General features: G+C 38.9%; 3 protein-coding genes and 1 pseudogene across 3 annotated transcripts; 1 reads left to right on the plus strand and 3 right to left on the minus strand.

Annotated features, from left to right (window-relative positions):
• The first annotated feature begins 38,737 nt into the window (after positions 1-38,737).
• Positions 38,738-40,383, plus strand: LOC121797173 (uncharacterized acetyltransferase At3g50280-like). The gene has a single exon (XM_042195917.1). The coding sequence runs from the start codon at positions 38,763-38,765 to the stop codon at positions 40,158-40,160; it is 1,398 nt and encodes a 465-aa protein (XP_042051851.1). The 5' UTR covers positions 38,738-38,762; the 3' UTR covers positions 40,161-40,383.
• Positions 40,384-45,887: 5,504 nt separating this feature from the next.
• On the minus strand, positions 45,888-48,220 carry LOC121744117 (annotated as a pseudogene).
• Positions 48,221-49,390: 1,170 nt separating this feature from the next.
• LOC121805377 (WUSCHEL-related homeobox 7-like) lies at positions 49,391-50,003 on the minus strand. Its single transcript, XM_042205199.1, has 2 exons — positions 49,706-50,003; positions 49,391-49,554 (listed from the first exon to the last, which is right to left on the minus strand). Exons 1-2 carry the CDS (start codon positions 50,001-50,003, stop codon positions 49,391-49,393), a joined length of 462 nt encoding a protein of 153 aa, XP_042061133.1.
• Positions 50,004-64,473: 14,470 nt separating this feature from the next.
• LOC121805912 (eukaryotic translation initiation factor 3 subunit F-like) lies at positions 64,474-66,413 on the minus strand. The gene is made up of 5 exons (XM_042205988.1): positions 66,403-66,413; positions 66,115-66,341; positions 65,150-65,271; positions 64,945-65,058; positions 64,474-64,625 (listed from the first exon to the last, which is right to left on the minus strand). The coding sequence occupies exons 1-5, from the start codon at positions 66,411-66,413 to the stop codon at positions 64,536-64,538; spliced, it is 564 nt and encodes a 187-aa protein (XP_042061922.1). The 3' UTR covers positions 64,474-64,535.
• Between the last annotated feature and the right edge of the window lie 5,676 nt (positions 66,414-72,089).

Consider the following 72,089-nt stretch of genomic DNA (forward strand, 5'->3'; position numbering starts at 1 on the left):
GTGCTGAAACGAAGAACACGCGCAGCGACCGTTCAAAGAGTTTCCGAAGCTACTGGAATATTCACAGCGACCGCTGCAACACAGTGCAACGACCACTATCCAAGAGGCAGAGGCTACGGGTCATTGTGCAGCGACCGCTGGCCATGGTGCAGCGGCCCGCTGCGAAAATGCGGCGCACTAAATTGACCTACTTTCTCCCCAAGATTTACCAAACTTAGCCACTTTTTGCCTTATTTGATAGAGCTCGATTTTTTCCTCTATAAATACCCCCTCAAACCTCTTTATTAGAATCTTCTTTTTGCCATATAATTCTAGAGCATAAAATTGAGAGAGTCCTGCATTGTGCAAGAGGTTGAAGAAGGAATCAAGAGAAGATCAAGGCTACAAGGATTCAACCTTTGGGTTTTATTGCTTTAGTTCTTATGTTCTTTTTTTCATTCTATGTTTTTAGATTATTCAATTATGTGTAACTAAATTCATAGGATTCTAGGGATGTGTTAGTAACAACTTTGGTTATACAATTCCGTTTTGCTAGTTAATATCTGTTTTGTTTGTACTTCGTTTCTTCCCTAAGTTGTTCTATAATACTTCACGTTTGGGTGACACATTCGGTGATGATTTAATATAACTTGCTACATAATCGTGAGAGGAGGTTGGCGAGTTAGATCCACTTAAAACAACACTGTTGATTGAGAGTGAGGAGTTTTCAAGGGTCTTAGGAGCTTTTAGGAGTTACGGATCTAGGATTGACAACCCTAGTGTTAGTAATATACACTTGTGCCGCATGGGCAAAACTTATGTGACTCGTTCTATCGAAGTATAAACTATGCTAGTGTATTGTAGTTGTAATTTGTATAACCATAACTGTGAATGCACATCCCTAGAATTCTCTTATCTCTCATATATTTACCTCTTTAATTATTATAATTAGTTGTTTTATTGCTTTCAAGTTGTTTTTGGTTTTCAAAATCTTCAAAACTTTCGGTTTTCCAAATAGTGAAAGAAGCTTAGTAGAGGATAGTCAATTTGTGTTTGTTTCCATGTGTTCGATATCCGGTACTGACCTTTAGCTATACTATATACTCTATACTTGCAGGTTTATTCAGTGCTACTAAAAAGAGCATAAAAAAGGTAAACATAGATAAGTCAAGTCATGCTTATGTTCAAATAATCCACACTACTCCCCCCATCTCACTTTATCTTAGCTTGCCCTCAAGCTAGCATGATAAAGTGGAAAAGAGTAGTAAGTCCTGCAACAACAGACACTCAAAAAACATAGAAACCATATTATAAAATAAAAACTTCTCACACTTAGACCGAGTTTCAGGCTAAGTGGGAGAAATTAGTACACAAAACATAGAAAACATATAACAAGAGAAAAACTTCTCACACTTAGACTGGACACCAACCTAAGTGTGAAGAAGACAAACAAACACACAAATATATACAGAAACTAAAATTAATTGGTGAATGGGAGGGTTCATCTCCTTGGCTGATCCCTTCTGGAATCAGTTGTTCTGGGGTGGGAATCATCTCGTCCAGCCGGTCGCCTGCTGCTTTCTCCTTGGGCTGCATGTTGGGGAGCCCTTTGCATCTGCGAAATTAATTCTCTAGCTATCAGGGATATCATCTCTCGCACCGCGTAGACCGATATCCTAACATCCTCATATGTTTCATCTGTATCTCCGTCTGGGATGTTAGCACTGCATCTGGACCTTGGAGCTCAGGGCTATTATCTCAGTATTTAGGGTTATCCTATCAATCAGCCCCTCCATTCTGGCTCTCCAATCATCCAGATGTCCCACAAGCTCCATAAGGCTGGCATGTCTAGGGGACACCTCAGGTGCAGCAAATGTGGTAGCCTCAGCCTATGTTTGCAGGGTGGATGCGGTGGCCTCGATCCTTACTCTTGCCTCTCTCTCATTCTCAGCCACAACTACCTCCACCTGCTTCTTCTTGGTTTTCTTCTTTACAGCTCCCACCGGCTGGGAACCTGGTCTAGTCACCTCATAGAAATGCAATTTGCCACCTTTTTGTACCAGGATGCCTACATTTGTGAAAAATTATACACGAAACAACTCTGGTTTGGGGCAATAGGACAGCCTAGGTATCCTTCCTACTATGGTCATATCCACACAATTCTTGAAGAGAGCCCCTAACACATGATAGCAATTCAGATTGCAGGAAGCGCGGCTAGAGATCGACTGACAGGTCCTAGCAATATATTATTGAAAGTAGGAGAATAGTGCATGCTGTGCTCTATTGATATATATCAAATCCCTAGGTCCAAAGGATTCGCTAGATCACAGGGTCTAGAAGATCGTGGAACCCTCAGAATTCGGTCGTTGGACACAAACTTTTCCGCTCCAAAAACCTCAACCCACTACACTATTGGCTAGTATAGGGAAGTAAATGATCGATCCCATGAGGACGGATGAGTTAGCATGCATTTGGAGGGTTTTGGGAGGGTTTGGCTGTTGCCAGGCAACAAGTGGGTCAAGAATTTTAAACTACTGGACTTAGGAAATGAAAGCTAACTATTCTATCTACTGGGTCACGAGAATTAAAAGCATAAAGTACTAGACCTAAGAATAGAGAAACATAAACACATTCATAATTCGAAACTTGAAATTAACTGCAGAGGGTTTATCAAACTACTAGGTCAAGTAAAAAGTTTCCCAAAACGGTGAGACAAAAAGCAGAAAGAAAAGCAACAAAACAGGTTTCCCGAATTAGCTAGCTACAAAAAAAGCTTCAAAAAGCAAACAAACAACGGATCTGGGCCGAACTACCAACGATCTTCATCGTCTTCAGCAAATAAACAGAAATATGCATGAAACCGAGCATCAGAAATAGTGTAAACATAGATCGAATTTCAAACATTAGGATTAAACAGAAAACTATCAGATCTACGCTACTGGACCTAGCAGATGTGAGAACAAGCAGTAAATAGCCATAATCATGCAGAATGTAAACAACAACTCCAGATCCACTACGATTCACAAAATCCCAATGTCTCCACAATAAGACCCAACAATTCCAACAACAAACCAACAGATCCCAACTCCAAACATTCGACAAACCACCTTAGATTCAACCAACCTCAACTCCGATTCAACAATCAAATGCGAAAAGCATCCAAAATCAGTAAAACACCTTCAAACATAAGAAACCATAATAAAACAGAAAGTAGAAACTGCCATAGCCACGAGAATAATATCCAAAACACAAATAGTCGTTGAGCTTACGGAAAGGAAGTTCTCGGTGAGAATAAACAACGGAAATTAAAAGCAAATTGTATCTTCGCCCTCGTAAGGACGGTGTTACACCACATAAACTAGCTAAGAACCACCACAGTAGCTAGAAGTCACCCCATAAGTGCCAAGTGCGTGAGAAGTGAAGTGAACTATGATTGGAGAGTGAAGCTAAGGAGACTAAGTGTAAAAGATCGAAAAATGCTAAAAAGGAAAAAGAGAGGCTCTCTTTCTAAAAGGGGTCATCCCTTTATATAGGAAGAAATCCTTAGGGCACTCTCTCTTCATAATTTATCTTTTTTGCCCTTCATCTTTATATTTTCTCCTTGCTCCATTTTTGTATTCTGCCAGCATTCCTTTTCATCTCCTCGATCTGGTAAATTGCTGGCATTTTCACTTCATTTCCCTCTGCCCCTGGTAAATTATATGCGTTTCCTAGGTCCGACAAATTTTACACGCACCTGAACTTATAAACATACATTAGTGCACCTAAAACACAGAATTTTGATCTAAAACCAATGCATGAAACGAGCCTTATCAAACTGCTCGCACTTAAACCATACTTGTCCTCAAGTATGAAAGACAAGAAAAAAGAAATAAGGTAAGTTTCGATGCATGATTCCCCTTTTAACCGACCCTACGGAAAAGAAAAAGATATAAACTCCTAGACCTAGACACAAAAAGACTTGGACAAAGAAAACAGACACAAACACACATACAGAAAACAACAAGACAAAGAAAAACACATTGACACATAAATGCATAAACTGGTTTTATTTTCTAGCAGTCGTCCCCACAAAATTAAGGTCAATCCAAGCCTCTACAGCCTCATATTCCCCCCCTCCCTTCTTTTATCTGGTCAGGTTGTCAGTTCGTCAAGATAGCCTTAGTTCTTACCATCTGTTGGATTCACTTGATCACTCATCCCTCACTAGGGATGTTAGGATCATTCGCTCATCATTTTACCATACCACTGATGCCTTGAGATCGGCTGGCACATAATAGTTCCTTAAGGTCTTTCATTAGGTTGTAATGGGGCTAGAGGATTACAGTGTATATAGGTGAGAGTCCTAGGGGTCCTAAGTTCAAGAAGTATAAGTGAAAACACACTGCGGACATGTGAACTTAGGGACAAAATTTGGAAACAACCTCCCAATGTACAATTCTAACTTCCAAAAATTCGGAGATGTTCCCTGGCTAATTAGCCTTATTTTCTACTCTTTTCTACTGGGCCAGATAAAATTTTTTTCTACCCTTTGTTTTTTTCTTTTCTCTATATTTTTCTAATTTTTTTCTATATACACATATATATATTTTCTTGGGTCAGGTTACAATTTTTCCTGCTCATTTTCTTTTCTGAATTTTTTTTATTTTTCTTAGGTTAGACGACAACTTTTCCTACCTGTTTTCTTTTTTGAATTTTTTTCTTTTTCTCCCTTGTTCTAACATTCAATTTTTTACCCCAAATGGTGAGCTGCTCCATCCATGTCCCCTTTTTCACATGGCATGATGGCTAATAGTTCAAAAAAATTGGAAAAAATTCAGTGTAGGCCCAAAGTGTTCACTAAAGGGTACCTTTCCAATGAGGAAGGTTCAGCAGGATCGAAAGAATTGAGCTCAAATGACTATCCCTATTGCCTTTAGTCCTCACTACCTATGTCATTTTTCTCTTAGCATCAATGGCAGCCACTCTGTTTTTTAGTGTTTAGTAGAGAGTATTATACTCTAGGCTTCTAAGTCACTTTTAGATGGCTTCACAGTTGGCTTAAATTAAGGCTTTTTCTATCGTCCTCACTTCGTCCAAACTGACTTCAATTTATTAAAGAAGAGGGTTTCACAAATTGACATGTATTCTCTCTTCAATCACTCTCACTAAGGGGCTCTTGCTTTTTTTTTATTTGAACAGTTATGCATAAACATAGAACCTAAAAAAAATCTACTGACTCCTAGACCTAGTAGACACATGCATGCTCAAACACTTATCACACTAACCCCCTCCCACTTCATTCCTACTTGTCCCCAAGCATTCCCGATGAAGTGAAAAACATGGCAGTTAGTGCACACACAAAACAGACAGAAACAAACATAAGAAAAACATTGATTACAAACATTGAGCTAAGTGGGAGAAGACACAAAACAATAGAAATAAAAAACAGAACACAGACTACAAAACACATACTAGACACACAAACTTCTCACACTTAGGCTCAGCAATGACCTAAGTGGGAGAAGGCACAAAAATAAACAGATAAAACATATATACGACTCAACTAAAATAAAAAAAACTAAAACAGAAACTTAAAATTACTTGGTGTATAGGGGATGATCAATTCTTACTCTGGTCCCCAGGGGGATAGACTTCTTGGCTACCGTCTTCATTTTCTTTGGTGGTGGTGGGGCTGGTTCATCATCCTTCCTGGCCTTCTGTCCGGCTGGCCTCCGGATGTCCTTCTTCACTGGTACGTTTGTTGTGGTGGTGTCCTTCCTTTTCATGGCTGTAGTAGTGGCTGGGGAGCTGGATACTGGCTTTACTGGGGAGGCTCCTGGGGCTTGCAGTCTGGGCTCAGCAGGCGCTGTAGGGATCATGCGCTGCTAGGCCGGGAGGATCTGCTGCTCAACCACATCGACCATTCTCATAATCACATTGACGGCCTGTGTCATCTTCTCTGTGTGCACCTCCATCAGTCCCCTCTGAGCCACCGCATTCTCGCCCAGCTTCAACAACATTTCCTCCATCCTGGTTTTCTAACCATCATCGGCCACCTTCGTTGTCACCTCGTCCTCCTCTTTCTCGGTCTTCACTGTCACCCCCTTCTATTTCCCGACCTCATAAAATCGGACTACACCATCCTTAATAATGGTGAGTCCCTTGTTGAAAAGAAAGGGGAAATCAAAACTCCTTGGGGCATCGCACAGGGGCTGCTGGGTGACTGAATCAGCTATCTTCATGGCCACATTCCTCTTTATGAAAGTGCCTAAGAGGTTGCATGTGTAGAGATGGTGTTCTGAGTGAGTCCTGACCAAGTGGCATGCTTGGGTCATCCAATAACCCAGATGCACCTTTACACCCTTAAGCATGCACCACATAAAGTATAGCTCTGGAGTGGTGAGAGTTGCGCCTACTTGACCCAGCAGATTGTATCCGATGTATACTTGTGCCAGGCGGAGGACGTGGCCAGTGATATGTACTCCTTTAGAGAAGCTTGTCAGGAACTTTCCCCCTTTCTTGTGGGCAATCATCCTCCAGGTCTCCTCAGCTACGAAGCCCTTTGTTTTCTTGGGTGGGCCAATCTCTCTCTCGTTCCAGGCCCCTTCCTCATCCTCTTCAAGCGTGAATAGCCCCATCCTCAGTGACCACTCTCTGATGCTCATCACATTCTCTTTGTTGAATAGTCGTAAAGTAATTGAGTCCGCGTCGGGATCTATGGTGGACTTGAATTTGAAGGATGTGAAGAATTCCTTCGCCAGAGCCACCGGTACTTCTTCCATGCAGTGGTCGACTCAACTTTATTTTACCCAATTAATACCCGCAAGTGTACGGGGTTATCGTAGCAAATAGCAAGCAAGAGTATATCGTATCCTACAGAGACAATTAAGTGTAAACCTAAGTACCACGAACAAACTTCAACTACTATCCAGACAATCAGAAATTTGGTTTTGAAACTAACAACTACTAAAAACATGTAAATTCGGAGAATAAAATAGAACACTTAAACACGAAGGCAATTAAGAAAGCTGTGTAAGATGGTGGAGAAATATGCAGAATTCAAGGATCCGATGCACAACTCATAGCCTAACCCAATTGAAATCGATTTACCATTTAAAGTCTCTCGAATTATTGAATCAATCACAGTTGTAGATTAAACCCCCTCCCGAGGTGAGAAACCTGTAGATTAAGTGTAATAATTGAAGTCCCCTTCTAATTCTTAGACCTAACTCCCAATGGATCGATAAGATAACGGATTCCACTCAAAACCTCAACTCTCCCGAGTTCTATTGAATTAAGGTGTGAATTACTCTTCTTTCAAGATTAATTATTTCATCTCCCGATTACTCTAAGAAATCCTACACTCCCAATTGGTGATCAAGCAATTATTAGGAAAAGCACAAGAATAAATCAAATAATTACAAGAGCAAGATAAAAACGAAATCAATTGGATTGAAACTATAAGTCAATGCATCTTCACCAAGAATCCCACATAAAGCGTTTAGTTACTCATGTTCAAGGTAGAAAACAAATAAAAACTAAAGAAAACAACGGAATTCATGATACGGATTACAATTGGCGGAGGAATCGAAGCTTGAATCTTCAATCTTCTTCCAAGAGTGCTTCCGAGAGAGAAAGAGTGTATTTTCGCCGCTGCTATTCAATGAATACGAGTGCCCTAGCTCTTGCCTCTTTTTATTCCTTCAAAAATCGCGTCTGGAGACTTTAAAAATCGTCAGTTCATCGGACCCGGCCGGGTGGAATTATTGTACAGCAAATTCACCCGGCCGGGTGAAACTCTCTGGAGTCTCCGCCTTATAAAGTTTCCACCCGACCGGGTGGAATTATTACAAAGGAAATTCACCCGGCCGGGTCACTCTCGCCCGGTAGTTTCTGGTCTTTAACCGGCTTAACTCTTCCACCCGGCCGGGTGGCTTTCAGCCACATATACTCACCCGACCGGTTGGACCCTTTTTTTGTTCCAATTTCGCCTATTTTTGCCTGAAACACTCAACAAACACGTGAACTCCGAAACATAGAGTAATTGGCTGGAAATCACACTTTTGAGCACAAAAACTCAACAATTAGGCGCATCAACATACCAATCACGACACTTTAAATACGAGTTTGTCAACTCCCCCGAACTTAGACTCTTGTTTGTCCTCAAATAAGAATAAGAAATCATGAAGAACAAACCCATGCATAGATGTAGAATTGATGTATTGCTTCAGCTATTTTTTTTTCAAAGTAAGGTCGAAGGTAAGAAACATACAATAATCAACCAAACATTAATTGAAGCTACTGTCTCATATGTCACTTGGTGTCAATGCTCTCACAAGGTTTTGGGAGTGTGCTTTTTTTTTATTTATTTTCCCTCTCACTCAAGTGTATAAGAGATAATATATAAACACTCAAATCAAGTAACATGTAATGCTTACCATAGGCTTGCTCAACGTCAAACAGTTTCTCTGCTCGGTTGTGGAGGTGAACCTAAAATCAGAAAGGTCTTTATTCGGGTTGTAGTGTAGGCTCTTTGGACGGTAGGGAACATTTAGGCTATAGTGACTGAAGAGCACATAATCTAACAATGACCATTCACCAAAATAAAATTCAGATAAACTCGATTTCATCATTCTTCCTTCTAGCCTCCAAGATCCACTTATTACTTTCTCCACATAACACAATTTTTTTTTCTCTAGACTTCGTCTAGCTTATACCTCATTTTCTTTCTTTTTTTTTCAAACCCATAACACTTACTACCAATGTACTTCCTTTTTTTCTCAAGGCTTTTCACTTTAGAGAGTAAGTTACTATACTACTTTTCAACAAACAAATGCATTTTAGCTATGAGAACTGACTAGGGGTTTACAAGTGTATGGGGATAATCAAGGAATGCCTAACTTCATCTCTTAAGTTCACATCCGCTATTTAGAGATTTGACATGACGAGGAGCAAGTTCTAGAAGTAGAAGCATGTACCCAATTGCATCACACATGAACAAAATATGGCTCAAATCTCACCGGGACTAGCATTGACCAAGCAACCAAGCACTTCACTCACAATTAAATCATGAATTGATCACGCAAGTCCCTAACCGTTCTAACCAAAATTTTCCAGATAAAACAATTATCATCATTAGCTATCAACCCATTCCTTAGCACAAATTATCTTACATTCATCCATATTCGAATTCGAGTCCCACAGGCGGGACTTACACCAAATGACATCAAATAACCAAAATTACTAAAAGAGGAGAAAGGATAAGCAAAAACCAATAGTTTCACGGATATAGTCGTTAAACAAGCAGGGGAAAAGGGCAACCGATCCACGTCAGAACCCCCAAACTTATTCAAGACAAGGTATAGAATAAGTTTGAAGAGCAGTGGATGGTTGAGGTACCTCTATTCCGAAGGCGGCGGGAATCTTGCGTAGTAAGCCTGGTAGAAAGCCTGTTGTGCTGCATCACTAGCGTCGAAGCGAGTGTACAGGTTTTGCAGTTGTTCCCCATAGTGATCAAGCCGGTTCCCAAAGTTGTCCAACCGGATATCGCACTGGGCTCTCCAAGCCATCGCCTCCGCATTCGCCTGATTCCAGCGGGCCTCTTGTTGATCATGGCTCACCTGCAGCGAGCGTATTCCTGCGGCAATCTCTGCCAAATAGGCATCTCTGGATGGTTTTCCCCTCGGTCTGCTCCTCTTGGGCCGACTGCTTTGACCGGCTTCAAACTCAGAGGCGATCTCATCGTCCTCCTCTTCCATGGCCGCAGGCGCCTCTTGTATTTGCAGAGGCTCCTCGGGGATATTAGGCTGCGGCAAATAGTCCGGTTCTACGAAAACCGGCCTAGCATCCGGGGCACCCTCCCCTTGAGGGGGGTCATTTTCGATCCTCTCCTCATGGGCTGGGGAGTTCATTTTCCAGTTTTCTTTGTAGCTCCATCCCCCGACTGCGAAGAGCTGCGGGTCAGGGAATCTGATGCACCTACCCGGCTCTATCCTGAAATACCCCATGCCCCGACTATCAACCATAATAATGGCCGCCTTCTTGAGCGTGTCCCAATCCAGTAGAGTGGGGCCTTGATCCTGTATCCGGTTGTCAAAACTGACTCCGAATTTGTATGCCAACGCTGCCACGACCCCCCCACAACACAACTTCCCCGTCGTCCTCTTCGACTGTCTCTCCAAGTGTTTTATCATGTAATGACCCAGATTGATCCTTTTGCGGCTAAGCATTCCCCACAGTAGGAATAGCATCTCTGTCGAGATGCTTCCCGCTTCCGTGTGGCCGAAGGGGAGGTAGACAAGGGCCTTTGCCATGTACCTTAGCACCGGGTTTCTAATGGTGTTGATTTTGGCTCTCGACGGGTTGAAAGCCGCTTCATTGGTAATCATTTGCCAGAACTCGTCCCTCCAATAGTCTGCAGTCCGAGGGTCCTCCAAAAGGCCTTCTTCATCTTCCTCCATCAACTGGAAGAGCTCATTAAATTCTTTGACTGTAAGGTCGTGTGCCTCATTCATGAGTCGGAAGGACATCGAGTCAATCTGTTTTTCGGAGTATTCCACCTTTAGAGTCGTGAAGAACTCTATTGTTAGGGCCTTGTACGACCCGAACTTCCTCGCGAATAGGTGCGTGAGGTGGCCGGCCTCGACGAGGATGTCCCACGAATGTTTGATACCGAGGCCGTTGAGCGCGCTCCGACTTGGATATCTAGATGGCATGATGTCTAGTGCCGCCAATGCGTCTCATTTCTTTGACTCACCTCGGCGGAGTGTGACACCCACAGTGTGAGGCTTTAGAGTGGTTGGGGCCATGTGATGAGTACCTAGAATGAGGCGTGTTAGAAAGATTGTACTCCAAACATAGGGAACAAACATTGGCTAACTATTATCAAAAAGGGAGATAGACTCAATCCCGATGCACACCAAGTAACCAAGCAAGTAAGGCAAAAGCAATTAGGAAGATAGACTCGATTCCTACAGTTACTTTTCATCATACACAATACCGAGGGAATCGGCACAATCCTTAAACTACATCACACAATGAGGGAGATAGACTCCATCCCTAAAATTCACAAAAAACCTCAATAACAACCCCCATTATAGGATATATCTCCAACAACAATTTCATCCACATCAATCTTGCAAGCAGTACCAATCTCATAACACAAACGTTAAGCATCAATTGCAAGCAATGAAATTTACTCACTCACCATTTCATAGTCAAAAATTTCATCTCACCACACAAGCCACAATTTAGCCCATACATTGTTACAAGTGAAGCACACAACTAACATCCATTAAACTTGCATAAGCTCTAACATTCCTACCAATCACCAATTACAACTTCATATCCATGGATAGAGAAGATTAGAGGTGAAAAAGACATACCTTTGTTGCTTAGAGTGAGAGAATTCGAAAATTAGGGCTTTCTTTTTGGGTTCTTGAATGAAATCCACCAAATCCACGAATTAATCGGACCAAAACACTCAAACAATAGATAATTTGGGATGGGTGTGTGAGATTAGTGTGAATTTGTGTGTGATTTGTGAAGAAAACGTGAAGAGGGAGAGAGGAGAAGGGAGCCGGGTGAAAAAAATAGGAAAGGGGGCGGGTGTACCTCGTTTTATAATTAGGGCTCGCCGCGTCGGACCCGGCCGGGTGGAATTAATGAACTGAAAATTCACCCGGCCGGGTGTAACTTGCTGGAGTCGGCCTTCACAAAAATAATGATCCGGCCGGGTGGAATTAATGAACTGAAAATTCACCCGGCCGGGTGAAACTTACTGGAGTCGGCCTTCACAAAAAATGATGACCCGACCGGGTGGAATTAATGAACTGAAAATTCACCCGGCCGGGTGATATTTTTGGGTGATTTTTTTTTTCTACTACGTCAGCATGCTGTACCCCTTAGGTCTGTTTTTCACATATAATCCTGCACAATGACAACTTCCAAGCACAACCAACTCCACTTTTGATAGACTACTTAACACATAAAGAACAACTAAGACTCTAAACAAAGAAAATGAAAACAAAGAGACGCAAAAGGATAGAATACACAAAAAGCAATAAAGTTACCTACTAGGGGTTGCCTCCCCTAAAGCGCTTTGGTTAAAGTCGTTAGCTCGACGTCTCCATAGCAGATTACTAGGGCTCCAAGGAGATTTGGAACACTTCTTCCTTCTGCTCCATCGTATGAAATTTCTTCACATTCTGCCCATTGGCTGTGAACACTCTCCCATCATCAGCTTCAAGCTCTAAAGCTCCATTCTTCATCACAGTTCTGACTTTAAAAGGGCCGGACCACATTGACTTAAGCTTTCTCGGGAAGAGTTTCATTCGAGCATTGAATAACAACACCAACTCTCCCGGGAAGAACTCCCGCTTCTCAATCAACTTATCGTGATACGTTTTGAGTCGTTCCTTATAGATGGCAGAATTTTTGAACGCCTCATTCCGAAATTCATCGAGCAAATTCAGATAGGACTGTCTCTCTTTTCCCGCCTTGTAGTAGTCGGCATTTAACTGTTTCACTGCCCAATATGATTTGTGCTCAAGCTCCACAGGAAGATGACAAGACTTCCCAAACACCAACTGGTAGGGTGACATGCCAATTGGCGTTTTATAAGCCGTTCTATACGCCCACAGCGCATCATCGAGCTTCAATGCCCAGTCCTTTCTATTGGCGTTCACCATCTTCTCCAAAATGCCTTTGATTTCTCGATTGGCCAATTCAGTTTGACCATTGGCTTGAGGATGATATGGGGAAGTGATTCGGTGCTTGACACCATATTTACTTAACACGACTTCCAACCACTTGTTCTTGAAATGAGAACCCCTATCACTAAGTAAGGCTCTCGGCGCCCCAAACCTCGTAAAAATGTTCTTCTTGACAAAGTTGATAACCACCTTGAAAGAGTTGACTGTAGTGGGGATTGCTTCCACCCAACGGGAAACGTAATCGATTGCCAAAAGGATGTGTTGATGGCCAGAGGATGGTGGGAATCGGCCCATGAAGTCGATCCCCCACACATCGAAAAGCTCTATCTCCACAATAGTTGTCATCGGCATTTCCTTCCTCTTGGAGACACCCCCAGTTCTTTGGCATGTATTACAATGAAGAACGAACTGTTGACAGTCTCCATAGATGCTAGGCCAGTAAAATCTGCATTGAAGCACTTTCATCGCCGTCCGATTAGCTCCAAAATGTCCTCCACTAGGACTTGAGTGGCAGTTTCTGATTACCGCTTCCCATTGCTCATTTGGAGTGCATCTCCTAATCACCATATCTGCGCATCTTCTAAATAGGAACGGCTCATCCCAAAAATAGAACTTGACATCATGAAAGAACTTTCTCATTTGATGCTTGTTGAGGCACTCTGGGACCACCTTGGCTACTAGGAAGTTCACAATATCTGCAAACCATGGCAATGAGCTCTGAGCATAGAAGAGATGCTCATCCGGGAACTCCTCGTTGATAGGCTTCCTCAAGTTCTCTCCTTCAAAACAATGTTCCAATCTAGATAAGTGATCGGCCACCACATTCTCACACCCCTTTCTGTCCCGAATCTCCAAGTCGAATTCTTGCAGCAAAAGAACCCAACGAATTAATCGAGGCTTTGCATCCACTTTAGCAAACAAATAACGGATGGCAGCATGATCTGTAAACACAATCGTCTTCGCTCCAATGAGGTACGACCGAAACTTGTCGAAAGAATATACCACAGCCAACATCTCCTTCTTCGTGGTAGTGTAATTTTCCTGAGCTGGATCGAGAGTCCGGCTCGCATAGTAGATCACTCTAAACACTTTATCCCTCTTCTGTCCCAATGCTGAACCCACGGCCACGTCACTGGCATCGCACATAATCTCGAAAAGCTGTGACCAATCTGGAGCTACAAGTACGGGCGCGCTCACCAACGCCTTCTTCAGAATTTCAAAGGCTTGTAGACATTCTGCAGAGAAGTTGAACTTGACATCCTTGGCTAGCAGATTGGAAAGGGGGCGGGCTATCTGAGAAAAATCCTTTATGAATCACCGATAAAACCCCGCGTGCCCCAAGAAACTCCGTACGGCTTTCTCACTAGACGGTGGTGGCATCTGCTCAATCGCAACGATCTTGGCTCTATCAACTTCGAGTCCTGCAGCAGATATTTTGTGCCCAAGCACAATGCCATCCCGCACCATGAAGTGACACTTCTCCCAATTCAGCACCAAGTTGGTCTCCTCGCACCTCTGCAATACTCTAGTCAGATTATCCAAGCAATGATCATATGAAGACCCAAAAACCGAGAAGTCATCCATGAAGACTTCCATAATATCTTCCACCATGTCGTGAAAGATGGACATCATACATCTCTGAAACGTGGCAGGGGCGTTGCACAGTCCAAAAGACATCCTCCGGAAGGCATAGACACCATACGGGCAAATAAAGGCCGATTTATATTGATCCTCTGGGGCGATCAGGATTTGATTATATCCAGAATAGCCATCGAGGAAGCAGTAGTACTCATATCCCCCTAATCTGTCAAGCATCTGATCAATAAACGGGAGGGGGAAATGGTCCTTCCTCGTGGCTGCATTGAGAATTCGGTAGTCGATGCAAACTCGCCATCCTGTCACCAGTCTTGTGGCTATCATCTCATCATTGCCACCTTGAATCATAGTCATTCCACCCTTCTTGGCCACGACTTGGGTGGGACTTACCCAATCATTGTCAGAAATAGCATATATAATCTCGGCTTTCAACCACTTCAATACCTCATTTTTCACCACATTTTGCATTATCGGGTTGAGCCTCCTTTGATTTTGTGCTTTAGGTTTGGATCCTTCTTCTAATAGAATCCTGTGCATGCAGACAGTAGGGCTGATTCCTTTGAGGTCTGAGATAGACCATCCTATAGCTCTCTTATGCTTCCTAAGCACTCGCAGCAATTTATCGAGTTTAGTGGGAGTAAGTAACGAGGAGACAATTACCGGATACGTCTCATTCTCTCCAAGGAAGGCATACTTGAGGTGTGAGGGCAACGGCTTAAGTTCTTCTTTCTTCTCTTCTTTCTCTTCCTCATCTGTCGGATCTTTGAGGGATAAAAACTTGTTGTTCCTTCTTGGAATCTCCCCACCAGAATTAAGAGCTCCCACAAAATAAAGTAGCTCCTCCGTAAATTCAGACACTTGCAGATTGTCTGAAGCCAGTAAAGACTGCGATAGGCATCGCTCGAGTCTGTCTTGATAAGAGATAACATGGGCTACATCTCTCACACAACCGTCAATCACCTCAATCATGTTACACGGTTTGAACCTCCAAGCATCCTCATCATCATGTATTTGCATCGCATCATAAATGGAGAATGTGATACTCTCATCATTCAGTCGGAGAGTAAGTTCTCCTTTGTGCACATCAATCAGTGCTCTCCCTGTGGCTAAGAAGGGCCTGCCTCAGAGAAGTGGGACGTGTCTATCTTCCTCCATATCAAGTACTACAAAGTCGGCTGGAAAAATAAATTCCCCGACCTTGACAAGTATGTCTTCAACGATCCCCTTCGGATATGACACCGTTCTATCAGCCATCTGCAGTGATATAGTAGTGGGTCTGAGCACTCCAATCTTCATTTTCTGGAAGAACGAATAGGGCATCAGGTTGATACTCGCCCCCAGATCACATAACGCTCTCCCTTCTTGACAGTCTCCCACTATGCAAGAGATGGTAAAACTTCCATGATCCTTCAGTTTAGCTGGCAACTTCTTCTGAATAATGGCGCTGCAGCTTTCAGTCAAATTCACCGTCTCATACTCCATCCATCCTCCTCTTGTTGGAGACCACATCCTTCAGAAACTCGGCATAGCTCGGCATTTGCTGTAGTGCCTCCACCAATGGGATGTTTATCTGCACCTTCCTAAATATATCCAAGAATCTCGAGAACTGTGCGTCTGTCTTCTTCCTCTGCACACGCCGAGGATAGGGAATCCTCACGTCAGGGGGAGTGTGAGCTGCTGCAGGTGGTGTAGGTAGAGTTGGGACCACGTTCTCCTTAGGTGGGGAAGTAATATGTACTATCTCGGTCTCAACTTCCTCGACTAACTCCTCCTCAGGTCCCTTTTCTGTTACTCTATCCTCTGATGGCATTGCAGGTCCATCATAACTTTTTCCACTCCTCAACTGCACCGCTTTGCAATCTTTGGGATTTATAATGGTGTTCGAAGGGAACTTTCCCGGTTGAGTAATAGTACTCACAGTCTGGGAAATCTGACTGATCTGTGTGTCGATGTTCTTCAAATGAGTGGCCATACTCTGCACATCTGTCTCAACCTTCTCCATTCTTTGGTTGTTCTGTTCCATGAGCTTGTTGGACTGTAGCATGAAAGACTTGAGTATGTCTTCCGTGGTCATCTTCTTCGGATCATCGACCACTCCATTGGTAACCGTAAACCCCGGGGGTGGTTGCAGAGCATTATTGAGGTTCCCATAAGAGAGATTGGGATGCCCCCTGTTCCTGAACTGATTATATCCTCCACCCTGGAAGTTGGGACGTTGGTTATTGTAGTAACGGTTGTTGCCCCCTTGATTCACATAGTTAACGTCCTCCATATTCCTTGGGGCTCTTGAGTCGGTTGCCCCATTGCCATGCAGTCAAACTTCATAGTCAGCGCATCCAACTTGTCAGATAGGGCGCTCATAGGATCATGATCTGTAGTAGACGCTACCCTATGCATCTTACTCCTTTCATTGCTCCATCATTCGTCATTAGATGCAAGTTCCTCTATTACTTCCATGGCTTCATTTACCCCTTTCTTGAGAAAATTACCGCCTGAGCTCAAGTTCAACTCCCTTTGTGCTTCAGGCACACATCCCTTGAAAAATGTAATAACTTGGACTGTCGGGGTAACCCATGGTTGGGACACCGTTTCATCAAAGATTTAAACCTCCCCCATGCGTCTCTGATATTCTCTGTAGGAGTCATCTGAAAGGCAATGATCTCGTGTTGTCTCTTTATAGCTTCACTAGGGGGGTAGAATTTCTCCAAAAAATTTTCAACCATAGCATCCCATGTTCTTATCGATCCGGGCTCCAAACTCTCCAACCAATCCTTTGCTGAATCCTCTAAAGAGAAAGGAAACAGCCTTAGTCGAACCTGCTCATCTGTCACTCCATTCATCTTTGTTGTGTTGCAAATCTGGATGAACTTGGTGATATGCTTGTTAGGGTCGTCAGTGGATTTGCCCCTGAAAGCAATGTTCTCCGCCATTTGGATTAGTCCTCTTTTCAGCTCAAAAGTATTAGCCGCGATGTTGCTGTGGACAGTGGGATTCGCCTTGCCTTGGTATACATATTGATTCTGCACAGGCACAAGTGGTCCAGGTTGACCTGTTGACGCAACTCCTCCAGCTGTCGTAGAAGCTCAGCATAATTGGGAGGAGGGGGTGGTGGACCGTTGTTGCCCCCTTCGTACTCCATCAGACTAGGAGGGACGGGATCAAACAGAAGATGGTCCTGAAGTGGTGATCGGATGGGTGAAACGTCCCTTTGAACTGAGGATGCTCCTATGTGGTTAGGTGACGAAGCTTGAATTTGCTGTGTGAGTCTCCTATAGGCGTTCCTCTTCCGATTCGTTGCTTCAATCTCCGGATCGAAAGGTTCTAGAGGCAAACCTTTAGAACGTGTGTGCATACACCTGAACAAGAAACACAAACGTAAGAACTCAAAAGAATAAAATTAAAAATAAAGCAGTAACGTCTGAAGTAGTAATCTTGATTATTATCACGATATCAAGCTATATAACACAAAAATTGTCCCCGGCAACGGCGCCAAAAACTTGACTCAACTTTATTTTACCCAATTAATACCCGCAAGTGTACGGGGTTATCGTAGCAAATAGCAAGCAAGAGTATATCGTATCCCACAGAGACAATTAAGTGTAAACCTAAGTACCACGAACAAACTTCAACTACTATCCAGACAATCAGAAATTTGGTTTTGAAACTAACAACTACTAAAAGCATGTAAATTCGGAGAATAAAATAGAACACTTAAACACGAAGGAAATTAAGAAAGTTGTGTAAGATGGTGGAGAAATATGCAGAATTCAAGGATCCGATGCACAACTCATAGCCTAACCCAATTGAAATCGATTTACCATTTAAAGTCTCTCGAATTATTGAATCAATCACAGTTGTAGATTAAACCTCCTCCCGAGGTGAGAAACCTGTAGATTAAGTGTAATAATTGAAGTCCCCTTCTAATTCTTAGACCTAACTCCCAATGGATCGATAAGATAACGGATTCCACTCAAAACCTCAACTCTCCCGAGTTCTATTGAATTAAGGTGTGAATTACTCTTCTTTCAAGATTAATTATTTCATCTCCCGATTACTCTAAGAAATCCTACACTCCCAATTGGTGATCAAGCAATTGTTAGGAAAAGCACAAGAGCAAGATAAAAATGAAATCAATTGGATTGAAACTATAAGTCAATGCATCTTCACCAAGAATCCCACATAAAGTGTTTAGTTACTCATGTTCAAGGTAGAAAACAAATAAAAACTAAAGAAAACAATGGAATTCATGATACGGATTACAATTGGCGGAGGAATCGAAGCTTGAATCTTCAATCTTCTTCCAAGAGTGCTTCCGAGAGAGAAAGAGTGTATTTTCGCCGCTGCTATTCAATGAATACGAGTGCCCTAGCTCTTGCCTCTTTTTATTCCTTCAAAAATCGCGTCTGGAGACTTTAAAAATCGTCAGTTCATCGGACCCGGCCGCGTGGAATTATTGTACAGCAAATTCACCCGGCCGGGTGAAACTCTCTGGAGTCTCCGCCTTATAAAGTTTCCACCCGGCCGGGTGGAATTATTACAAAGGAAATTCACCCGGACGGGTCACTCTCGCCCGGTAGTTTCTGGTCTTTAACCGGCTTAACTCTTCCACCCGGCCGGGTGGCTTTTCAGCCACATATACTCACCCGACCGGGTGGACCCTTTTTTTGTTCCAATTTCGCCTATTTTTGCCTGAAACACTCAACAAACACGTGAACTCCGAAACATAGAGTAATTGGCTGGAAATCACACTTTTGAGCACAAAAACTCAACAATTAGGCGCATCAACATACCAATCACGACACTATAAATACGAGTTTGTCAGTGGTCCAGAAGCCACTCGAATCCGATGCTCTTGAAATAGGAGATGAACTTCTTCTCCACACTTAGATCCCTCAGGTCTGAGAGACACAGACTCTTTCCTAACTTCGCCACTTTCACATTTGACACTCTTCCCTCACACGCCATGCCCTGTTTCGGATCTTTGAAGTGGACCATCGTATCCAACAGCTTCCTTGTCACAAGGACCTTCATTTTATCGTACACACCCTCTTCCTCTTGGGGCTTCTCCTTCTCCTCTACAGATTCCTCTTGTGCTTCTTCTTCTTCTTTAGTCGGCGAGGCAAACGGTACTGGGATTGTCTCCAGAGTGGTCTCGTTGATCTCCACAGTCTTGGAGGCCTGACGAGGTTTCTTCTTATGGGGCTTAGCTTCTTGCTTCCCCTTACACTTCCTTCATGCCTCGTACCTCTTCTCCAGGGCCTCTGAAGAGACATCCTCTGCAGCGTCCGAAGTTCCCTGGGCCTGGGGAATATCGTCCCCTGTTTCCCAATTTCTAGCCCGCCGTGACTGTCTCCTGACCATTCTCTCATCAACTGGGGTTCCCTTGTCGTCTGACGTCATATCATCTAGTACGACGATCTCAGCCTCAATTCCTATCTATGCATCTCGTTCTCCGATTTCCTCTTCGACAATAGGTGTTGTTTCTTCCTTCTCATCAATCCTATGCGACTCCACATCGCTCTCAACAGTACCCTTATCTTCCTCACCTACTATACTCTCAACCTGCTCTTGTAACTTGTTATCCCTTTCGTCTCCTTCCGTTTGTTTTCCTACCCCCTCGCCCTCAGATTCAACTTCCCCGTCATCCCCTGCCTCACCACACTCAACTTCCTCATCGCCCTCATCGCCCTTATCACCTTCCTCGGTCAGTTTCACTTCCTTCTCATCCCCGGCCTCACTCTCATCACCCTCCTCATCTTCGATTTTATCCTCCCCCTCATTGGTGTTCTCTGCTTTTTTACAGGGGGTTCGGTAAGGTCTTGGGTTTCGATATGGGGGTAGATATTGTGGGGGTTATTTCTTGGGCTGGGGTCTCGGTTAGGATTTGGGGATTTTCTCTTGGTGTGCATAGGGCAAGATGTGGGTGTCTCAATCAAGGTTTGGGGTCTGGGGGGGATCTCGAGTGGAGTTAGGGTTGAGGTGGCTTCTTCCTCTTGATATGCAGCCGCTATTCGAGCGAAAAGATCACTTGCTTTCACTCCAGAGCCGAATTTTTGTAGAAATTCCTTCATAATCTGCTCTGGGTTGAGTTCGTCGGTCATTGTGGTGGCGGTAGGAGTGACCGTAGCGGTAGGCGCGCTCGAACTAGTTTTTGGCGGTGGAGGGTTTACGGTTGGTGCTTGCATCGAAGTTGGAGCGATTGCAGGCACCGTGATTTGTGCAGTCGCAGGCTCGGCAATTTTTGGTGGTGGTACCGGCGGCGGTTTCTGGGCGGTAGGGTTTCAAGACGTTGCCTTCTTCGACTTTTCTCCTGTTGTTCCTTTCAGTGGTTGTGCATTCTTTTGGTGGGATTGGCGGGTGCTGGTTGTTTCTCCATGACTTCGTGATCAGAAACCCGTAGTGGTTGGGGGCGGTTCCGTCAGAAACTGACATAGAGAAAATTGGAATGGTAAGGTTATCGGAAACTACCTGTCTGCAGAGAGAAATTGGTGAGTAGAGAGAGAATAATTTGGGAGTTATAGGAAAAATATTTTTGGGGGTGGAAGTTAATGAGTTTAGGGGATGTTATTTTAGGAAAAGGAAAAAGAAAATAAAGAAAACGGAAATAAGGAAAGAAAAGAAAAAATGAAAATAAAAACAGGGGTAGGCCGAACGGTTGCGTCCTGACGCAAGCGACCATACACGTCCCCCAGGTTTGAAATTCAAATTTTAAAATTTTTAAACCCCCCTTTTCCCATCTGTTCCTCCACCTTTATCGCTCACATGATTACTTAGAAATTTCCCCCATTCTCCCGGGTCATGTACTACCAACACGAAAATTTTAACTAACAAAACAAACACCGAACAGCCTGGTCCAGGGGATACAAATCCAAAAAAATCTTTTCAATCTCAAATTACTTTCCCAGGCGTGTTTGGTATTACAAAAATATTTTTTTGGGTTAAAACAATTTTTTTCTTTGTTTGGTTTTTCTTTTTATCAAGTTTCAAGAAAACATATTCACATTATTTACAAATCGTGTTTAAGTATTCTTGGGAATATCTTGGTTCAGTCCACAGATTTTTTTGAAAATCATTCCTATCTACCTGACCCAAGAATTCCCGAAGAATATCTAAACAATATGACCAGTTAGGCGATAGTGTGGAGCATGCGCATCAGAATTTCTTCCACCACACCCAGCTCTGAACTATCCGTAAACACTTTAGCTCGGTGACCATTAACAAGGAAAGGGGTAGAGTTAGAAGCGTTTCCCTGAATTTCCACAGCTCCGTTTGCTCTGAGGCCAACGATCGTGTGGGGTCCGATCCATTTGCACGTCAGCTTCCCAGGCATCAGCTTCAACCGTGATTGGAACAGGAGCACTTTCCTTGTACCACATCGCAACATCGTATGACTCAAGCCTCAATTTCTCTAGCTCTTGCAGTTGGAGCTTCCTCTCCTCTTCACAGGCTTGAGGCTTCATATTCATCTCTCTGACTGCCTAGTACGCCCTATGTTCTACACCGACCGGAAGATGGCACATCTTGCGAAACACGAGCCTGTAAGGCGACATTCCAATGGGAGTTTTGAATGCAGTCAGGTATGCCCAGAGTGCATCATCCAACCGTCTGCTCCAATCTTTCCTCGACGGGTTGACTATTTACTCCAGAATTCCTTTGATCTCTCGGTTGGAAATTTCTGCCTGCCCGTTGCTTTTTGGCTGATACGGAGTAGAAAGTCGATGGTGTACTCCGTATTTCTTCATAAGGGCCTCCATGGTTCGGTTACAGAAATGCATTCCTTGGTCTGAGATGACTGCCATCGGTACTCCATATCGGCTAAAAATATTAGCCTTGAGGAACTTCGTGACTTCCTTTGCTTCACATGTTGTCGTCGTCTTCACCTCTATCCACTTCGATACATAATCTACTACCACCAGTATGTAAGAATTTCCGTAGGAAGATGGGAATGGACCCATGAAGTCTATCCCCCAGACATTAAACACTTCACAGACGATTACTAGGACCTGAGGCATCTCATCACGAGTAGAGATTCCCCTAGTTTGCTGGCAGTGGCCACAATTCTGGCAGAACTCATAAGCATCTTTGTTCAACGATGGCTAGTAAAATCCACTATCTAAGACTTTTCGAGCAGTTTTTCTTGGGCCAAAATGTCCACTGCATGCCAATGCATGATAATGGTCCAGCACGTCCCTCTGTTCCCATTCCGGAATACATCTTCTGATCACCTGGTCTGAACCCATCCTCCAAAGGTATGGACATCCCAGAAATAGTACTTGGCCCCACTCCTAATTTTCATCCTCTGGGCCCGAGAAATCTCTGGTGTACTTGGCAGCTCTCATGTGACTAAGTAGTTTGTCAGGTCCGCAATCCATGGCTCTGCATTCAGCTGATACTTCCCTTTGTCTGAATCTCCTGGACCGGTTACTGCCAACACCTTATCTCATCTAATAGGTCTCGAGGATTCTCCCATGCAATATAGATGTTCCTCTGGGAATGCATCCGGAATAGCCTCCTTTGTATCTCCTTGAAAATTTCTGCTTAGAAGATAGGCTACCTTATTCTCGGTTCCCTTCTTGTCCTTCACTTCCAAGTCGAATTCTTGCAGTAACACCACCCATCAGATTAGTCTTGGCTTAGACTTCTTCTTCGCCAACAGGTACTTAATCGCTGTGTGATCAATGAACACTATCACCTTCGACCCAAGTAAATATGGTCAGAACTTTTCAAAGGAATACACCACAACTAACATCTCTTTCTCTGTGGTGTCGTAATTCTTTTAGGCCTGATTAAGAGTCTTCAAGGCGTAGAAAATCACATAGCTCTTCCCATCAATTCTTTGACCTAGCACTACTCCGACGGTGTAGTAGCTGGCGTCACACATCACCTCGAAGGGGTGATTCCAGTCTGGAGCTTTGATTATAGGGGCTGATAAAGCTTACTTCCGTAGAATCACACCTGGCCAAAGAATCCCCTTACTTCTTTCTGATTTGTAGGATAATGAAGCCTTGAAGTCACGTCCACCTTTGCCTTGTCCACCTGAATACATTTTTTCGAGACGACAAGGCCCAGAACAATTCCCTCTGGCACCATAAAGTGACATTTCTTAAAATTCAGCACTAGATTCTTCTCTCGACATCTCTGTAGTATTAGATCCAAGTTAGCTAGGCAGGTTTCGAAGGAACTCCCATAAACTGTAAAATCATCCATAAAAATTTCGATACACTTTTCCAGCAGGTCCGAGAAGATGCTCTTCATGCACCATTGAAAGGTGTATGGTGCATTACACAGGCCAAAGGGCTTCCTCATGTACGCATACGTCCCAAAGGGACACATGAATCATCTTCTCCTAGTCTTCCAGATCTATGTATATCTGGAAATACCCATTGTACCTGTCCAAAAAGCAGAAGAATTGCTTGCCCGCTAGTCTCTCAAGCATCTGATCAATAAAAGGCAACGAAAAGTGATCTTTTCATGTAGCCCTGTTCAACTTCTGATAGTCGATACACATCCTCCAGCCCGTTACCAGCCTTGTGGGCACAAGCTCATTCTTTTCATTCTTCACCACTTATATCCCCGACTTCTTCGGCACCATGTGGACTGGGCTTACCCACTCACTATCTAGGATCGAGTAGATGATTCCCAAGGACAGCAGTTTCAGAACTTCCTTCAAGACTTCTCCCCTCATGTTTGGGTTCAGTTTCCTTTGTGGATCCCGGCAGACCTTTGCTCCTTCCTCCAAGTGAATATGATGCATACAGAGGTCGGGACTGATTCCCACTAAGTCCGATAGAGTCCACCCTATAGCTTTCTTGTTTCTTTTGATCACTTGCAGTAACTCATTTTCCTATTCCTGGGTCAAGTGGTTGTTGACGATTACAGGGAACGTCTCGTTCTCCTCCAAATAAGCATACTTAAGACCAGGTGGCAGTGTCTTCAACTCTTTCTTTGTCGAACTTGTCTCCTGGGGCAGTGGATTCTTTTCCGTTTCCTTGGTGATTAATCCTTCAGGCCCTGGCAATTTTTCCAAAGTAGCCGCATGGGCTGATCTCATTGACCCTGCGGATTCAGGACCCTTACAGAATTCCACAATTGCCTCTGCTAACTCTTCATAGTGTTCATGGCCTCACACCATCCTATTACCTCTCTATCAATAGAATGACTCAACTCTGAATTGTCAATCTGTTCATGCATTAATTCAGTCTCAAGATATTCTTGGACCAAGGGGTTAATGATATCCACAGCATGCAGATTTTCCACATCTAACGGCTTTTTCATAGCCTCGTCAATATTAAAAGTGAATTTCTCCCCATGATAATCCAGACATATGGTTCCATCAAACACATCAATTATGATCTTAGCGGTGCGTAGAAATGGTCTACCTAAAAGCACTCTGCTAGACTCAGCAGACTCATATTCACTCATCTTAATCACATGGAATTCGGCTGGATACAAGAAATCATGCACCTTAACTATCACGTTTTCCAACACACCTTCTGGACTAATGCATGACTTATCCGCTAACTGGATTACCACCTTCGTATCAGCATTCTAACACCTTACAGTTTCTTATAGATGGAAAGCGGTAAAACATTTATTGATGCTCCTAGGTCACACATAGCATGCTCAACTCTTATCTTCCCTATTGAAATGGGAAGAGTGAACATACCTGGGTCAATGCGTTTCGACGACATCCTTCGCTTCTGAATCACTGCTGACATAGTTTCTCCAATCACTATTTTGCCATTGGGTTTAGTCTTCCCGGCGATAAACTCCTTGATGAATTTACTGAAAATAGGCAGCTTCAAGGTCTGGAGAAAAGGCAGGTTGATTTCCAGCTTGCCGAAGATTTCCATGAAGTCTACTGGATCATTCTTTTTCTTCTTGGCCTCCCCTCGGTAGTGAAAAGGCTTCACTTGTTTGACCGTGTTGCTGGAATCTCCCTTGGAGGATTCTCCAGTCTCTTTCCTCATTTCTTCAACTTCCACCCCAGCTCCTGGGTCTTGCAAGAACGGGTCAGCCATTCGGGGTACTGGTTTCCCCAAGTCTCTGATCTGGATATCATCCTCTGCTCTAGCTTCCCTGTTCCAGTTTCCCCTGTTCCAGCTTCCTCTGTTTCAGTGTCTTTCTTCTGTGGGGTTGGGTTATCCTTTTCCTTGCTCACCATAGGAGGTGTTCCGTCATCAATCTTCATTGTCGGACCTTTATACCCTCGTCCAGACCTTAGTGTGATCTGACTGATGTTCGCCCTGTCCGGTGGCTTGATTGTGGCAGGAATCCGTCCAGACCTCACTCAGGGATGTCGCGATCTGAGATAGCTGCTACGCCATCATGTCCATGACTGCCTTGTGCTCCACTTGAGCGTCTTGAAGCTTATGCACCACATCATTGTTGGACTGCATATTATTCTACATATGTTGTTGTGAGCTAACCAAATCATTCACCATCTCGTCGAAGCTCTTTGACTGCCTGGAGTTTGGCTGATGGGTATTCAGTCCTTGCTAGAGGTTTGGTCCATGTCCCTGATTTGGATGGAAATTTCCTTGACTTCCCTGATTGTTGTTGTACTGATGACTCGTCCCTTGATTCCCTTGGTAGTTGGGCTGAGGGTTCTGGTTGTTGCTCTGGTAATTCCTCTGGTGTGCTGGCACATAGGAGTTCGCTGGATTGTTCTGATTCCTATTGACCCAGTTAGATTGGTCGCCCTGATTCCGGTTGCCCCAATTGTTCTGCCTCTCCTGATTTTTGTTAGCCCAGTTGGGTTGCCGCTCCTGAGGGTTCGAATAGTTGGTGTTCTGTTGCTTCCCTGGGTTCCAACTTCCATTCGGATTCCATCTTCCCATCGCATTTACCTGAGCTTGAATTTCTCCGTCACCTAGCTGACCATAGCAATGGTATACTTCCTCTGGGCCCGGCATTTGCTTGGCCTTTTCTGCTGGGTTCGGCGGATTATTTTTTCCTAAGGCGGTCAGAATCGTCTTCTCAGTTTGTAAATTCACTGCATCCACGTTTCCCCTTCTAAGGATAGTACGAGGGGAATCATACGCCTTCTTTGCATCAATCAATCTTCCCAAATTTTCTCTGGCCTCGCTCACATGTTTCTTTGTGAAATTCCCCCGCTCGAAGTGTTCAGTAAATCCTTGGACTCTAGATTCCCCCTTCGTAAAAGATGTTGTAGACCTCTACTTCGTACATTCGGTTGTTGGGGTAAGAATCGAGCAATCCCTAGAAACGTGACCAATACTGGCTCAAGGACTCGTCATAATCCTGTCTGCACGCTAGAATCTCCTTCTTGACGGTATTCGTCTTGTTTGAGGGAAAGAAGTAGTCCAAGAAAAGCAGTCTGAAGTCTGCCCACGTGCTGATAGAATTGACCAGTAACCTCAATAATCATGTGTTGGCCTCACCCTTCATCGCAAATGGGAGTGCGCGCAACCTGTAATCCTCTTCGGTCGAATTAGAGGGCCTCTTCTGAATACTGCAAAGTTTGCAGAACTCATGGAGTCATTCATATGGGCATTCAATCTTTCGCCCGTAGAAATGCGGCATCACAACCATCACGTTTGTTTTGATATCAATCGCCCGCTGGGCTGGGGTAATAACAATGGCTTGGGATGGCTCGGCATTCAGATGGGCGTTGAGTGAGCCAATCTCAGGGTCGTTATCTGTTTCAGTCGCCATGATAACACCTTCTTCTCTTCCTGAGTCTAAAAATGACTCTACTTCTTCTTTGTTTGGTGAGGTTAGGTCTTCGTCACTTTCTAAACTCAACTGGACTGGATCTCCTGTTGTTAACCCTGATCTGGTGGTGACAGGGGACACTGCTTTCTTGACCTGCCAACTAGTTTGGGCGTCTTTCCAACCGGGTGAGTTGTTCAAGTGTCCAAACCTTGAGCCTCTGCTCATAAACTGAAAAGAAAAGGAAAAACAAATAAATCAAAATTATATACGCCAAAACCTCTAAACACAAACATAAACAACGCCATCCATCCCTGGCAACGACGCCATTTTGAAAGTAGGAGAATAGTGCGTGCTGTGCGCTATTGGTATATATCAAATCCCTAGGTCCAGAGGATTTGTTAGATCACAGGGTCTAGGAGATCGTGGAACCTTCAAAATTCGGTCGTTGGACACACACTTTTCCGCTTAAAACACAATCAGTTGTGGATGTTGTTGTTTGATAAGCCTCAGTACCCCTTGGAACCATCTCTTCCCACGCGGCTTGCTCGTTGAATTCTGGGATATCCTTTGGAGTACCGATGTCTCTCTCAAACCATTCAGCTTCCTAGTCCGCACTGTACAGACCAAGTTTTACAGACCACTCCCTTATGCTCATTCTTATTTCTCTAGTAAACAATCTGAAATTGATAGATTCAGCTCCTACTTCAGTTGAGTATGTGAAATGGAATGAAGTGGAGAACTCCCGGGCCAATTCTATTGGCATCTTTGGCGTGCTCAGAACCAAAAGCCAGTCGAATCCTATACCGTAATATACACCATGAATTCCCCTACTGCTTCTAGCTCTTCCAAGGCAGGTTGGTTCAGTCGTCTTCCAGATCTTGCTTTCCTGTCTGGTTCCATCCTGGCTTTACATTCCTTTGTTAACTGGGGGTCGTCGAATGTGATCATTCGTCCGAGCATATCATTTTCCAGACGCACCTGCATCTTCTCAAATTGTATTCTGGCCATTTATGGCCTCTGCTCTGATGTACTCCTCGCCCCATCATTCCTTCGCTTAGATCGGCGCTCCATCATCAACGCCTCTTCCTCCTCATCATCATCTTCCTCAATTCTCTGTCTTCCTTCTTGGATCACCAGAGTTGATGAGGTATGCCGTGGCTTTTTTTTCACTGGGGCAGCGACGGCTTTCCCTTTCCTTTTCCGCTCTCTCATGTCCATTTCACTGTCTTCCCCTCAGTTGGTGGATCTGGTTTCCCAGAGCTGGGCTGTGCTCCTATCGGAGTGAAGATGACATCGTCTTCTACCTCAGGTTCCTCCTCAATTAGGAGCCTCCTTCTGCAACGTGGAGGTCCTACTTCACGGTTTACATCTTCTCATGCATAAACATCCTCCATCATGTAACCAACCTTGTGGGAACCAGCTTGTGTTTGTCATTTTTAACCACTTGAATTCCAAACTTCTTTGGTACCATATGCACCGGACTGACCCATTTGCTGTCAGGAATGGAGTAAATAATCCCCAATGCTAGTAGCTTAAACACTTCTTTCAGGACCTCTTCTCTCATGTTGGGGTTCAGCTTTCTTTGTTGCTCTCTGTGAGCTTTCACACCATCTTCAAGGCGTATGTGATGCATGCAGAGGTCAGGAGTGATGCCGACCAAGTCCATTCGATGGCCTTCTGGTCTCTCCTCAGTACTTCCAGCAACTCTTCCTCTTGCTTCTCTGTCAACTGGCTGTTGATGATGATTGGAAAGGTATCTTCATCTCCGAGATAGGCATACTTTAGTCCCTGGGGTAATGTTTTCATCTCTTTCTTAGGTGTGACCGTCTATTAAGGTAGTGGGTTTTTCTCCATATTCTTTGCTGCTAGCTCCCCAAAATCTGGCACCTTTTCCAAACTGCTCAGTTGAGCAAAACCAGTTGATCTAGTTGAAGTTAGCTTCTGGCAGAATCCCATGATTGCATCATTGATCTCTTCATTGGTCATATTCTGTGTCAAAAGTGTTTCACACCATCCAGAAACCTCTTCTTCAATCGAGTCGTTCAATTCAGCAGCTGCAAGTTGTTCCTGCAAGAGTTCAGTCTCAAGAAATTCTTGGACTAATGGGTAAATCACATCTAACGAATGTAGATTTTCAATATCCTAAGGTTTTTTTATTGCATCATCAATATTGAAAGTGAATTTCTCCCCATGATAATCCAAGCAAATCGTTTCATCACTCACATCAATTATAGTTTTGGTTGTTCGCAAGAATGGCCTCCCCAACAATACTCCACTGGACTAGCCAGATTCGTACTCATTCATACGCATCACATGAAAATATGCAGGGTATAGGAAATCATGCATCCTCACGATCACATTTTCTAGTACCCCTTCAGGACTAATGCATGATCTATCCGCTAGTTGGGTCACCACCTTTGTATCCACTAGGCTGACTCCAGTCGATCTCTTATAAACTGAGAAAGGCAGTACGTTAATAGATGCTCCCAGATCACACATAGCATGCTCAATTTTAACATCCCCAATAATGATGGGTAGAGTAAACATCCCAGGATCAGTCCTCTTGGAAGGAAGTTTGTTCTTCTGGATTACAGCAGACACACTCTCTCCAATCACAATCTTCCCATCGGCCTTAGCTTTTCCAACTATGAAGTCCTTGATAAACCTGCTGAACGGAGGCAGTTTCAACGCTTGACTGCATTGCTTGTTCCTTCATCCGAGTCATCCCTCTCATGTTTCTTAACTTCCTCAATCAACTCCTCTGGTCCTGGATCAAGAGGTTGTGGTTCGGCAAACTAAAGAAATGGTTCTCTTGCCTCCTTCAAGATGATGTCTCCACTGTTATCTTTTCCATCTTCCTCCTTCATTCTGCCCAAGGGTTCTTCATAGTCTTTACCCGACCTCAGAGTGATTTTGCTAATGTTAGCTTTGTCCGGCATCTTGACAGTAGCAGGAATCCGACCATCATGTCCACGTCTTTCATTTAACGTCGTGGCCATCTGGGATAGTTGTTTAGTCAGCATATCCATAGCCGCTTTCTGCTCTTGCTGGGCATCCTGTATCTTATGCACCAAGTCATTATTGGCTTACATGTTTCCTTGAATGTGCTGCTGAGAGTTCAGCAAATCCCCCACTACATCATCAATGTGCCTAGGCATTTTAGAATTTGGCTGGCTTGAATTTACTCCCAGTGGTTGATTCGACGAAGATCCATGTCCTTGGTGGAAGTTCCCATGTGGCCCTTGATTGCCATGCTGCTGCGACTGAGTGTTCTGGTATCCTCTCTGATGTGGTGGAACGTAGGAAACCATTTGAATGTTTTGATTCAAATTTGACCAATTAGATTGGTTCCCTTGTCCCCTGTTATTGTTCCAATTGTTCTGACCATCTTGATTACGGTTCTGCCAATGAGATTGCCCTTCTGACTGTGGTGGATAACTGATAGCTGGTGGCTGCTGATAACTAGCTGCTGGAGGCTGTTGATAGGTAATCGTCAATGGTGGTTGTTGGGTTGTATTCGGGTTTGACCACCTAAAATTGGGGTGATCCTTCCATGGGGCATCCTTAACCTTCCACGGATTCCAATTAGTGTTCTGATTCAAATTCCCAGCTGTATTCGTTTGCGCTTGGGAATCTTATTCTCCTGAATGCCCATAACTAGGATACACCTCCTCTTGAAATATACTTAATTATAATTATAGTTATAATTAGTATTTAATTATTATTAAAATACTATTATTATAATACTAAAAACTAGTAGTAATTAATAAATAATTATAGTACAATTATTTAAATTATGAATCATATAATATTATATAATAATAACTATTATTATTATTTTATATTAAATTAATAATTAATCAATATAGTCTTACTAAAAATTTAAAATTGTGAATTGTATTCATAATGATATAAACAATTTAATATTTTTAGTTAGGTATTTCAACCCTAAAATAAGCATAAATTAATTTAATTAAAAAAATTCAATTGATTTAATTAGTTTAAATAATTAATTTAATTAGATGTTTTGTTCTTAATTTATATAAATGCAATTAGATGTATGTATAAAATATTAAAAAGAAATAAGAAAAGGGTGAGAAGAAAAAAGAGGAAACATAAACTAAGGAGAAAAAAAAAGAAGAAAGGAAGATAAAATACTAAAATGAAAGAAGAAAATGAAAAAAAAAACGAAAGAAGAAGAATCTAAAGAAGAAGAAAAAAAAATAAGAAAGGAAGAAAAAATAAATCACATGTTTGGTATACTATTTAATTGAAATTTCCAAAAATATCCTTCATAACCAAAAAATCACATGTTTGGTACCTAGGGTTATTTTTGTCACGGGATATCAAATATGATATAAAATAAAGATCATATACCATTTATGTGCATAAGTGAAAGATCAGGTACCGTTTATGTAGTTCACTCTAAAGGAAAAAGAAAGAGAAAAATGTTTCCATAAATGGATATGGACTATTTCTATAAGATGGAAGAAAAGGGAAATATGACATATTTCTATGGGACGGAGGGAGTATGACAAATAATGTCAATACATATAAATTGATTACCAAGATTGATAATAACATATGACAAATAATGTCAATACATATAAACAGATCACCAAGATTAAAGTATACGAAAGTCAATCTTCTTCATTAAAATGTCAACCAAGATTTTTTTTTTTTCAAGTCACTATTTATTTGGCGCCAAAAATTTAGTCCAGTGACAGTACAAAAGCTATTTTTCATGGAAGAGATGGGAAGTGGACAGGAGTGGATGCAGACACTCACAAAGTAAAGTTCATGCTGACAAACAAGGCCATGATACCTAACTTATAGCCCCCTACACCGAAATGTACACAAGTGGCTCCCGAATTGTGAGATCCTGTCGACATGCGCTCCATAACCAGATACTGCTGCTACCCCTGAAGGGTGCAAAGAAACGGAAAATGCGGATGTTGGAGCACACTCGATCTGTGAAATAACATCCCCATTCATGTTTAATCGTGTGAGTAATGGTTCTGCACCAACAGCTAGAATTTTGGACTCTGGATCACGAACTATGAGCTGAGAAAGAGTGGGTAGAATAGCACGAAGATTTACAAGACATCACATGATTTTCATCAAATAGAGCATCTTGGACAGAAGCCTGAGTTCTAGCAACTGAAACGCATTCACGGGCAGGAAGATTCCAAAGTGATAAAGCACCTAACCTAACCTATTCAAAACAGATCTAAAGCACCTAACCTAACCTACTCAATTAATAGGAAAGATTCGAAATTCAAAACAGATCTAAAGCACCTAACCTATTCTCATGCAAGTTGACGGACTAAAATGTAAATCTACCTATGAGAAAATATCAACAAGGCAGAACTAAAACTAACTAAAGCAATCAAAACAGAGAACATCAGATCCAACACAACTTGCATCAAAAACTCCATTTCATAAAGATCTTCAATAAATGTAACTAAAACCGAATTCCGAACAAGGATTTAAAGATCGATCAACAACAGAAAGGTAACTAGAGTAGCAACTAGAAGAAAAACATTTAAAACAACTAAGCTATGGAAAAGATGAACTGAAAACAGAATGGGAATTGTTTTGACCCCTCGGGGTGTAAGAAAAACGCAAACTATGAAGACTTCTAAGCGGATCCAGGTCCTTCCTAGAGGTGAAAACGGTGACTCCGACTGCTAACTTCTTACTCCATGCTATGAAAATGAGGTGAAAATGAGGTGACTAAAGGTGATGATAGTGTCGAACTCCCCTCTTGTGTGCACTCTCTCCATATTTATAGGATGATGTTGGGCCCAAATCCCGGGTAAGCCCATTCTGTCTTGACATTTATGCCCTTGAGATGACATCTTTCCTTCTCTCTCCTCTGACTCATCACTTCATGTGGTGAACTCCACTTGATCAACTTGTCGGCTAGGCAGGCTTTACTGTTTGTACGCAACTGATCAACTTGGCTTCACTTCTGGCCATTTTTCACTTCTTTTCCGAGTTGATCAAGTTGTTCCTGCACTTGCCGCTTTTATACTTTATAGCTCATGCATACTCAATATTCACCATTTTTTCGCACATTATCAACCATGTTAGTGTAATAAACCCCTATAAAACCATGCTAGTAACGAGCCCTATCACCCAACTAAGTCGAGTCAAAACTTATGGACACGGAGATTAAGAAAATGTATTGAAAAGTAGGAGAGGGAAATAAAGTAGAAAAGATAAAAAGAGAGAAAAGGGTACGAGTGAACGGATTTAAGTCAGAAGAAAGGGGTACGAGTGAACCCCCAAATTAAATTACTAGTAGTGGTTCAGTGGTGATGCACTATTTATTAGCACTAAAAATACTTGCAAGTATACAAGGTAGATCTAGTATAGCTAAAGGTCAGTGCCGGGATATCGAACACAGAGAATAAGATTGCAACTGTCTATCATATACTAAGCGTCATATACTATTTAGAGACACATGATTTTTGGGTTGATTAATTAAACTAGACATAAAGAAATAAATAAATAATAGAAAATATAAAAATACAAATAACAAATAATACCAAGCAGGCTAAAGAATGTAGAATTTTAGGAACCACAATCAAAAGCTAATATCAAAACGACTTCCTTGAATTACGGTCTCTAGAGTTACTAAGCTATCACAGATGTAAAATTATATCTTCTCCCGAAACATACAATTGGTGGATTGCTACCTAGAACCAAAATCTCCTTCCTAGAACTAAGGCAACAACTGCTAAAAGCTTCTAAGATAAATTTGCTTCATTCAAATGCTCAAATCTCTCGATTTTATTGGCAAAGACGTCAATTTCTCTTCTTTCAAATTAGACTACTCACTTCTCGGTTCTTGTTGTAAAATCCACATGCATTTATAAGATGGTCAATCAAACAAATGTATAAGTACAAGAGAGATTGAAATAACTACAAGAGCTAACAAGGAAAAACAATTGAATAAATAACTCAAAATCATAGCATGTTTACCAAAAATTCTACAAAAGATGTTTCTTATTGATAGACAAGTAAAAACAACAAAAGTACTAGACATAAAAAAAACAAAACAAAACCCAAGGTTGAATTATGCAGTCTTCAGTCTTCTATTGCCTGGATCTGCAGAGCTCCGCTCCAATGAAAGATGGAATATTAATATGTGGAATATGGGATGGAAGAAGTATGGAGAGGGAGAGGGAGAGGATTGAAGACTCTGAGATGAATATTATGAATTAGGTTATGGGGGTATATATAGGCTAGAAAAAGATTTATAATTGGTAAAAAGTATCCTCCAAGTAATGGGAAAGATGGTAAATTCGAAATCTTCAATTAATAGGAAAGATTTGGCAACAATTTCTTTTCAACCTTAATTTCCGTCAGTTTTTTACTGCACTGCGCAATGTTCGTAAAATGGCCATAACTTTCTCCACAGAACTCCGATTTAGATGCCCACGGTACCCACGTGAAGCTCCTTTGAAGACGAAGAGAATGGTATGTAGTAGGCACTGATTAGACTTCAAACTCACTGGAATATAGGCACGAACAGAGGCTGCTGCACCTTGACACTTTTGCACATTTTTCTATTTTTTTCTATCATTTATCAACAAACACGCCAAAATACCAAAATGTATAATATACGCAATTTAAGAACATAATTTGCAAGATTGACATTTAAAACGAGCCAAATCTAGGCCTTAAAAACATGCAAATACCGTGTTTATCAAGTGGTAAACGTCATTGCCATCCGCTTGACTGGGGTGTAAATCCTGTGAACGGCATTCTCACCTATACAATGTCTTTTTCTATGTTTTATTTTTATTATAACATCTCTTGTATATGATATTTTTCCCAATAGGAGTGTGATCCGTTGCTAACTTGCTAACTCTTCTTAAGTGTGCTAACTCATCAACGCAGTGTATTAAAAATGACAGTATGATGATACTGAAATGTCAACATAAACTTAATTTGATATTTTAATACATTGTGTTGACATTGATATTTAAATGTCAGCACAGTTTATTAAAATGTCAACACAAATATGTGTTGACATTTTAATGTAATCATATTGATATTTTTAATACATTACGTTGATAAGTAAGCAAGTTAGCAATTTAAGAAAAGTTAGCATTTTAACGCACATGAATTATATTTTCTATTTTTTGTCTTGTAAAGTATTTTATGTTTTGAATGCATTTAATTTTGTTTAACTTTTTGTTTATTGGACATTCAAAAAACTTCTAATTAATTTATTTAATTTTCTCTTATAAACACTATTTGATTCTCTTGTCATGCATTTATTTTATCTTATTTATTTCTCAATCCTTTGCAAAATAATTTATTTATTTTAATGCAATTTTAAATATTTTACTCTTTCTAATGTATTTAAATTTTTAATTTTCTATTTTAAAAAACCAACTAAATTTTGCTTAGACAATTGAAATATGATTTCTTCATAAAAAATAATATATTTTGTTAAAGTTTAAATAAATCATTCATATAATATTATAAATATTCTCATTTTTATATATAATGAAGTTTATTATCGAAAAAATATACAAAATGATTAAAGCATCGGCCAAATTTTGAAACTCTAGATCGGTAAAACTATTTATCGCACCCCAGCTCGTAAATCCTAGATCAGCCACTGAGATTAGGTATACTTCTCCGTCTCTTAAAAATAGATCACATTTATCATTTTTGGATTTCTCTTAAAAATAGACTAATTCTATTTAAGGAATGTTTGATCTCTCTAATGAGTCGGGTCACATTCTCCACTAACAATACTCTAATCACTTTTTCTTTCTGTTTTTCTCTTACTTTACGAATTGTGCATTAAAACCTTATCGCTTACTCCCTCTGTTCCCTCTGTTCCATAGTAGTGAAATCATCTTATTTTATGAAAAGAAATGACTCCAATGCTATGAAACGGAGGGATTATTATTTTTGGGCGTATCCCATTAAATTTGTAATACGGAGTAGTAAATAGGTGGTTTATTGTAATACTCCAATTAGATCGAGATGCAACAAAACATTTATCAGCTTTAAAGTCCGCAGGTAAAAGCTTTGACTGGCGTATCTATACAAAAAATAAGTGGTAATTTTGACGTGTTCACTTGCAGCTTAGCCAGTGCTAATCCATCGAACAATTTTGTCATTAATTAACAACGCATTTTGTAGCCTTAATATTCAATTTTGATTATGCCTCTTTTGTCCGTTATAAGAAAGAGCATTTTCAAAATAAGAAAGTAAATTGAGGTGTGTTTCACAGTCATTCATATAATAATAATAATAAAAAAGGTAAATATAGCTTCTCAAAAATTGCAAATATAAAAAAATCTAAGGCAAAAGGGAAGTTTAAAAAGGCGAGAAAACTATTCCTAGCATTTTATTTTTTGTGGGAAGAAGAACTACCTTTCAAAATTAAAAACAAATTAGTAGTATAATACATTTTCAAATACCCTTTGCATTCAAGAATACTTATTTATATAAAAAAAAGTAAATACTCACTTCATCCCAAAGTAATTGAGTTGCATTCTTTTTTTTCTTGTCATAATGTAGTTGAATCATTTCCCTTTTTTAGCAAAAATTCTATCTTCACTCATACTTTACTCTATTTTATTCCCTCTCTTACTTTTATCTCTCAACTTTAACATTTACCACATCAATTTCTTAAATCTTGTATATAAAAAAATTGCTTCAACTACCTTAGCACGAATGGAGTAGTATATTAGACCTGACCGTATAAGTGTGCTTTAATAATCTAGAAATTTTATACTTGTGTGTATAAAATAATAAATATGTACCATGCACAAATTTCATATTTATGTACTCCGCGAAGTTTTTAAATAATTAATTATGCATATCATGTAAGTACATATTTTAAGTTATTAGTCATCGCTTTATACTGAATATATGGTGTCATTTTCTTTCAGATTTATGATAAATAATGACGAGTCTTCAATATTTTAATTAATTTGGGACTAATTTGTACTGAATTAGCAAGTTCTATTTTGGATTGATTTTTCTGTATTGGAAAGTAAAAAAATTTATAAGCCAAAAATAACCTGACATGTCACTGTCTCAAAATTAAGCCTCAAATCAATCCAACTGAAAACATGAATAAATCAATACTATTCCATCAAACACCCTATATAACTCTAAACCATCATTTATTTGTTTAAACTATGAATGCCAACGAGGTCGGAAATATGTGGACGTATTTAAGTACTCCCTCCGTCCCATAGTAGGTGTCACACTTGAAAGATGATACGGGATTTTAGGAGATGTTATTTTATGTGTTAAGTGGTGAGAGAAAATATAATTTTATAATTGATGTGAGAGGGAACTTTTTCCAAAAGAAGAAATGTGACATCTTTTGTGGGACAAACTAAAAAGAAAAGTGTGACATCTATTATAAGACAGAGGCAGTAGTTTATAATACTCCATCCGTTCGTTGTTAACAGAGGGCAGAAGCGCTTTTTTTCAGCATGAATATTAAAAATAGTATGTTAAGTAGATAGTGAATAAAATAAAAGAGAATAAAGTAAAATAGATGGAGAGAGAATAAAGTAAGAGAGTAGATTACTTTTTGCTAAATAGAAATAACTCAATTATCTTGAAACTTCTTAAAATAAAATAAAGTCTCAATTAACATGAAACAAAGGGAGTACTTATACAATTTTTAACCCAAATAAACTTTTAACCCGGTTAGCCGCCTGCATTCTGAGTAGGGCTGACCCAATGGGTTGGCCAAGACGCAATTATTGCATATTTTTCTTCTTCATTTGCAATTAAAATAATACTTTAATGATAGCTTTAATAAAATAAATAACTAAACAAAAATAAAATAAAACTAACTCTCTAATTATATATATATATATATATATATATATATATATATATATATATATTCATTATTTTTTATTAATACAATAGATGAATGAAAAAAATTAATTTAACTAAAAAAGTTATTCTAAATCTTAAAAATTAAAATATATCATCAAAACATGCTTATATTTTATTTTATTTTATTTTACAAATCTTTAATTATTTTTTAACTTGTCAATATTCACCATAACCTATTGGTATAGGTTAAATCATTCAATAATTTAAGATGTAATTCATCCGTCTACGAAAAATAATCTCATTTCTTTATGTTATCCAATGTCATGTTTTTAGAATTTTGTAAATTTGTAATATGTGTTTATGTTTGTCATATGATGAAGCATTTTTTATATTTGTATATGTTTATATTTTAATAAATATAAAATTCTTAAGAATGAAAAATACATAGGTTAATTTAACTATATAGATTTTATCAGTCAACTGAGTTACCCAAATATTAAACGTTTAGGATTAGAAATAAATTTCTAATCTCATAAAATTACAATCTTATTAGTCCACGTTGATTAACATACAACCCAAGTATACTAACTTGACATTGCTAGTTAAAACTAGCCATCTAGCCTAGCCGTTGAGCCGTGCTTTTGATTTATTCAATACCTTGATCAAGATTCAATACAGTTAAGGAAGTATATTTTTCTTTTTTGTATGTCGATTCCATTTTTGTATGCCGATTATTTAATGTTCCTATTTTTGTATGTCGGTTGAATTTATCTGTCTACATTTTTGTTTGTCGACTCTATTCCTTATTTGGTAACAATAAACATGACAATAAATGACAGTTTCAAGTACAATTCGAAACACGTGAAATATTGAGTCCAAAGGCCAAATCCAAGGCCTATAAATACCCCTCTTCCTATTTCATTCCCTCTCACTCCAACTCCCTCAATTCTCAATACATACAAACCGAAGAAAATGGTTTCCCAGTCCTTCCCAATTGTGTCGAAATGCCTAGTTTCTCCCGATCATAAATCAAGCCTAAGAGAGCTAAAGCTCTCAGTTTCCGATCTCCCAATGCTGTCGTGCCACTACATTCAAAAAGGCGGCTTGTTCGAAAAGCCGCCGTTGCCAATCTCCGACCTCCTCTCTATCCTAAAACGCAGCCTCTCAAAGTCGCTAACTCATTTCCCGCCGCTAGCTGGCCGCCTCACCACCGACGCCAGCGGCCACGTCTACATACACTGCAACGACGCAGGCGTCGAGTTCATCCACGTCAACGGGTCCCACCTCCACCTCACCGATCTCCTTGGCCCCATCAACGCTGACGTGCCCGCGGCTGTTAAAAGCTGCTTCGCCCTCGATCACGCCGTCAGTCACACCGGCCATTTCCGTCCCATTTTAGCCGTCCAGGTGACGGAGCTCGCTGACGGCGTCTTCATCGGCTGCTCCGTCAATCACGCCGTCGCCGACGGCACCTCGTTTTGGAATTTCTTCAACACCTTCGCCGAGTTCACCAGAGGCGTGGAGACGATTTCGAGGTCCCCGGATTTCAGCCGCGACTCGATTTTGATATCCTCTGCGGTTCTCCGGATGCCGGAGGGCGGCCCTGCTGCTTCTTTCTCCGCCGAAGCTCCCATCAGGGAGGGGATTTTCCGCTTCAGCAGAGAATCGATTTTGAAGCTTAAATCAAGATTGAATAACACTGACGGTAACGTTAACGTGGCGGAGGTGATGGGCAAGCACGCAAACGACACGCGCGTTAGTAAACAGAAGCACTTAACGCCGTTAAATGCTGCTAATCCGACGGTGGAGATCTCGTCGTTCCAATCGCTGTGCGCGCTGCTGTGGCGTGGGATCACGCGCGCGCGAGATCTTCCCGCGGGAAAAACGACGACGTTTCGGATGGCGGTGAACTGCCGCCACCGGCTGGAGAAGAAATTGGAGCCGCTCTACTTCGGGAACGCGATCCAGAGCGTTCCGACGTCGGCATTAGCCGGAGAGGTGGTGGGGAGAGACATGCGTTGGTGCGCGGAGCAGCTGAACGAAACCCTGGCGGCGTACGGCGGGGCGGAGGTGCGGAAGTGCGTGGAGGATTGGGAGCGGGAGCCGCGGTGTTTTCCGTTGGGGAACCCCGGGGGCGCGATGGTGATGATGGGGAGCTCGCCGAGGTTTCCGATGTACGACAACGATTTCGGGTGGGGGAGGCCGGTGGCAGTGCGGAGCGGAAGGAATAATAAGTTCGATGGGAAGATATCGGCGTTTCCGGGTCGGGAAGGGGGCGGGTCGGTTGATTTGGAGGTTATTTTGGCGCCGGAGACGATGGCGGGTCTTGAGTCCGACCCGGAGTTCATGCAATATGTGACTGTTTGTTAAATGTTACTTCCTGTTCGGAGTTTCATTGGCGGTACGAGTTTTAAAACTTGTTACTTGTTAAAAAAAGTGGCTGAAAAATAGTTAGTGGAATATGAATACCACTTGTATATATTAATTTTGAATAAATATGAGTAAAATATGTCTGTGAAATCTATATGAACCTAGACTTCTATTCATAAACAGATAAAAGTGGAAAAACAAGACCCTTATTCACGTAAGCAGATACTAGCAATTAATATTCGTGGCTTAATTAATGTGATGTACTTATTATAGTAATGGAGTATTTTTTTTAAGAGTTTTAAATTAAGAAGAGTGGTGATGTTGAGGAATTGTAGTTGTGATGTGAAGTGATTTAGAATAGATATGAGGAAAATGAATTCTTATTATGAAAACATAAGAAATTAATAATAATACTTTAGATATGAGGAACACGAATTCTTATTATGTCCCATTAAATTGCCTTATGATCGGATATAGGCGTGTTAAAAAAATGATAAGTGGAAATTAGAATGTAAATTTGGTGACAGTATGTTTTGTCAAAAATAAAAGAAATTGATGAATTATAAAATACGATCATTCTATTCCACTGTAAATGATAATACATTTTTTTATGTCCATTCGAAATTACAGCGTTTCTTAAAATAGAAACATCACTCTTTCTATTTTTTCTCAATCCTATTTTATTCTCTCTTAATTTAATTTACAAAATAACATCAAATAAATTCTCAAATTGAACAAGAAAATTTTCCACATTTAAATTGTGACGGATGGAATAAATAATAGCCATTAAGTGTCTTATATTTTTTTTCTGTTAACTTCAGTATTGCTTATTAACATCATAAACAATTACAAGATTGTGCCAATTTCTTGGTTTTCGATCATAGTTATAATCTACATAACATATAATATATCTTATATTAGACCTTAGGTAACTACAAATATGAGATAACCCTCAGTGTCTATTTAGACCTTAGGTAACTACAAATATGAGATAACCCTCAGTGTCTATTTAGTTTGAAAAATTACTCCGTCATTAGTACTCCCTCCCTCCATCCCACTATAGTATAGTAGAGGCATTTCGTTTTGAACACTCGTATTTGAAAAAATTATAATAAATACTTCAGGTGGAGAGATAGTAAAATAAGAAATATATTAATGTATTGCAAAGTCTTATCTAAATTAATGTATCTCTTACTTTACTCTATCTCTGCTTAAACTATTTATTATCATTTTTTTAAAACGAGTGTTCAAAACAAAACGTCTATACTACAGTGGGACGAATGGAGTATTTATTATGTTTGGTTCATGAAATTGAATCTCACAACTAATTCTGGATAGATAATTATATTATAATAGGTAATAGTCACTAACTCTTATTAAAATAATCTAATAACTTAATTCTAAATAAATAATTATATAATAATGAATAATAGACATCTTAATTTATATCTTCCACTTCACTCGCCACATCACTTCCCACCACACCCCTCTCCTTTCTCTCTCTCCTCCCTCCCACCTTCGACTAATCTCTATTGTATTTATCCAAAAATTGTAGAGAGAGAGAAATTAGGTCGATTGTGTTCGCAGCTTATTAAAATCTTGATTTTGCTTGGATAGAAATTCAGCTATATCTAATAAACCAGTTTCCAGTGACTACTTCTAAAATGATATTGATTAAGTCTTAATTTTCTCAAGCTTTCTAGCATTGTGTACGTGGCTCTTAGTTTGACCTCCTCCAGAAACAAAAGGTCACATGGGCCCCATTTTATTCCTCCTTCAGAAATAAGGTTTGGTCAAAGCTATAATGCTTACATCAAATATTGTAAGAGTGTCCACAATGATGGCCCTTGAAGGCTACCAAATGTGGCCCGGCCACCATTCGTGGCTCTCATATGGCCCTCCGCAATGATAAAGTAACAAAATTAACAAGAGCCACCAAACGTGGCCCTCTATAAAAAAAATTAATTTATTTTCTTTTTTTAATATTATTTTTAATGTAACTATATTAAATTTTATTAGACTTTAAATTTATGATATTTATAAATTTAATTAAAATAAAATAATTTGGATTGTAAATAAAAAATTCACAACCTAAAACCAAAATGTAACAAGAACTGTTGTATTATATTAAAATAGGAAAATTATACAACAAAAGTTTTCTAATTTAAAAACAACAACCCGAAAACCCATATCACTCTGCGGCGCCCCTTCTACGGTTCCAGACCTCTTCAACCATATCAGCCTGCAGTGATGTATGCGATATTTGGCTCCGCATATCGGTGTACCGCTGGATCAAGTATTCATTACTACGTGGTACACCCATCTGCAGGGGCTCCATGGCAATACCCGAGCTCGAACTAGCACCATCTTCCGGTGTCCATCGCTCTGCAGCAACTCCTTCGTCATCTATTATCATATTGTGCAATATGATACATGCAGTCATGATGTCTGCGACATCATTTTTGTGCCATTGTCGAGTCGGGCACTGTATAATGGCCCATCGCGCTTGGAGTACACCAAAAGCTCGCTCAACATCCTTCCTAGCACCCTCTTGTTTTTTCGCGAAGTAGGTTTGCTTCGGCCAAACAGGTTGTCGGATCGTCTTCACAAACACAGGCCAACGAGGGTATATCCCATCGGCCAAATAGTACCCCATGTTGTACTGAGTGCCGTTGGCAATCGGCCAAATAGTACCCCATGTTGTTCATCGTCGGAATACGTAGTTGCAAGGTTGAATCGAAATTGGAAGGAAATATTGGAAAGATTGGAGGAAAATGGAAGTAAAATGGAGTTGGAAAAAAGGAATGGAAGTGTAGTATTTTATAAATAATTTTCGAAATTTAAAAAAAAAAATTAAATTCCACGGCCCAGCCGCGAATGGCGGCCCGCTGCAGTGGAGGGCCGCGGCTCACACGGCTCAGCCGCGTGAAGGCCCCGGCTCGCCCTCGGCTCTCGGCCCTGCGCCCCGCCTCTCGGCTCTCTGCAATGGGGGGCCGCGCACCGAGCCGCTAGCCTCAGCTCCCCCATTGTGGACACTCTAAAAATGGTCGGCTTTTTATTTAGCAATCGCAACAGCATCTTAAAGCGAGAGGTAAACGAAGAGGTATAATCATATAACTATTATATTTATTTATTTTTTTATAAAAAAATATTTTTCAAAAGGAAAGATATTTGAGAATGTATTAATCTTTTTTTCCATTTTGAAGAGATATATTTACCTATCTCTATCAATGGAGAGGTAAAATCTTATAAGTAACATATTTGCCTTCTTTTCATAAAAAATCATTCTCCAAGGGGGGAGTATTTGAGAAGGTATTACACTTTATATTTTTAAATGCATTTGTACTATTATTTTATTTCAACAAAAGGGCTGCCTATAAAGTCGTGAACTTTCAAAATAGTTTGGTTTTTCCTTTGAACTTTAAATATTGCATGAAAAGTCATGAACTTTACCGGACTGTGAAAATTTCTCATCCAACTCGACCTGATAGATTTTCGACACAAACTTATCCTAAGTGGCGCGCCGGAGGCGTGACTTGGCAAAACTCCACTAATCCTGATTGTTTCTCTTCTATCGTTGCAATATCTGACCCTGGACTTATCACAAAGATGCAAGTAGCACAAATGAAAATATACAAATCGAATTCCACAAATTGAATTCACCAAATTGAATTCAGCATAAAAGTAACATTAATTCCACAATTCAAATTGAACCCCAAATTTGTTATTCACCAAGTCAGGCGCGTAGGATAAGATTGTGTCGGAAATCTATCAGGTTGGGTCGGTGGGAAATTTACACAATCTGGTAAAATTTGCTATGACTTTTCATGCAATATTTAAAATTCAAGAAAAAATCAAATTATTTTGAAAGTTTATGACTTTACGGGCAATTTACCTTTCTATATATATTTTCCATTAGAATATGTCACTTTTTGTAAGAATATATTTCATTTTATGAAAAGGTAAATTAATAATATACCTTTTTTCATTTCACATTCGTAATAAACAAAAAGTTGTGTGACTAAGCACTGCAGTTAAACAATCTAATCGTTCCCATTCATAATAAACAAAAAGTTATGTGCGACTTAGCATTGCAGTTAAACAATCTAATCGCTGAGAGTATTTATCATCTACAGAACATTTCGCCATACCACTCATATGAAATACATAGTTTGACATTTCGGCATGCCAACTTCGATGCAATTTGGAAACAAGCTAAAAGTTTATGTATTTTTTTTACCACAGTGAAAGTTAGAGGTAAACAACCGAATTAACATGGTACTCCTAGTTTGCATTTTCTTCCTATTAGCCCAAACCATAAAAGCAAAAGAGCAAAACCTAACCATGCTGGTTTAGTAAATAATTACATGTAAACAATGTAGTGATCAGTGAAATGATATATGGACAATGCTTTCACAAATTCCGACTTTAAAAATAACATGTAAAATAAAACTCACAATCATAGAATATACAAGTACTCCATATTACTACTCCCTCTGTCAATACGTTACTTTAGTCACTTTTTTTTGCATTCATTTTGAAAAAATTATACTAATAAATAGTTAAAGTGGAGTGTGTGTAAAGTAAGAGAGAGAATACGAACGAAAATACATTCATATGTATTATTCTCTCTATTACTTTACTCTCTCTTCCCTTTAAGTATTTATTAATATTATTTTTTTCAAAAGAGTGTAAAAAAAATGACTCTTGCTAAAAGACTACAATCCAACTTCTATCCAAGAACCCTCGCACAAACGCCATATTTCCATTATGCACTGATGTTCCTAATCCCATTAAGACTGGAAAGAGTAAATCTAAGTTGGAAATATTCTCCAAGCCAATTGATCATATAGAACCAATCATAACAAAATACAAATATTTAAGTTCAACAAAGCTACAATATCCCATCATGCATAAAACAGTAGTAGAACAACATGGCATAGCTTTAGCATTCCGAATTCTAAGAGAATAGAGCTGAGTAATCAGAAGAAGCTCGGGCATAAGTGATGTGAATCCGGGTATTCACAATCATAGGATACAACGACATCGAAGACCATGGGTTGATTGGGGTCCGAGAAGAAGGTGGAAACATGGCAAGGAGCCAATCCGGATTTGGAGGTCTGATTCAAACCAGAATTTGCCTTTGAAGATAAAGTCCAAATCCTCTCCTAAGGCTACCATTGTCTTCATCGTCGAAATAGCTTCGCGTGAGTATCTTGCACTCCTCAATCAGATCCCGGATGAGGAAGCTATGGTCGTTTTAAGAAAGCCGTGCAATGCAAAACGAAACGCGCGGGCGGACGATTTTGCAAGGGGAAAACGCCCGACCGGGCGTTTTGACAGTTTTTGGTCGCGAACTCCTGAGAGTTCGCCCGACCGGGCGTTTTGCATGAGGAAAAACGCCCGACCGGGCCTTTTGCGCGATTTGTGTTTTTGGACTCTTTTTGTGTCTTTTATTTAGCACTTTTTTCCTCTTGTTAAATACCCATGTCTAGGGTTTTTGTGAAGAGACTTTGAACATTATTGAAGAACAAAGACTCCATTGTGAGCACCCATCTTCATCATTGAAGATTTATCCAAAATCCCTTGTGATTGCATTTAATCTATTGCCGAGCTTAGATTATTTGTTAAGGTATGCTTGCTAGTTCTTGTGTTGCTAGTTGGTGGAGCCATTAGGTTTTTGTTTGTGAAAGTAGTCATTTGGTTTTTCTTTCTTGAGCTTGAATCTAAATCATAACACTTATCATCTTCTTCTTCTTTTCCATCTTTTTATTGTCATATTTCTTGTTTGGGTTATTGGATATTATTGCAAGAACAAATCCGAGCAACATATGTTTCTTGAATCCTTACGATTCACATTAATAATGTAAACGTAAAGGTAATCTACCTCCTCAACGTCCCCCTTTGTCGAATTGAATACGCGATCTGGTAGATCCATCTGAGCCATCTCGCATGGATCCAGCACTCGCCTTCAAGGTACCTCCGCTCCCAATTTTATCTATGGCTTTCTTACCAGTCTTAACCTCTGTCAAGAATTGGTCAAGACCGAAGGGATCTTCTTCAGGTTGCTCCTTGCCAAACTCAACTGGTCTGTCTCTTGGATCAGACCTCTCGGATGTACCCGTAAATGCCCTGTCAACCTTGAAGCGCTCAGTCTTTATCTTGTCCAGCTGCTCATCAGCGCCACCATACATCTCATCATCGCCATCTTTCTTAGGCCGGTACAGAGTAGTCAAAGCAGATTGAGCAGTAAATAGGCCCTTGTCGTAGATGTTGTAAGCATCATCCGTGGCAAAACCAGAATCCATCCCTTTCTCTTGGTTGAACAGCTTCTGATCATACATAACTTCACCCCCTCTTGCTCTTGTGTTGGCCATCCCAAGAGCCACTTTCTCACTGATATCACGGTCTCTATCCCGGGTAATCTTGCTCTTCTTCCCCATGGCAGCATCTTTTGCCTCAAGTCTTCTTTCCCTCTCTCTCTCTCTTCGCCACTCCTCACGAATTTTTTCCCTTCGCAACTTATCCTCTCTCTTCTTTCGTTTCCTCGGGGCCATCCCTTACCCTTTCCTCTCTAACCCTTTCCTCTCTATCCCTCGCATAATCCACACTCATATCACCATCATTAGCAGCCCTCTCAGAAGGCATTGATATTCCACCTGCAGAAGCCACACCAGTTCTCTCAGATCTTGCCTTTTGTGCAAGCACCCGTAGTTCCATCTCTTTCTTCTCCTTTTCCTTCATCATCATCTCCTTTTGAACCTTAGACCGTACTGCAACAGTCTCTCTAGCTTTCGGTTCTGCATCGTATAAAGCCTCAGATAACTTAGCAAAATTATCATTAATTTGAACTTCCTGCAGCCATCGGCCATCAGCAGCAAGCCGCTTGTCGAGGGGAATTGTATACCCTTTAGGGTTCTTCCAGTTGGATATGCAAGGTGGGATTTTCCAGTCCTGCTGGTCCTTCACAGTCACAGGCCGAGGCGGATAATGCATGACCGGGACAGGAGGAGAACCCGAAGCCTTTGGAACTCTCTTGTGCTCGAACTTTGGAGGCTCTAGAGGGTCTACAGGCATTTCCACCATGCGAATGATTCTCTCCTTAGCACCTGAGTTAAAAGCTGCCGACTGCTGAGACGGCTTATACTTGATGAACTTCGAATCCGTGGATGTTTTAGGAACATTTTTTGGCTGGGCAGCACTCAACCTAACATTCACAATCTGCTCCAAAGCAGCCTTGGTCTGTTGGGTTGTCTCATCAATCTCCTTCTGCTTCTCATCAACATCCATGTCATCCTCTTTGGTTCCATCCTTGGGAAAGACAGGAGCAAGATCTGAGTGCTGCGAATACACAATCTTCTTTGCATTCTCATCCTGCCTCACGATCGTATCATATCTCAAATTGCCACGCTCGTCCACAGTGAGAGGCAAAGTCTTTGCACCAGGCTTGCTCTTACTCCTCCCCATCCCAAGCGGATACTGCGCATAATGAATTTCAGGGAACGCCCCTCCACTTCCCCAAAATCCTCAGGCTTCGACGGCTTAAACCCTGCCCGTTTCAAATAAGGAGGCACTGGCTTAGCTTTCAAAGCCAAATATTCCTCCTCCACCTCAGATAAACTATACCGGCTTTTAAACCAGGGATCGTTAGAGTGATCATAATTACTATAAACCGAAGATTTCGCCTTTGGAAGTATGTCTGTCAACGCCGCCATCTTCTAAATCCGATCTCGGTAACAATAATTATCTAAAACGATTCTTCAAATTTCTACAAACAGATCAGGGAACCGTAAATTAGAGAGAAAATTGTTCATTCCGTATATGGAAAATAAATGCTCCATTTCAGATCTAAGATCACAAACGGAACGAGCGATTAACAAATAGAACTCGTTCGAACTATTGTTACACGATAAATCACAAAATTCAAAAGCTAAGAATATCGATTGTTACAAAGCATCGGAAAACTGACCTACGATTCCAAGTGTTTGACGAGCAAAGTCAAACGCCGGAGTTCCGAGTTGAGAGAAAATATCTTGATTAGGGTCGGAGTAGTGTTTTATCTCTAGCAAAGCAAAATGTTAAGATATTTTCAAAAGATATTAATCAGACATAATTTGTCGAACTTTGGGCTGAAACTTCCCTTGAGCCCATTAATGCGGCCTATTTCCTTTTCTGCTTGGGAGGGCGGGGATCGAAAGTTAATAGGCCCAATTTAGTCAATTTCAACTAATTAAAACACATGTACTCCCATTTATATAATTAATATTCCTCCCGCCCGCGATTAGAAGTCTATTTTTTTCATTTTTATCCTCCATGAATAGGAATTTCAGTTCATTTTCACTATAAATGTAATAGGACCCCACGTTTCACTCTTATTTCATTTAAAACTAATACTTCCTCCGTCCCATATTACTAGCACATTTTATTTTAGACCGTAAATTTAGGATTGATATTTTAGTGTTATTAAATTAGTATTTTAAATATAATGAGAGATCACTAAATAAGGTACAATTAATTGATTTTAATACATCAATTAAATACCTTAATTTTGATTTAAAATAGAAATAGTGGAGTATGTAGTTTGAGACTAGCCAAACTAGAATATGTGCAAGTAACGTGAGACAGAGGGAGAGGGAGTACTATACAAGTAGGACATAAAGACATATGTCCTGTTAACTTTTTTCCACACATTTTTTTAACATTTCTAAAAGTCCGTACCGAAAAGAAATGAGAGTCCTAATGTTGGACTGGAAGAGTTTATAAAAATAGACTTCACGTTTGATTAACTTTTTTAATCAATTTGTATATTCAAGTCAAACAATTTCTCAAAATATGCATTTGTTCAGTATGAGATATTCATTTTCAAACGGGAGGAGTATTATATTGAAAGATATTTAATTTATTCCAAAATGTTGCAAACTAAGTTCTCAATAAATCACAAACTAAGTTTTAAACATGGGCCCGTCATCAGAAAGGTCGAGCATATATATATGTGTGGATATTGATGATAATTTGCAACAAAGGATGAAGAATGATAGAATACCTATGCGATAAAATAGAGGAGAATGTCTTAGGAGCAAGCATTAATATTTAGATCTACGTGCATTAATTTTACATCTAATGTTAATAATAAATTATAGGAGTATGTAGATAAAGTCCATCATGAAAATCAAGTTCTCGAAATCAAAACATGAGAAAGAGAAGATGAATAATTAGTTAATGATGGCTAACTAAACAAAGCTCAATCTCAAATCCAAGGTGGGATGATCCATTTCCATAGCAAGGTTGTATGTATTCTCTTTGCAGTCGTCTGCATACAGCCGAGACTTCACCGGAAACAGTTGAAGCGTTTCAATCACTCTTTCGGCTTCATTTTTCTCCGCACTACCAAATTCTGCACAAAATAACAAGAATATTCAATATCAATATGATCAGTTGCTAACTATTTGCTAGTCGTTAACTAATTGCCAACAAGACATTTGTATTTGTATGTCAACTAAATTTTGTATATAGATAGATAGAGGGAGGGAGAGAGAGAGAGTTACGTTTAGAAGGGGTGGTGTGAAGGTCATCAACGGAAATACGGCGTCGTTTCTGTCTCTCTCTAGCCTTGTGGTTTTGGAACCAATAAAAAACATTTTTGCTCTCAATCTTACCATAAAAGCTCAACTCTGCAGATATCTTTTGGATCTGATCAGTAGTGGGAGTTCTGAGACCTGACTTGAACAGCTCCGTCAGAACTTTTACTTGTTCCCCTGTCGGATTCCAACGCCCGCACTTGCTCCCTGTTCCGCCCCCGCGCGCCGCCGCTCTAATGCAAAACCCCGTCGAGTACTCATCCATACTTTTTTTTTCTAAATTCAATTACTTACAAAATTAAGGACCAAGGCTCAACTTATTTATAGCACCACAAGATTCATTAATTTAATTTAAATAGACTATTTAGTGTATTGATTTTAGGGACGAGATGGAGAAGTTTGAGGATTTGAGGGCAATGTTTTTTTGCCTGGTTTTTTGTGTTAAGACTAAGAGATGCGCAAAAGCTGCCACTGTTCAAAGTTTAGGGCCGCGAGCAGACAAAGTGGTGACTAGTCCAATTTTTTATTAAATATTTTTCACCACCAACGCTTGCAATTTATTATTAGTACAACAATAAGTTAGGAAATTAACTTGCTTGAGTAAACATGTTAGTATTACCCCCTTTTGAATTAACTTGCTTGAGTAAACATGTTAGTATTACCCCCTTTTGTCGTCTATTATGTGTCTCAATTTTTTATTTTATTTTATTTCTTATTAATTACTCCTTCCGTTCATGAACAAATGTCTTATACTTGATTTGCTCGGGTTTCAAGAAATTGTTTTGACTTTGTGTAAGAAAGTGGATAGAAAAAGTTAATGAAATGTTGGTCCTAATGTAAGTAGAATAAGTTAGTGGAATGTATGGTCCACTTACCAAAAGTAGTAAAAGTGAAATGAGACATTTATTGACAAACATACGAAAAAGGAAAAATGGAACATTTAATGGCAGATGGAGGGAATATTTCACTAACTTTTAAAACCCACTTTCTTTAACATTTCTTAAAATCATGCCGGGTTGAAGTGGGACACATACTAGAGGACAAAGAAGTATATAGGTGTATGAGAAAGATATATGATAAATTATTTTTTTAAAAGTATTCATATATATCTTGAATTTTTATTCGATCTTGATTTTTTATTAAGGCATATGAGATGACTGACAAAGAGGATAAATATGAGTAACGTTAATAAATAAGAGTGCACGGCGGTGAAGGTCAAAAGTTCACATTGTTTGATCCAGTTGCGAGAGGTTGCGATCACCATAAAAATAAATAAAAATCTGACATAGAAGCTGAGATTATTTGACCAACACAACTATAGATTCAGTCAAAAGTAAAAATCTTGTTGGGATGAAAAAATATATCTTTATTTATTGATTTATTTTAAACCCCTCCTTTTGAGGTTATTGAGACATAAACTAGAGGACATAAAAAGCCACCAATTAATAGAGATTTGAGAGAGAGAACACACGACCAACAAAAAGGAGACCAAATTGGCTTTTATGATATCTCAGTGCTTCCTGTCTTAGGCCGACCGGTTTAGGGTTCTTTAATGAATTTCATAAAATTTCGATCTTAATTGTATTTCAATTTATCCGAGAAAGTTAGCCGAAGATAAGAAAGTAACCCAAGAAACGCATGCATCGTTTTATACATATTTAAACCCCATATTCATATTTGTTTCTAGGGTTTGTCTTCATGGAGGGAATTCAAGATTCAACATATTCATATTAAAAGGTGAGGTTGTAATATAGTATGCTGATTTTTACCAGAAAATAAATAAAATAACTCATAAACAAAGTAATAATAGTACCTTAATATTGGTCACGAACTTGATTGTCATTTTTTTGTTAGTTCCTTTTTTTGTCCATTAAGTAATAGAATTGTTTCTGAAAATTTTTAGGGCTACCGACTTGCTATTTCAGTTTCTAGAAACGGGGTGCAATTTCTATGGAAATTTGTTTGTGTGTGTTTTTGCAGTTGCGACTAATTTCCCCTTACCTGGACGTAAAATTATCATGTCTATCTCTTCTATTTGCCATCGACGTAGCCCCAAAGACCGAAAAAATAGTCATGACCACCCTAACCAATTAAGCTAGTGGATCCGCCAATAGTTTTGGAGGAATAGATACTATAGCTTGCCATTTCTGATTATAAGACATGCAAGAGTAAGACTAATTACATGTGTTGGATCTTGGAAAAGATTTAGGTACTCAGGGCATCAATTCTTGTACTAGTTCTAATGAACTATTCAATGGGGAAATAAGGGTTAGACGAGTAGTGTCATCACTATTAATGGTGTAACTAAACATTTTTTTATAAATGAAAATGCTCAAGCCAAAAATAGGCGAACAAAGTACATTGAGAACTGATAGTAAAACAAATACATCAACAAAATTACATTAAAGTATTAACAAAAATAAATGACAGTGTCACACAACAAATATAACTAAGTTTAATTTCATGCATGTGTATGAAATGAATACGATGTTGGGGTCGTGGCCCTTATTGTGATTTGTCTTACTCTATCACTAAAAATAATAATTTAATTCATAAGAACCATTATTTTTTATTATAAATTTTAACAAAATAATTTATCGTACAAGAATAAAACTCATTTTTAGAACTCGTGATCAAGAAGAGAACCCACACAAAATTTTTTCTAAGGTTATTTGATGCAATTAACCCTAATTAAACATAGCTCAAATGTTGTACTTCGGGGACCTATCTATTGTATTTAGTTTTAGATGCTAAAGTTCATTTGGAGTGCCAACGTACCATAGCAATAATGTGAATGTTATCATTTGAAAATTTATTACATTTTGAATAATATCTAACATTTTAAGGCCAAAATTTAGATCGGAGGAACTTATTAAATAAAATCACAAATCTGCTCATAAATTATACTCCACTATACTATTTGCGGAAATTTTCTCACTTTTTTTTATCAATTTCTCAACCTCTCCCAAAATGTATCAAAATTTGTAAACTTTCATTTCCAAAACTTATTTCATACTCGCCATGTTCCACCATAAACAATTCATATATCGAGTCACTTTTAGAAAAAAGCAACACACTTACTCTCCTACCAAAAAAAAAAGAACAACCGAGGGCATTTTTTATGCTATTACGAACGTTAATTTGTGTTTCTAATTTTAACTCCATCGCTAAGCATCTTAATTCTTAATATCTCAACAAAAATTAGGGGATACAAATGGAAATATCATATAAAAGTAAAATATTAAGATAATTTGTCTCTTAGCTTTGGAACACTTTCTTTTACATCTTAAATTATGATTATTTAACAAAATTTTTGAATAAAAATAATTACTCTCTATTTTTATATCTTTAAAAAGTTATTTATGGCCAATAAATATAATTTTTTTTAATTAAAAAACGCCTCATTTTAAGCAAGACAGAGAGAATGTTAATTTATGCTAATATCCTAAAAAATGTATGACAGATGTTTTTTGAGCGGTAAAACTAATCACATATTAATCCGTTCATTATTAAAATCTTTGAACTTCGAGCACTTGTAACTTTATCTGCGCAATTATTCATGTGAGAATTGACTTAAGTCCTAAACAAACCACATCCAACAGGAAAACAAAAAGACAACAAGAATGGGGCTGTACTTTCAAATATACAAAATCAGCACATATTGTTTTTATAGTCACAATATGTATATATGCGTGTACTAGAAACTATGGGCAGATCAATACGTCAATTTGAATTTGTTATTGTAGGTTAAATTTTAGTTTTTATCATGTCATTGACTCATTGCATTAAAATTTTGAAAGAAACGCCCGAAATTGAATATGGTTTATGCATGTTAAATCTTAATCTCTGTGGTGGTGTTCGATTTCGTTGATAAAATAGTGCTCCCTCCGTCCCAAGATATTTGACTCGCTTCTTTTTCGCACGAGTTTTGGAAAAATAATATAAAATAGTTAGAGTGGAGAGAGGGTAAAATAAGAGAGAGAATTAAGTAGAGGAGACTCCTCTACTTAATTCTCTCTCTTACTTTACCCTCTCTCCACTCTAACTATTTTATATTATTTTTCCAAAACTTGTGCGAAAAAGAAGCGAGCTAATATCTTGGGACGGGGGGAGTATTAAGATATAATATAAGATTAAGTTGCGAGATTATTTTAATAAGAAATAGTTGGCTATGATTAATTATCACATGAATATACATCTAGGATTGAGTTGTGGGATTCAATCTCATGAACTAAATACACCACATAATTAATCCTGATATACAATCTTCCAAACCGAACCCCCTTTATTAATTGGCATAACTTTTCTTTTTGTCATTTGTCCACAATTAATTGTATTTACTACTTCAAAATATTTTTGGTAATAGACTCCACATTTCACTATCATTTCACTCACATTTTATTATAACCGTATATAACAGTAACACTCAAATTCCACTAACATTTTTCTCCCACTTTTCATTACCTTTCTTATTTCTTAATACGTTAATTAATATTGGCCGGAGAATAGTGTGTATCATGTCATTGCATTAAAATTTTGAAAGAACGCTCTTTAATTTGTAGTAGTTGAAATATTAAATTAAAGCCAACCAAATTGTTTGTTAATTCAAGAGATTTGAACTAATTCTTAGTCAAGGAACAATGTTTAAATTATTAGTGTGATTCGAACATGATTCAAGAATAATATAGTTAAAGAGAGAAATGGACCATCAAATTTGCAATGCGTGAGTGATCCCACAAGTCCCAACAATGTTTGGATGTCAAAAATGTAATCCCCTAATTTACTAATCACATTTTTTGTCCATTACTGCTTGGCTCTGCATTTTGCACCATTCTAACTTCTAGGATACCTTTTCTCTATTATTTCATTTTCTCTGTACTTGTAGTCGGCAACATCATTATTTTATTTTAATATATTTTTTCTGTTCTCCTTTTACATTCCTTTCGTTTTTATTTCCGGCTTTAAACGTGGTGGTTTAGGGAATTGAAGTTTTCAATTAGATTTCTCCAATTTGAGGAGAAAATTTAGGAAACTATCAAGGTTTGAAAAAAAAGACCTTCTCCGAAATTTAGATTCTCAAATTTGAGGAGCAAATTCAGAAAAGATCAAGGTTTAACTAATTAATTAAATTGGACCTGGCTAAGTTAAGTGGTTTGGAGTGTAAAAAACTAAAAAGAGAGCTTTTTATATTGTTCTCCTATTTTTGGAGTGTAAAAATAGAATTTAGTTTTTAGGCTATTTTAGAAACATATCGTGGCCGACCGGAGTATGACAAATTGATAGAGATGTCAGTTCAACCTAAATTTGATGGGCTGCCGATTTAGCCCGTTAAAATTAGAGAGTTATGGCTGAAACACGATTAGAAATTGGATAGCCCGTTTGGGTTAAGTGGGTCAACCCCCTCCTCCCCCGGTCCTGGGAGGGGGGAGCTGGGCTGCACAAAAATAATATTTTTAATTATTTTTCATATTTTATGAATCTCAGAGTTCATTCAAATCATTTCTCTACATTTATTTCCTTTTTTTTATAAGAAAAACTTATGCAAAAGATGGATGAAAAGTTTATAATTGTTCCAAGCTAAAAAAAGTTAAATACAAATTTTTTGTATATCATAAATCTTTAAAAATTAATTATATTATTATTTTTACAAATTTGATACTCCCTCCGTTCCTGAAAATTTGTCACTTAATTCCATTTTCGTATGTCCCCAAAAAAAATTGTCACCTTTCACTTTTGAAAAATGTAGTAGACCTCACATGCTACTAACTCATTCTCACTCGCATTTTATTAGTATAAAACTAATATATAAAAGTAGGACCAAAGTGCCACTAAATTTTACAATCCACTTTCTATTACATTTTTAAAACTCGTGTCGGGTCATATGGTGACAAATTATTAAAGACGGGGAGTACTTTTTCTTATATCGACTTTCTATTTTTAATTTGTGCTAAATATATTTTATTTCAATGTTGATTTTGTTAAGCAAGTAGATGTGTATATTTTATTTATAAGAAATATATATAACTTTTATTATTAATAAATAAAATAAGATAATTTATTTATAGGGCATTAGCAATGGGGCGCCCTATAGGACGCCTTATAAGGCACCCTATGCACCGCCACATCATCATTTTATCCTCCTATCCTTCCACCTGCAGTGGGGCGCCCTATAAGCCGCCCTAAAGGCCGTCGTAAGCATTTTCTTTATTTGAATATTTAAATAACTACAAAAATTGGAAAAAAAACCTTCATTTCATTTAAAATTAATACATTACAATAAGAATTAAAAAAATATGCATTCTCAACGATGGCGGTTACGGTCCCAAACTTCTTCAACCATGTCGTTCATGAGCTGAGCATGGTCTTGTTGGTTGCGCATTGAAGCCTGTCTAGATAGAACCTCAGTGAAGCCCGTCGGTAATCCTCGAGCGTGGAGCGCGGTCACCGTGCTAGAGCTAGATTCACCTTCATCATCGGCCCAATCGGTGACGCTTCCACCTTCGTGTTTGACTATCATGTTGTGCAAGATTATGCATGCATACATGACATCGGCGATGACTTCCTTGAACCAGAGACGTGCCGACCATTTTCACTATTGCCCACCTTGATTGGAGCACACCAAATGCCCGCTCAATATCCTTCGGCGCCCCCTCCTGCTTTTGCGCAAATAAAATTCTCTTCTCACCCATTGGGCAGCTGATCGTCTTCAGAAAAACAGGCCACCTTGGGTATATGCCATCGGCCAAGTAGTACCTCATGTGATATTGGCGCCTGTAGGGAGTGAACTCGATTGTCGGGTCGTTGCCATTGCATTGCTCGGTGAAGAGAGTGGATGGGTTGAGAACGTTGACGTCGTTGTTCGACCACGCTACACCGAAGTAAGCATGCCAGATCCAGAGCCGATGGTCAGCGACGACTTCGAGGATCATCGTCGGGTGGCTGCCCTTGTATCCACTAGTAAATTGGCCTCTCCACGCCGTCGGACAATTATTCCATTCCCAGTGCATACAGTCGATGCTCCATAGCATCCCAGGAAATCCGTGCGCCGTCTCGTGCATCTTCATCAGGCCCTGGCAATCCACAACAGTCGGCTTTGGCAAATATGTGTCGCTGTAAACCTCCACAACTCCCCAACAAAATCTCTTCAGGCACTCGCGGCCAGTTGTCTCCCCGACGTGAAGGTACTCATCGAACATGTCTGTCGTGGTGCCGTAGGCCAACTGCCGGAGTGCAACCGTGCACTTCTGCAACGGCGTAAGACCGGGTCTATCGATGCCATCTTCCCGATACTGGAAGTATTCATCACGTGACTCCAACGTCTGGACAATGCTGAGAAAAAGATAACAATGCATTCTAAACCGGTGGTGAAAAACAGTCGGGCCCCATCGTGGTTGCTCGGAAAAATAGTCTGCAAATAGATGTTCGTGAGCTAAGGCGCGATCGCGGCAAACAAATGTCTGGCGTCGAATAGGCTTCAGGATCTGCTTCGCCGTCGCCTGCTCCGCCGCTGCCGCCTCCTCCTCGCACTGCATTTTGGCTAAGCAATCTGCCATTGCGTCATTAACAGCATCGAATGAGGTGCGCGTCAAGATCCGACTAACGCCCTCCGAGGTACTCCAGTCGTCGTCGTGGTTCATTTTTGTTTGTGAGAGATGATCGAAATATTCGTATGGAAAGTGAGAGATGAGAGAAATGTTCGTATGAAAAATAGAATGGGAAACGAGGTTTAAATAGACAAAAATTCAAAAAAAAATGAAAACGCGTTGCATCGTCCGCGTCGCCCACAGTGGGCGGACGATGCCCTATCGTCCGCGTATCGTCCACAGACGATCTATAGGGCGCGGACGATGCATCGAGCATCCTCCGTACACCCACAGTGGCGGACGATGGCGCGCCCGAGGCATCGAGCGGCCTATCATCCGCCCATTGCGGAAGCCCTTAATTATAGATTATAGCACGAATAGCCAACAATTCGAGTAGAGTTGACCAAAAACTCGCTAGGCTGACCGAATTGACATCTCTATATATTAATGACTTTAATTGTACTATTGATTTTACAAAATTACCTAAATCAAATAAAATATTTTCACAAAGCTCCGGTCATTAAGTCACCAAAAAATTAAAGTTCAGACCACAATATATATTGACTTGGGTGATATATATCACAATTTGTGGAGTTTTAGAGCTTTCTAAGAGCACCCACAACCGTGCTCTTGCCAGCAAGCACGATTGTGGGTTCGACCCCACTTTTTCTACCTGCTCTTAGGCAAGAGCACAACACCCACAGCCGTGCTCTTCCGCAAGAACAAGCACAATTCAATTTAAATAAAAACATTTTCATAATATTAAAATTCATTAAAAAAACCGAAATAATATTACAAATTATAAATAAAATAAAAAAGACAGAATTAAAATCCTAAAAATTAAAAATTACATAATTAAAATCCTAAAAATTAAAAATTATATAATTAAATTCGTAAAATTAAAAAAACCCACTACGCGTTGCCGAATTTCACCCACATGTGTTTGATTAGTTGTAGCTCAACGTGGGTTCGGGTATCGCGCATTGTGTGCCTTGTTTCGATCCTCTCACCCACAGTCGTATGCACACCTCGGCGTGGGAGAGACCTCGCGCTTGAGCTTCCGGCTTCATACTTGTCGTAGAAGCTAGCCGCCCTCGGTCCTTCGTCTGCTATAATCATGTTGTGTAAGATAATACACATGTACATGATGTCGACGATATTGTTCAAGTACCACAGCCGAGCCGGGGCCTTCACAATGTTGAATCGGGCTTGAAGGACCCCAAAGGCTCTTTCGACGTCTTTCCGCGCGGACTCTTGACGCTGCGCAAAAAGAACCCCTCTCGGGTCTTGCGGGTTGCTGAGCTTCTTCACGAAAGTCAACCACCTTGGGTAGATACCATCGGCGAGATAGGAACCCATGTGGTATGTATTTCCGTTGACGGTGAAGTCGATCGCCGGTGCTACACCATTGAACACATCATTGAAGAGGGGTGAAGAATAGAGCACGTTCAAGTCGTTGTTGGATCTGGCAACGCCGAAATATGCATGACAAATCCATAGGCGGTAGTCCGCGACCGTTTCAAGGATAAGTGTTGGGCCGCCGCCTTTGTGGCCACTTAAGTGTTGCCCCCTCCAAGCAGTCGAACAATTCTTCCACCTCCAATGCATGCAGTCAATGCTGCCAAGCATTCCGGGAAAGCCATGGACTGATTCGTGAAGACGAAGCAACCATTGGCAATCATCGGTGGTGGGTGCCCGAAGGAATTCATCACCGAAAGCTGCACGACCGCCCTCGCAAAAATTTTTAAGATAAAGGATTCCAGTGGACTCACCGACATGCAAATACTCGTCGAAGAGGTCGGCCGTCTACCCAGTAGCGAGTTGTCGGATGACACACGTACACTTCTGCAACGCCGAGATACTTTGTCGACCGGCTGCATCTGGACCTGTTTGAAAGAATTCAACACGAGCGGACAATATGTTGACAATACGCATAAACAAGCGCTTAGACATGCGAATGGATGTAGCGGCGAGTTGACCTAGTTGGTTGAGGAGGAGGGGCGGGGGTATTTGCTGCGACATATGCTTCATAAGCGGCACGATGTTGTTCGTAGTATACTTGTTCTTCGCGCTCGGCTTCCGCAATGAAATGGGTGAAATCCATTTGAGGTTTTGAGTGAGAGATGAAGGTGTAGATAAGTTGTATGAAAAATATGTATGAGAGATAAATAAGAGAAAATTTGATGTGAAATATGGATGATGAATGTATCTATTTATAGATGATTTTGGGGGAAAAAAATATAAAAAATAAAAAAATTCAGAAAAACGGCCAAAAAAACGAGTATTTTTTGGAATTGGGAAAATAATTTTTTTATTTTTTGGTATTATTTTCGATTTTAAAAAAAATAAAAAAAAGATTTTCCAACGGATATGCCGTTGGCCAATCACACTCTGCCACGTCGCCTGCTGGCTGGCACGGACGTGCTCGATGCATCGAGCAGCGTCGTGCCAGCGGCGCGAGCTCAGCGGCGGACGACGTCTTCCGTGCCGCTGGCATGGACGGACGGACGTCGTCCGTCCACCGTTGCAGATGCTCTAAACGCTTATAAATAGCGGATGTCATCTTTGTTTAGACTGCGATTTTGATTTTATAATATTATTTTCATTTTAAAGAATTATTGTTTTTCGATAACCTCCCACTTCAGTCATTCTTATACGTCTTTTTGCATCACTCTTCATAGTTTATCATTTTATAATTTTTATGTCTATAGCCGTTAGAGACTGCTTTTATGTTTCGCAGATGATGTTTGATCCACGTTTTATGCTTGGGTACACAACCCTCAATATTTATTTTGAGTTTTCTATTGAAATTTCTCATTCTGTTTGAAAATATTCTGAAACCGATACTTTTGGTGGACAAGAATTGACCGATAACATCAACACGTGTGATGCTAGTTTATTAAATTTTTGTGTGATTATTAATGTTTCAAGTTGCTTATGTACCAGTACTCCCTAAGTGCTTTTAACTTGAGAATTTATGATCAATTCAACCTAGTTACCACGAAATATAAAATGAAGCTCAATAATATTCCTTCCTTCATGCCACCTCAACGGACATAACTATTATATACTCTGATACGGATTGATGTAGTTCCAGAGAATTTTTTTAACCACGCCACATATTATAAATATGCGTAGAGTATTTCATTATAATTAAGAATGAAGAATTCAATTATTTTATCATTGTCACAAGGTTTCTCTCTCTTAGAGAGAAACCGCCCCTCTCTACAATTCACGCCCATTCTCTTCCTTGCTTTCAATTTCAATTATTTCTATAATACATATTAATCACTAATTAATAGGTATCATACTCCTATTTGGAAGCCTCCATCACTGACTGTCCATAATTATCTAATTTCCATTTGTAACAACTTGATAAGGCTCATCTCATGCATCGGTTTGGGGTAAAATGTACGCTACTTGATCGGTTTATCGCGCAAAATAAGTGTTAAATATGCAGAAATGCCACTTGACCAAGGCAACAAGGCTAGACTGATCAAACAAGTACAATAGGCGAAAAAGGCCAGAAAGCAGGGGAGTTGATCAAGGGGAGTAATCAAGCATCAAGGAGGGGACCACTGGCTTCCAGAAGAAGGACACATAAGGCTATGAGCTGGATGGTGCGCAACATTCTGTTATCAAGGACAACGTTCGAGAAGGGGACACGTGCTGATATATGAGAAGCAAGGACGGAGCCGAGTCACGAATCTGTTACAGAAAAACGTCGTCATTCTAGTAGGAAAGCACGTAGCAATCAATGAGTTGCTCACTCTCAGCATGAGCGAATATTCCCTGCCAAGATCGTTATCCAGCTGGAAGTCATGCCAAGCCTATAAATAGAGGATGTGCCACCACGCAAAGAGATCCGATCATTTACTTTCCGTCTTTAGTTTAGTTTAGTTTAGCTCTCTAGTCTAGTTCAGTTCTCTAGATAGCTTAGATAAAGTAACGCTTAGTTAGAAAGGGCGATCGAAGGAGCGCTGCAGAATACTTGATATCTGTCGGCGTATTCTTAAGTTTCCCGCCGAGGATCTCCCCGATTTTACTTGCTTTCGTATTTCCGAAGTGTTAGCTTAGTTTAAATTTCACGCTGTACTGTTCTATGTTTTAGTTTTAATCAAAGCTGTTTTCATTTTCATCATGGTGTTTACTGTTTCACGTAGTTAATTTTCATTCCAGTCTGAAATTCACTTGACCCAGTAGTTAAAATTTCCTTGATCAAGTTAGTGACTTAAATTCTGTCTAGAGTAAAAATCAGTAGTTAAAAACTCCCAAGTTAAAGCGTGGCAGCAGCAACCCCCTGTTCACTACTCACACACTTGATACACTAGCTTCTCTGTGGGATCGACCCCGAACTTGCCGCTTTACTGTTAAAGTAGTGCAAAATTGAGAGTTTATAAATTACATTGGTGGTTTGCGATAGCGAGATCAACTTGATCAAGTGGCAACGACATTTGCTAACTGGTCTATCCGGTTCAGTTATCTCTTCCATATAACTTGAATGCAAGAGAAAAAAGCCGCGATCGTTAGGCCCGCCAAAACTCTTGACCTAAGTTAATTTAAGTACTTGGATAAGAAACTGATTCATGGGAGGGACGAATTGCTATGGCTAGATAAAAGTGCCATCCGTCTTGATTCAAATGTCCCTTTCCAATCCTCCAAGTAGATAGTGACACCATATTTTTCCCCATATTCATATATCCACTTAAACTTCCATCAATATTAACAAAACTAATGTTTTTCAGTGAGATTCGAGAACTATAATAAAGTATTAATATCAATCTAAGTTGTATTTTATATTATATAGTTTGTAATAAGAGATGTGAAATCTAGGCCGCCCCTAATTTCCGTCAGTTTCCGAGTTGTCGCCACTAAATATTGTCAGCATGCACTTATCAGTTTTTGGTGTGAAGTGAGGCCCCATTTTTGAGACACCCTTCTTATTGTTTGGAGATGCATTGTAACCAGTTTTCCCAATCACTTAAAAAGGGTGTATTCTGTTAAGGTGTAGATTTAATTAATTACACTCCATTAAGGAAATTACATGATTAGTTGCCGTACATACATTTTCGATTTTAATAGGAACCCCCCCTAAATGTTAGGGAGTACTACTGGATATAAATATCCTTCCATTTTTAATATTCGTCATATAATAGATGTCATATTTTTCTTTTAATATATTAAAGGAGAGAATCAGACTTAGAATTGAGAATTCAATCTCCAAGATATTCACAATTCCATTCCACAATCATTCTTGGAGTTTTGAGCAAGGTAAGAAGAGAAGATCAAGACTCTAAAATTCATCTTCTGTTACCTCGTCTATGGGTAACTAATTTGTTAAAATCTAGGGATTTGAGAGTAACTCTTTATGTTTATTTAATTCATATTTTGATATCCAAGACTTGTATATATTTCATTCAGCTCTGTTCAATAATGCTTTGAGTTGCGTGACACAACTTGTATGATTTGATGGCATGTGGGGAATCGAAAGAGGATTTATGTGTTAGATTAGAAGTGATGACACTATAGTTAATATCCCCAAAAAGGTAAACCTAAGAGTGAGAACTTTTTAAGGGTCTAATTAATCTGTTGAGAGTTTTTGGCTAAGATTGAAAACCTTAATGCTAATAATCAACGATGTCCGGTCAACGCCAGTAATAAGTTGACTCGCCCTAGTAACCCTGAAGTCGTTGTTTGGATATCTTAATTGTGTTTCGAAAAAGCTAAGGTAGTGAAATCTTAACCCTAGAATTCCTTTGTTTCCTCTGTTTTATCAATCAATCTGCTTATTGCTCTTATTTAATTGCTTTGTTTATTTGTTTATTTGTTTATTTAGTTTTGAATCCAACCAAATCCTGTTTCTCCAAACAATATATGAAACTGGTTATGCGGTAGACAATGTGTGGAATTATTCCCTGTGTTCGACACCATGTGTTTATTTTTATATATACTATCTATGTTTTGTATACTTGCAAATAGTTGTAGTGTTAATAAATTTTGCATCAGACAACAAGACTGCGGCCTCACACGGGTCGCCTGCCCAACGCATGACGTTTGGCGCGACGAAGTGACGTCACGTCTCAATCCCTCCACTGCGAATGCTCTTAGATCCTTGTACCATTGCGTTTTTTTTCATTGGGTCCTTTTACAATTTTTATCTTTAGGTACTTATACCAATATATTTTTATTTAAGAGGTTTATATACTTTTGTTTTTTATTTGGTTGGCTATGTATTTAATGAATTTGGTAATTGTTCAAATTGAAAAGTGATGACAATCAGCACAAGAATCATATGGTTCGGTATAAAAGTCTACAACCACAAAAGAAGATACTCCATTTGTCCCAAAATTGATGGTATACTTTTTTTTTTGTTTATATGTAAAAAAGTGTTACATTTCCTTTAGAGAAAAAGTAAATTCTCTCCCATCAATATATAAAAGTAAATTTTTATTTTCTACTTAACATACGAAACAACATTTCTTAAATCATGCATCATTCGCCCAAATGTGACACATATGGAGTGAGTACTATCTATGTGTTGTCCACTTTTAAAAAAAAAAGATCTATTCCAATATAAAACAAGATTTAGAAACAAGAGATAGAATTCCTTCAACACCAGAAGTTGGAATGTACTTTATTGAATAACAATCTCACTGGTCTCCAAAAATTTATTTATACAATGAATAACAATCTCAGAGATGACAAATGAATTCCATGACACCAGCAGCTTACAAATGCATTTTTAACATACTGTCGTTAAAAAGGATGAGATCCCAATTGCATCATGACTTGATACAATTGTTGGCACAAATTTTAGATTTTGATGTTAGTTTAATAATCTATAGTTGTTTATTGTTGCGTTTTCAATATATGTTATCTTATTATCGTATTTCAATATATGTAATGTTCTTTATACTTTGCATTTTTATTTTTTATATAATTCAAATATTAAAAGAAAATAACACAAACTGATAATTAAAAAAATAGTGAAATAAGGCATGACTAGAAACGAAAGGTGCTCAATCTGAAATAAAAAAATGCTGATGGGGCATGGCTGAAAATGAGATTGATTTTCAGAGAGATGCTCAAATCCAGATCATACACAAAAATTTCCCTTTTAAAAGAGAGCACAGCACAAACAAAGGAAAGGAAAAAAACTACTACATCAACAGAGCTACTATCATGGTGTCTCAAGAAAACAAAAGGAATATCCATCAAAGGATCTGGGCAGCAGTATTCAGCTTTTCTGCTAAGCTAAGTTGTGTTCTCGTAATGCTAGAAAAATAAAGCAACAGAAGTTGGTCCTGCAAGAAGATGAAAACATAGTTTAACAAAAATACATCTCCAACCATAACGACTATGAATTTCAATAGCTCATGACCTTCACCACTATCTTCCGTTGTAAGTGTCTCAAGATTTTCTATAAATAAACTTTGAAATACTTATTAGAAATTGTAGGTTTAGTTAAATCAAGGCAGAAGTGCGCATTGGAGAAAGAGAAATAATAAATTTTAATTATGTTTAATTTGAAATAATGGACAACCCAAAGAAAGAATGTAAACATCTTATTAACTTTTGAGTAATTAAGGCATCAGCAACCATACAGTAGATAGGATTTCATACCTGCAGACTGTCATTCACTAGCTTATCAAAAGCATTTGGAGATAGTTTGGGAAGAGCTGCTATTTTATCAGATAAAAATCTTCCAATTTTATCATCAGGGGCGCTGCGTCCTTCCTGAAACAATAAAAAAAATACATGTTTAAATCACAAGCATGGACGGGAAAGAAGAGATTCAGGCAAAAAAAACAAAAAACAGCTTCCTCACCACGACATTATCCACATATTTGTACACATCGTCAATTAGAGCAAGCAACCGTTCCGTGGTTGCTTCCATTCCCTCGAGATCATTTGGAAGCTTGTGAACAATTGTTGGCTTAAGAACATTAACTGTGCAAAGAAATCCAGATAAGATTTTGAGCAACGGTATGTATGACATGCACTTGTTCAGCCTGAGAACTTTTATCTTAAGTGATAATTTAATAAGGGCATTTTCGACAATGAAGGAAACAAGAATCCATCTAACAGAGACCAGAAAAAGCTAACTACATGATGTGAGAATAATTAGGGTTCCATTTCACAGGTGCTACTTGAAAAAAAGTTCCATTAAAATGTAAGTAAATTTTGTTGGGCGGTTTGGCCCTCAGTTGTTTTTCAAGTTCATTATGAATTTATGATTCTTGTTGGTTGGACATCCAAAGTTTTTGATAGAAATTTGATTCAAGTAACAAATGGTAAATCAAAACCAAAGAATGAGCTGGAAGTGCAACTAATTATGGCACAACAGTAAATTTCACTGGTACTCCAAAGGTATTGAAACAGCTCAGTCCTGACTCTGAAGATTAGCTCAAACCTCAAATTTAATTAAAAAGAATATGAAAGACGAATGTCAATTAGGTAAATACACAGAAATATTTCAAACAACATGTTAAAAAACACTATGAAGCAGTGAAGTCTGTAAACCAGACAGAGTTCAAAATGCGTAAAGTAGCATCCCCAACTTTCCCGGTGCACAACACACTACCACAATGTCAATTTTCCGACCAACACAATGTTATTTGCTAGTTAGAAGGTTAAGGCACTGATATAACCTTGAATCTCCACATAACCACTAATGTAAACCACACACCCAGGGATTTAATTAAATGATGAATGATAGACAACTAGTTCGGATATTCAACAATTAAACAGCCCGCAAAGAGAAAATGTTAATAAGTTCAGGTCGATACTTACACCCAATCTGTTCCGCCTCAACCATGCATAGGTCCAGTGCAATTTCTTGAAATTGTGCAGCAAGTTGTTGGTCTCCAAGAGACAGACCAACAGAGACAAAAGCCTTAATTGAAGCATTACCAGTTCTAAATTCAGTATCAACAGTCAAATGAATAGGATTGTTAACTTCTCTAGAGTAGAACTCATGGATTAAAGTACTGCCACCAATGACTCCGCCGGTTGAAAACCTATCCGCACAAGCATGATCAATTCAAAAACTACGAAATTATCATAAAAGTGAGATCATACAAGTCATGCATTCTTCATTTCCATTTTAATATATGACTGATACAGATATACATATCGAAGGATATGCATACTTAGTTAAGTTTAGTTAGGATTTATTACTATTATTTAAATTAAGTTTGTTAGGATTTATTATTATTAGGATTACGTTACTATTTAAATTAGGATTAGATTTGTTGCTATATTTTCTCACTTGTAAGCCTATAAATATAAGTCTCCACAACGATAAAATCATCTTGGAGAGATCATTATTGGACGAGTTTTTCTCGTAGGCCTCCTTCGTGAGGATTAGGCCTCTGCGGAGGATTTCCCTTTCTTGTTTTGCTATTCAGTTTCTTTCAATAAAGCTGAGAGTTCAATTCCCAAAGGTTCTTGTTATTTCATTGTGGCAATTTACCAAACAGTTGGTGTGTGAGTACGCTGCGTGCCAATTTGTCTAGCATATCTCGTGCTCGCATAGGATCGGCGGCCTTAACTCTTAACAATTGGTGCGGTGAACGTGGTTAAGGCCGCCGATCCTATGCGAGCACGAGATATGTTTCCATATAAAAAATGTGTTAATTAGAGTAAGATATCAAAAGGGAAAATGTGTAGTTATCAATTTGATGTCATTACACAATCCATTAGAGTGATCTGTGTTTTTAATAACTTCATGAGTATCAAATTTCAATAACAATTGATGATTAGGAGTCTAAACACTTTAAATCATTCAAAAATTCAACCAAATGTATCTTAACAAAATCATTTGATGTTTTATCAGAATTTGATATGCTATCAGAGGTCAAACAAACTCGACTATGATTGATCCAAAGAATTCATGAATTGATTAGCCTCATCAACCACCTCTAAAGTAGAAGCAAGTATAGCAAGATCATTCAAACAATCGATATTCCATTATTTATATATATACTACAATCGGGATGTAATCAAGTGCAAACTATATATATTGTACAAACTTCAAACTATGATCTGGAAAGTTAGAAAATGTCAACAAATGACAAAATAACAGAACAAAAAATGTCAACACAGTGTCAACGGTTGATGTTGTGTTCATAATGTGTTGACACTATATTGACATCAAAATCTTAAAATTTTACAATGTTTTGACATTTTGTTGACACTGTATTGAAGAGTTTGAAATTTGTACAATATATAGAGTTTGTAATTTATCACTACACTACTATAATCTAAGTATAGAATACAAATAAATACAGTGTACAAAATTAGTAAAATTTGATCATAAATATATTTTATAACAAAACTTCTGTATAGATAACGGTATTTTTAGAATATCAAAACCAATATTTGGAGCTTTAATAACCCCATCCCAGTTGAAGACTTTTTCGTTGCCTCTAATTTGAAGTCTCACTAGACCCTAAGACACATGAGCAGAGGCCAAATGCATTTTTGATATTCGAAGAATGTACACGGCATTTTTTATATCGACATGTAGCTATACTAATGATAGGATAATAGAAAGTGTAAATTATAGTATTTGAATTTATTTATAATATTTAACTCGGTATTATCTAATACGCATATTTAAGTTCAAACATAAAATATTTCAAAAATTAATAAATTTAATCATAATAATATCTTCCTCATGTCCCACTGAAATGATATTCAATTAATAATAATAAAGTTCATGTTACACTCTTTTACTTTATTTTATCTCCTATTTTACTCTCTTTTATTATACACAATTATTAACTCCAACGAATATTCGTATTTTTAAAATATAAGAAACATATCCCAAAAAATTATATATTTTAATAGTTAGTGTAAATCAAGAATTTAATATTTCAAAATATTTTTCGTTTTCATTCACGATGTATAGCACTTTTTTTTATCATTATTATTATTTTGATAATGCTTTTATTAATCTTTTTAATACCTCATATAATATAATCTTATTTATTATTTTATGAATAGTATTGTTATTAATTTTTTGTTCAAACAAATTAAAAACTTAAAATAAATATATGACAACAAATTATACTAATTAACCATTTTTGAAAATATTTATCAATATAAGTAACAATACATTCAGTTCAATAGCGAAACACCCTCACCTAAAAATAAAAATCGAACTATTCATTTTATCAAAGTTATTACCGGAATGTTGGATCAGTTGTCACTTGCTAAACAAAGCCAAAGATATATTCTCCCTACGTCGTTACATTTCTTTTTTGATAAAAACTTTATTATTTTTTTTACTTTATTTTCTCTTTTTCTCTCATAAGTTATTCTTTTTTACATTTTATTTTCTTTCCACTTAACTTTTAAATATCAATTTCTTAAATTTTATGCTTAAAAGAAATGCATTAAGTAGTTTGGGACAAATGAGTAATAAATTTACCTAGCTGGATTCACTATTTGATAATTTATGGTGCGTCTAAGCTTTATTTTCTATATTATAGTAATAATATTTCCCTATGAGTATAATATAAATTAAATATTTCAAAAGAATTAAAAAAATATCACAAAGAAACTGCAATAATGAAAAAGAATGTTGGAACAATCAAATATGGGAAAATTGATTTATTACTTTAGAAGGTCCTTATTAGCATGACAACAATAGTTAATTATTGAAATTTCCAAGCAAATTCCAAGCTAATAATATCACGTCGAATAGCTGTTCATTAGTTCTTATATAAGACAAAATTTAAGTGTTGATATAGTTAATTACAAATAAAGAAAGGATGAGCAAATGCCAAATTTAGGCATTTTTTATAACAGAACTCTAAGCTAAATAATACTCACTCTGTCCCATAATAGATGACATACTTGGAGTTTGACACAAAATTTTAGGAGAAGTTGTTTTGTGTGTTTAGTGTAGAGAGAAAATAATATATTTATATTAATGTGAGAGAAAACTTTTTCTAAAAAAGAAAATGTGACATCTTTTATGGGATAAACTAAAAAAGAAAGTGTGATATCTATTATGGCACAGATGGAGTATCAATTAGAGTAGTTGTTTCTTACATAAAACAAAATTGAAGTACCGATTAGTTAAATATAAAAAAAAAAGATGAGCAAAACTCTGAGTAGCAATTCAATAATTCTTACATAAAACAAAACTGTAGGTTTGATGTAGTTAATTTGTGTATTCCTAAGTTAGAGGTTTTAATTTAATTGTTGGTCTTCTTTATTCAGCTACAATTCTTCGTTGGACATCATTGTCTCATCATTACGGGTGGTGATAGATTCGATTTCCCAGCATACCGAAAAAATATAATTGGATGATGTTAATTCTACCCAAAAAAAAATTATTCAAAATTTTTTGCAAATATTTTTTGTTTAATATAGATAAGGCTGTCACTTAAAATTCAGTAACTAACCAGATATTTTTGCCAAATATTCTTGTGTGTGTGAGAATTTTTTCAATTATTAAAAATTCTAAAATTTTAGTTTTATTATAAAATTGATATGATATTAAATTTTAATATAATATAAGATAATTTTGTTAAAATTTGAAATAAGAAGAAAGGAAAAAATATGGAATAGTCATTCCTTTGCTAAATGGAAGGAATGACTATTCCCATGTGGAATGGAATGGTGATTTCCTAATGAAAAAAAACCCTAAACCCTAAGCAAATGAATGGAATGAAGGTAGGAATGTCATTCTATTCCCTCATTTCCTTCCACCATACAAAGTGCCCCTTAAGGGCTTCTTGGTATGATGGAATAGAATAAGGAGAGGTTGAAATGAAGATGAGAAATGACATAAGAATTTCATTTCATTCTTGTGCTTGGTGAATGTAAGGAATACAAATGGAATGGAATTGTGTAGTGTATAAATTATGTGTAGTGTGTAGTGTGTGCAATGTGTGTGTATAGTGTGCATAGTGTGTGTACAGTGCGGGTGCGCAATGTGTGTGTACCATTCCTTTCCTTAGCAAAATGGATATAAATTTTTCTAATAAATAAAAACTCTAAAATTTTAGTTTTATTATAATATTTAAACATTATAAAATTGAGTGAAATTAAATTTAAATATAATATACTATGTTTTATAATTTTGTTAAAATCTAAAATAAGAAGAAAAGAGAATGAAATGGAATGAAATAATCATTCCTTAGCAAAATGGAAGGAATGACTATTCTCGTGGGAAATGGTAATTCCAAATGGAATGATGATTTTTCAGGTAAAAGAATACCAAGCAAGAGAACGGAATTAAGGTAAGAATATCATTTAATTCCATCATACAAAGTATCCCCTTAGGGTTTAGAGAATGCAGAGGCGCCTCCATCTCCCTCCTCACTTCTTGACTTTTCGTCGCCAACCTCCCTCCAGCCGGTACCACCAGCCCACACTTTTTTAAGTCTCTCTAATTCCCTCTCAATTTTGTTCATATCACCACTGACAACCAACACCTTTGTCGTTATTCTACCACTCAACCGACCATAGCCACACAGTTGCATCGTCCACCAAACACCATCCTTCCTCTAAAAAAGAAACAACTCATATTCATGCTCAATCTCGTAACTTCAAAACTCTTGAAATGAAAGGTTAGATTCAATCCAAAATGTAACAAAAGTGATTAAATTGGACGTTATTTGTCTCAAGTTGGAGATTGTGATTAGACATTTCGGAGTGGCAGGACAATCGTCGGAGTACAACACCGTGGAAAAAAAATATCCAAAAAGATTTTAATATGAAAAAAATGAAAAATGAAAAAAAATTAATATCATCGTTGTTGAAATATTTGTAGTGGGGTTGTAAGTTTAAGTGTGAGTCTTGTTTTTTTAACGTACTGTACTAATGTAAATGTAGGGGTTGTGCTCAAATTTAAATTGGGATAAGTGGGTGGTAATTAAATAGGATAAAAGTGGGTCCATTTTGAATCACTTTCAAAGAAAAAGAGACTGCCCATTTGTTTTATTTGATTTAAGTATAGCCCACTTTCTACACTTAGGTCCGGGAAAGAGTTGAAAGCTTCATTCAACAATAACTCAAACAACGGATCGGGGGAAACATCGGAACGTGGAGCTAGGTTGCCCAGTACAGTATATTGCCCAAGTAAGGAAACTGCCCAGTTTGAGCGGGTAGAGGATAGCGATGAATAGATCCAAGTGAACATTATCATTCCTCCCGATGGGCCTATACCCTTACCTTTGAGACCAAAGGCAGATTTGAGTTGCATAGAGAAGGAGGTGCTCCAACCAATTGCTAAAGCTAAACCTCCATTTCCGGGGCGATTTGTACATAAGGAAATGAAGGCGGATCCGATGGATTTCATGGATATTTTCAACAAGTTGGAGGTCTGCATACCATTCATGGAGGCATTGAAACTGCCCTCGCTCAACAAATTCATCAAGGATTGTATCACCAGGAAATCAAAGGCGGATGGGAAGATCGTGGTAGGTGAGAACGTGTCCGCCGTCATCCAAAATCATCTTCCATCAAAATGCAACGACCCGTGTATGTTTTCACTTCCCATTATTATTGGAGATGTTCATATCCCACATGAAATGTGTGACCTTGGTGCTTCTATAAATGTTATGCCCTTGTCCATTTATAATCGTTTGGTTGGAGTTGAGATGTCCGAGACAAAGGTTGTGATTCAACTAGCCGATAGGTCTTGCGTATGTTCTGAGGGTGTGGTTGAGAATGTTGTTGTGAAAGTGCATGAATTTCAATATCCCGCTGACTTTTATGTGATTAGAATGAATGATATAATGTCTAGG

Source organism: Salvia splendens, chromosome 1 (genome assembly GCF_004379255.2).
Source record: "Salvia splendens isolate huo1 chromosome 1, SspV2, whole genome shotgun sequence".
Classification (NCBI taxonomy): Eukaryota; Viridiplantae; Streptophyta; class Magnoliopsida; order Lamiales; family Lamiaceae; genus Salvia; species Salvia splendens.

Excerpts from the sequence above, each read along its gene's own strand:
- LOC121797173 (XM_042195917.1), top strand. The coding sequence starts at position 38,763 with ATGGTTTCCCAGTCCTTCCCAATTGTGTCGAAATGCCTAGTTTCTCCC.
- LOC121805377 (XM_042205199.1), bottom strand. The coding sequence starts at position 50,003 with ATGGATGAGTACTCGACGGGGTTTTGCATTAGAGCGGCGGCGCGCGGG. Across the intron at positions 49,555-49,705 it reads TCACACCACCCCTTCTAAAC|AATTTGGTAGTGCGGAGAAA; the intron begins GTAACTCTCTCT and ends TATTTTGTGCAG.
- LOC121805912 (XM_042205988.1), bottom strand. Across the intron at positions 65,059-65,149 it reads AATATGTGGATAATGTCGTG|GAAGGACGCAGCGCCCCTGA; the intron begins GTGAGGAAGCTG and ends TTATTGTTTCAG. Across the intron at positions 64,626-64,944 it reads TAGTGAATGACAGTCTGCAG|GACCAACTTCTGTTGCTTTA; the intron begins GTATGAAATCCT and ends ATCTTCTTGCAG.